This window comes from Leopardus geoffroyi, chromosome D1, assembly GCF_018350155.1.
Source record: "Leopardus geoffroyi isolate Oge1 chromosome D1, O.geoffroyi_Oge1_pat1.0, whole genome shotgun sequence".
Taxonomy (NCBI): Eukaryota; Metazoa; Chordata; class Mammalia; order Carnivora; family Felidae; genus Leopardus; species Leopardus geoffroyi.
In genome coordinates this window covers 95,676,144-95,748,232 of record NC_059329.1, presented here as the reverse complement: position 1 = coordinate 95,748,232, position 72,089 = coordinate 95,676,144, and positions in this window count along the sequence as shown.

The following is a 72,089-nucleotide window of genomic DNA, read 5'->3' as shown; positions in this document are numbered from 1 at the left end:
CATGTCTTCTGCCTATTGTATTTATTATGATTTGACAACTTGGGACCTTGTGGATCTGAGGAGAGGGTGGGACTGCCCTTCTTAGAATTAGCTAATTCTTAGAGATCATAAAAGACTTGCATGAGCCATGCCTTTTCTGTGTCCTTGCCCCCAGCACCTTCTTGTATAAGACCCCTGTAGTCAGAGACACTGTCCGTCTGCCCCAAATATCCCAGGACCAGGTACCAGGCAACTAGGACCTACTTCTACAGTGCAGAGCCCACCAAAATTATTTAAACTGTCCCATCCTAAACTTGCTGAGCCTGCTTGCACTGCCTCACTGTTCCTTCCTGAAGAAACCACAATAAAGGCTCTTGCCCATGCTTTCCTCCTGCCGTCTCTGTGTCCTGACTGATGCTGGTGCTTCCCATGTGGCTCCCCCATGAGCTGGCATACCCCTTCCTCTTGGGAACTGCGAATCACAGATTAGCTTTTCGGTGGTAGTCATTGGGTCTGTTGGTCTCCCCACAACTGTATACAAACAAAATCCTGGGTACATTTTAAAACGGGGTGGCCTCTTTAGTTTCTCTACACCCTTTGTACATTGTGCCTTTAGTAAACCCTCCTCCAGTTATCTTATTTGATGTGCTGTCTCTCTTCTACTGTGACCCTGACTGAGACACTGTGCATGTTTACTGGACTCTGAGAGTCAGGGAAAGGCAGAGGGAAGAGATCCAGGTCCACACAGCCAGAGACTTATGTTTTGATATACCTGGACTTGATCCACTGTCCTTTTATTGACCCGGGCAAATACTTAGTGCCTAGCACAATGCATGGCACCCGATATGGTGCTTGTTGTAGACTGGAATTAATGTCTTCTTTTTGATGCCCCACTCTGTCCCATACTGTACTGAAATATATCATGCATAACCCAGTACAAGTCAAATTGGTCATCATATTTTAGTGTTGGAAGGAATTTTGGAGATAATTCAACTCTTCCTTATTTCCCTAGTTAATAAATAAATAAATATAAAGACACAGAAGGAAAAGGTCCTCAGTTTCGAGGTAGAGTCGGGACCAGAGCTCCAGTCTCCTGATCAGTATTTTTTACACTGTTCAGGGACAGCGATTGCATTAATACTCCCCAAATTTTGTGCAGATAGACTGGTGCTAGGGCCTGTGTGAAGCAGGTCTTTATATTAACTCATTCAATCCTCACCCAACTTTTTAAAATTCCTATTGGTATTAGCCTTGTCTTACATATGAAGCATAGAGAGGCTAATAAGTAACTTATTCAAGGTCATCCAGCTGGTAAATGGTAGACTAGGTTCCAAATCGGGCAGTCTGGCTCCAGAGCCTTTGTTTTGGCCCCGGTGCTCTATACATTTACATATATATCCTTTTAATTTGGCCTGTCTCTCTCTGCATGTAAGGGCTGGACACCAGTGTCCTTTTTTTATGCATAGGGGATTTACCGTATTCCCTGGTAGACACCAGGTGGTCAGCCATTACTGACCACTTGCTTGCCCAAAAATCCTCTGAGCTTCTCTGTTGAACTCTTAGATTCAGTCAGCAATTGTTTGGTGGCTCTTGTTTGTTTTTCTGTATTATCCACTGGCCCCAAGTAACCTTCACTGACTGAACTGAGGAAGTCTCCCTGGAGCAGAGAAATCCAGCCAGCTGATTTCAGCATACACTTTCCCCCGGGCCCGAGGTCTGCCTTGGAGCCAAACATGGGCATGACTAGAAGGGGTGTTTTCCTCTTGTCAAAAAGGGAGACTGGCATTTTTACATGCCTTGTATTACAAAATTTGTTGCAATAAGGCAATTTAATTAGCACAGCAGTTTGAGGTTTTAATAGTTACTGTATTTAAGCTATTTCTCTGGCACCCCTGCTGTTTTATGAGGCTATAATTTGGCTCCCAAATGGAGAAACAACAAGGCCAAATAAAGCAAAAAGATGGCAGTGTTATTCTGGAGGTTAAGCTCCTGCTCAGCCCAAAGCAAGGTACCAGTGAAGCAGGGCAACCATCTCTGCTGGCTTCCTCCAAGGACACTCTAATTGTTCGGTGTGTTTCATTGAGTCATTTGCTAAGAATTACATTGCACAACTATTGCATCCAAAGCTCAGAGAGGATAAGGGACTTGCAAGGATTTGAATTTAGGTTGGTTTGTTTCTGTATAACCTAACAGGCAAAAGTGTCAGCAGTGATGCAATTGTGAGAATTGTATGGTATCCATGTAGAAAAAGATGGTGCCCAGTTTTCACAGAGCAGAAGATGTGGGAACCATGTGGTATCCACACAGGAAGGATGGGACCCAGTTTTTTTTTTTTTGTTTTTTGTTTTGTTTTTTGTTTTGGATGTAGAGGATGTGGAACCATACACTGTCTGTACAGGAAGAAGTAGAGAATGTGGAACCATATGATGCCCATGCAGGAAAGGGTATAGACCAGTTTTCCTGGTACAGAGGATGTGAAACCATGTGTTATTTATGTGGAAAGAGTGGAGTCCAGTTTTTCTGGTATAGAAGAGGTGGAACCATAGTGTCTGTATGGGAATGGATAGGGTCCAGTTTTCCTGGAGCAGAGGATGTGGTGTCTGTGCAAAATGAGTGGGAACAGTTTTCTTGGAGCAAATGGTGTCTGTTTTAATAAACTTGGAATTAAGAATTGAGTGTTGGCATGAGGGTTTCACCAAGAAAAGACTGGATAAGGTGGGCCCTCAAAACCTGGAAGTTTATGGTATCATATAGGTAACATTGTATTTAGATTGGATGCAGTGTTTGTGGTTAAGATCAGAATCAGGGAAAAAGCATAATAGTAGTCATCTTTTGAGCTCCCAAGAAGGGCTAGGCCCTGTGCTAAGTGTTTGGATATTCATATAATTCTTGCATCAACCCTTGAGATAGGTGCCATTATTTAGCCTATTTTAAATTTTTTTTTAACGTTTATTTATTTTTGAGACAGAGAGAGACAGAGCATGGACAGGGGAGGGGCAGAGAGAGAGGGAGACACAGAATCTGAACAGGCTCCAGGCTCTGAGCTGTCTGCACAGAGCCCGACGCGGGGCTCGAACTCACGGACCGTGAGATTGTGACCTGAGCCGAAGTCGGACGCTTAACCGACCAAGCCACCCAGGTGCCCCTATTTAGCCTATTTTAAAGATAAAACTGAGGTTGATTAATCCACTGAAATGCTAAGCACCTGCTGGGCAGTCAGGACACAGTAGTTAACAATACAAAGAGGTTACTTTCAAATAGTCACAGGGCAGATAAATGGTGGGGGGTGGGGGATGTAGACTTAAGTACTTTTTTGTCTAATTCTAATGTCTATGTTCATTAGAACTGTTATTTAGTAGCAGTGTGATTTCAGAACAGGAATCTAACCTTATTGTTCATCAATTCCCTTACCTATAAACTGGGGGTAATAATACCCAATTTATAATAGTGAAGATTGAAAGAAGATAAACTATCTGCCAAGTAATGGGTGATAAAGGAATTTTAGTTCCCTCTCTTGTCTGCCGGTTTGAGGTTCTGAATGATTTTGCTCCGGTATTCTAGATGATGATGGATTTGACAAAATGCAGCTTCCATGCCCCCATCACTTTTCTGAGGTTCCACTTTATCCTTGTTTTCCAACCAAGACACCTCTACGAACTGTGTAGATTTCACTGAATCTGTGAAAAGGACATTGTTTCTATTGGTGGTTTGTGTTGTGGTAGACAGATTTCTAAGATAACCTCCAGTAATCCCCACCTCCTGGTATTCACTTTATTCTATGATACTCTTCCCTGACTGTAGGATTGATACAGTGACTTGTTTAACCAATAGTATATGGCAAAGGTGATGAGAACACTTCTGTGGTTGATTACAGAAGACTGGCTTTCATCTTGTTAGCAGAACCCTATTGCCTTTTGTCTTTCAGGCTTCCAGAAATCAAGCTACCATGCTGGAGAAGTCCACATGGCAAGGAACTGAGGGTGACCTTTGGCCAATAGCTCTCAAGGAACTTCATCCTACCAGCTGCTATGTGAATGATTTTGGAAGCGGGTCCTTCCCCAGTTGAACCTTGAGATTGCTATAGTTCATTGGGTACCTTAATTGCAGCATATGAGACTCCAAAGTAGAAGTCTAGCTATGTTGTGTCTAGATACCTGAGTCATGTGAACTGTGGAATGATAAATGTGTGTTGTCTTAGCTGCTGTTTAGGGGTAACGTTTTATGCAGCAAAAGGTAAAAAAAAAAGCACTTTTAAAATAGGGGATAAGAGATATGTGTTACATTAATTTCTGTTATATTTAAGTCTTTAGGCCTTGGCTGGCCATGCAAGAAAGTTGTTGTCTATTTGTTTCTTTAAAAAAAAATTTTTTTTAACGTTTATTTTTATTTTTGAGACAGAGAGAGACAGAGCATAAACGGGGGAGGGTCAGAGAGAGAGGGAGACACAGAATCTGAAACAGGTTCCAGGCTCTGAGCTGTCAGCACAGAGACTGACGTGGGGCTCGAATGCACAGACCATGAGATCATGACCTGAGCCGAAGTCAGATGCTTAACCAACTGAGCCATCCAGGTGCCCCTATTTGTTTCTTTTTTTTTTTTTTAACTGGAATGTGCTTACAAAGAAACCATACAGTTTTGCTGTGAGCCTCAATTAAGATTCTATATTCCATAATTTGACTTTCTGCTTTTCTCATCTCTGCTTTTCTTTGAGTCAGGAGTGATAAGCCTCTGTGTGGATGATCAGTATAACTAAAAGATATGCAAGACAAATATATAACTTTAACTTATTAATACACATTAAGAAATTCAGGAAAATTCTTGATGTCCTTGATGGTCATGAGACCAGATTTTTCTTTTTCCTAGTGGCTAACCCACATCGTTATCAGATGGTCCATTCATCAATGCTCTGTCTTGACAAATATTTGCAGAATACTGAGCAAGGTAGTGGGTATACAGTAGTGAACTGAGCAGGTTGTATCCCAGCTCTCATGGAGCTTATATTAAGGTTTGCTTTGATAAGTTTGGGATCCAAGTACAAGTAATTGATAAACTCTTATGAATAGTCCTATAGATAGGGGATATCGAGGGAGTATTCTGCAATGAGAGTTGTTTTAACAGAGGGGCCACAATACTTGCTCCAGTATTCTAGAGGTCACCCTCTGTATTGTACTTGCTGAACCTCTGTATCGTTTTCCTTTTTGTATGTGCTTATCTTCTGTGGAAACTTGTATTTCTTCTGATGTGCTGTTATTGTCAATGCCATAGCTTGAATTTATTTGAGAAATATTCATTGAATACATACTAAGATCCAACACTGTTCTTGGTAGAGGGGGATGTAGTAACAAACAAGACAGACATTATACTTCTTTATGGAATTTAAATTACAGTGGGTTAAATAAGCTTTAACGTGGTAATTTTGGCCAATTTTGCACACAGACTTCTTATGTCAATAAGAGTCTGGGCAAGAAGGAGATGGTATACTTGGGTTATTTAAGAAAAGTTTGGTGAAGGGACTATTAACAAAAGTGTAGAAAGGTTTAGATCAGTTGTCCCCAACTGGGGATGATTTTGTGCTCTGGGGGACATTTGGAAATGTCTGAATATACTTTTGCCTGTCATAGCTTGAGGATAGGGTGGTACTCACATCTACGGGGCAAAGGCTGAGCATACCGCTAAACATCCTATAATGCATGGGATAGCCTCCCACAACAATTAGGTGCCCCAAATGTTAATAGTAACATTGACAACCTTGTAAATAGTAAAGTTGACAACTTTGATTTAGAAAAATAGGGATATTGCAATACACCGAGGCTACCAACGAGGAATTACTGATCACTCTTAGGATGGAAGGGACAAGTAAAGGTAGGGATTCCCAGAAGCTGGAGAGGCCTGGGTTATTTGGTAGGAGCCGTGGCCTTCAGTAAAGGGGTGGTGAATCTGGCAGAGAGAAAAAGCCAGGATAATGAAAACCTTGACCTGACTCTCCTGCTGCCCTCGATCTCTTGTTAATTGATTCATCAAGGGACCTTAGGGATAGAGTTTCTTCAGGTTGACCTGGCAGGAAATAGGGTTAGGTAGAGAAAGGAAGAATAAATTGGGGGCAGGGGAGTGAGTGGTAGAAATCTAGCAGAGCTCCACTCAGGTGCCTGAATTTAGAAAATGCTTCTGTTTAAGTAAGAAATTGCTGCGGCTGATGTCAGAGAGTTTTTTTCCTGCTTTCTCCTCTAGGGTTTTGATCGTTTCCTGTCTCACATTCAGGTCCTTCATCCATCTTGAGTTGTTTTTGTGAATGGTGTAACAAAGTGGTCTGGTTTCCTTCTTCTGCATGTTGCTGTCCAGTTCTCCCAGCACCATTTGTTAAAGAGACTGTCTTTTTTCCATTGGATATTCTTTCCTGCTTTGTCAAAGATTAGTTGGCCATACTTTTGTGGGTCTAGTTCTGGGGTTTCTATTCTATTCTATCCTATTCCATTGGTCTCTGTGTCTGTTTTTGTGCCAATACCATGCTGTCTTGATGATTACAGCTTTGTAGTAGAGGCTAAAGTCTGGGATTGTGATGCCTCCTGCTTTGGTCTTCTTCAAAATTACTTTGGCTATTCGGGGTCTTTTGTGGTTCCATGCAAATTCTAGGATTGCTTGCTCTAGCTTCGAGAAGAATGCTGGTGCAATTTTGATTGGGATTGCATTGCATGTGTAAACTGCTTTGGGTAGTATTGACATTTTAACAATATTTATTCTTCTAATCCATGAGCACGGAATATTTTTCCATTTCTTTGTGTCTTCTTCAATTTCCTTCATAAGCTTTCTGTAGTTTTCAGCGTACATATCTTTTACACCTTTGGTTGGGTTTATTCCTAGGTATTTTATGCTTCTTGGTGCAATTGTGAATGAGATCAGTTTCTTTATTTGTCTTTCTGTTGCTTCATTATTAGTGTATAAGAATGCAGCTGATTTCTGTACATTAATTTTGTATCCTGCGACTTTGCTTAGATGGAGAATGATAACCACCCCCATGAAGGCTTAATTTTATAATATATTTCTCATAAGCCACTTCTGTATATTTCTGAGTTCTTATTTCTAAATGCTGATGCTGGACTTTTAGGTCATATCAAGTGTGGGTACAAGTGAGGGTTTGGGGTTTCAGGATCTAGTTAGAGAGGTGGTTAAGTTATGAGAGGATGCAGCAAAGACAGAAAAAGCAGCGGGAAAGAGCTTGCTTCAGAATTTAGCTCACGGCTAGACCTAGTCGTTCCCCTTATTAAAAGGGTAAAGTGAGCTAGTTTAACTCTTGTTGACCTGGGGTAGGAGAGAGGTGGGGTTGTTTGGGGTTAAATGAAACCAGACTCAAAGGATAGACCTGGTATCACCTGAGTATAGATGTTGGGCAGAGAGGTAGATTTATTTTTTACCTTGAATGTTTGCTTTGAGATCATCTTTCCTATCTTTCTTCCAAGACTGGATTAGCTTCGCTGGCTGGGGAGAATGATGCAGGTCGCTTATCTCTTTGTTTTCTCACGGTGTGTGATTTGTCACTTTTTTGCCTCTCCAGCTTCTAGCCCCCTCTTCCTATTAGTATCTCTGTCTCTCTTCTGGGGCATTCCCCATTGTGTTCATTAAAGGGTTAGTCCTGACCTTGCCTGTCCTCTTGTCTTTGGAAGCAAAGGAGGGAGGTCAGATTTTCCTCTGTGCATGTCTGGGGACAGCGAGTGGGCATGTGCTCCAGGTGCTGTTGGATTTGGGAACATTGAGCCTGGAGTGAGGGACCTTTTGGTGGAGGGAGATGGGAAGATCCAGTGTAGTGGCAGGAATGTCCTGTGCACCAGCTTGCGACTGTCGTGTGACTTTTGCCAGTGAATTGTGCTGCCAACCTCTGTAGCATCCATGATTCCCACTTGATTTTCAGTTCTCGACCTCACAGCTTCCAACTGACCCCCTTGGAATAGATTTCTTAAGTGTTTAAAGGTTTGTTTTTGCGACATGCAACAAGAACCCTGCCTCATGTGTGTTGGGAAAAACTTGAAGATCCATGGACTATAGGAAGAATATTGAGTATATAGTTTCCATTTGATGATAAGCATCGTATAACTGATCTAATTTCCTTCCACAGATTCTGGAAAAATTTATTGCTTACACTGAATAGAAAAGGAGAGCTAGAGAATTGGGTGTCTTGTATGTATCAGGTTCCACATAAAGGCTCTGCAGTGTCATGTCGGCCAGTCCAACTCAGTAAGGTCTGATCTCCATTTTACTGTTGGGAAAATTGAGACTCAAAGGCAAATATGTTACTCCAGTTCTCAGTGGTGTAACAGTGGGTTTCAAACCAGGAAATGTGTGCATGCTCCTCCCCTTATTATCATTCCAGGTGAACAGTCAGCTGTACCTCCCCCTCCTGTATCCAGCAAGGCCTGGGCAGGACTGGGAGCCCTTTCACTTCTTGCATATCTTCGCGTGCCCATGTACGATGGAACAGACTTAGTAGCAGACTCAGTAGTAGCAGACTTAGCCTCCTTTCCCTTGTTCTAACGTGGCTTTTTAAAAGTTTTTTCTGTGACACTGCTGTGTAGTTTTGCTGTGAGTCTTTTCACTGTTAGTGGTGGTTAGTAATCCCCACATAAATAGGTCACTTAGGACTTAAAGGACGTGTAAGTTCCAGTTATCAAAGGTGCTCCATGGTGATGTTAATGTTTCCTGGTTGAAATGTGCTTTCAGAGGAATGGAGTGTAACTGGGAGAAAACAGGATAATTTGATGCAGTATCTTGACGCTTTATAACTGTGAGTTTTGTGCAGTTTTTCTCCTTGAGAAAACAAAGATTTCTGACCTTTGCCAATAATGTTTGGTGAAGGCTAATGGTACCAATTTCTATTTTTAGTACAGATAATAAATTGGGTTTTTTGGGCGGGGGCAACAGTAGAAAATACATACTTTGTTATTCTACAGAAACCTCTGAAATTTCAACTTTGACAGCTGCCACGCGGTGTTTGCTGCCATCAGCAATATAACCACAATGTCACGTTTGTTTTACTTAACAAACATTTGAATAGTGTTTATTATGTGTCAGGCGCTATTCTCATATGTATTTACAATTATTGATTCCATTAATCCTCTCAACATCCTGTTGAGTTGGGTCCTGTTATTATCTCCATTTTAAAAAGGAGGAAATTGAGGCACGAAGAAATGCCCTGGGATTCCATACCTCATAAGTGGCAGAGCCAGGACTCACACCCAGGCAGGCTGTCCCCATGGCTTACACTCTTCACGTTGTCCTAGATTGCCTCTCTGATGTGGCAAGAAATGGATACAACACACACCCCCTATAGCCAGAGGGTTCTTTCTTACAATACCACAATTAACCAACCAGATCATTCTTTTCATGACTAGAATTTTCAACTCATGCTATCTGCCCTTCATTGGTATGCGTTTTTCAAAGTAAGCTGTAGTATAAAGACAATTTGAATGAATGATCTTAGACACTGCAGGCATTCTCGAATGCAGGACTTGGTGTGCTAGTAAAGTTAACTAATCAGCCTCCCCTAGATGTCAGAATTGATGGGAAATTGGTTATGACCTAACACAGGGCATGGAAAACGTGGTCATTATAAAAATCTTTCTCTGGTTTGATTGTTGCCTTGTCAGGACTGAAAGGCGAGCAAAAAATGTAATCATCACCAAGTCTATCGAGTTGCACTCAAAATGACTGGCATTAAAATGATTTACTCAAAAAGGTGATGTGTAAAATGTGCTGAGTCTAAGAGGGATATGATGAGTTGACAGTGAGTTTTGGTGGGATTCGAATGTAGGTTGTGGACATACGGGAAGAATGGCAAGAGACAGGCTGAAGAGGCGGAGGGTAAGTAAAGGTAGATTTGAGCTTTTGGGAAGTGGGGAGTCACTGGAGTATCTTAAGGGGAAAGAGACATAATTAAATATGAATTTTAAGGCATCCCTTCAGAACCAATGTTGGGGATGCCTGGAGACAGAAGATCAGTTGCTCTTTTCTACTCTCTGGTTTATTTTCTGAGTGTACCAGGCATGCTTTGCCCTTTAGGACCCTCTGGGTAAAGATGGCAGATCCTAACCAGCCCTGCCCTCCCCATTCCAGAATGCCCCAGGTAATGTTCTTTGGAAGAATTCAGTATCTGAACAATGGTCAATTTTTATTGATGTGATAATTTTTTGCCATTATGAAGCAATGTCCATAGACCTTTGGGATTCACACATGTGGTAAGTCAGATTTGTTTGGAATCCCAAAATGCCAGGAGCCTGCCAGGGAAATAATGAAGGGTCATTTATCCTGCTGAGAGTCTCCTTAAAGGGAATCAATAGCCTCATTGGAAAGAAAAATTGCATCATTTCTGTGAGGCCCCTTTCCAGGTGAGTAATGGTCTGTGGGTATTTTAGCTGCCATTTGTAGAGTGCTCCCTCTTGACAGGCCCTGACACGTGTGGATAGACAAGAGCTCATTTCATTTAAGATAGGTTTTATTGCTCCCATTTTTGGATGAGGATACTGAGGTCTGTACATTTAACTAATTTGCTTGCCATCATTTGGTTAGTAAATGGTAAGGGATTTGAACCTGGGTTTATCAGATACAAAAGACCCAGCACTACACTGTGTGTGTGTGTGTGTGTGTGTGTGTGTGTGTGTGTGTGTATGTGTGTATGTGTAAGGGTCTATCTGCGTATAGTCAGGGAAGGTTTCAGAGAGCAAGTCCTGAGGTAATACCAGATAATACCCTAAAAAGCTGTCATGCCCACTGGGAAACTGTCATGTTTAGGCTTTTGCAGATTTGAAGAAGGTAAATAATTTGCTTTGGAGTGATCATTTAAAATAATACTTTTTAATGTTTATTCATTTTTGAGAGACAAAGAGAGACAGAGCATGAATGGGGGAGGGGCAGAGAGAGAGGGAGACACAGAATCTGAAACAGGCTCCAGGCTCGGAATTGTCAGCACAGAGCCTGATGAGGGGCTCCAACTCACAAACCGTGAGATCATGACCTGAGCCGAAGTCAGACGCTTAACCAACTGAGCCACCCAGGCACCCCATCATTTTTTTTAATTGAAAACATTTTTTTAAATATCTATTTTTGAGAGAGAGAGAGAGAGAGAGAGAGAGAGAGAGAGTATGTGAGTGAGTGGGGGAGGGGCAGAGAGCAAGGGAGACACAGAATGGAAGCAGCCTCTAGGCTCTGAGCTGTCAGCACAGATCCCAACACGGGGCTTGAGCTCATGAACCATGAGATCATGACCTGAAAGTCGAATGCTTAACGGACTGAGCCACACAGGTGCCCCTGGAATGATTATTTGAATTGTGCATTAGAAGCAATCATCTGAAGAGTCCAATGTAATAAATTTAACTGGTTGTAAGACATGCTTTTGAAGCAGGTCAGGGTGATTGAGTTTCTCATGGCCCTCAGTCGTGACATGTAAAAGTACTTAATACCTAAATGGCACTTATTATGTGCCAGGCATTATTCTAAGCATTTGGCATATGTTAGTGAACTCTTTTAATCCTTAGGACATCCTAAGAGGTTAAGTGCTATTATTAACCATTCCTATTTTACTGATGAGAATACTGAGTCAAGAGATTAAATAACCTGCCCAAGGTCATATGATTAAGTGGTAGAACTAGGATTTAAACCAATGCAGTTTGTCCCTCAGATCCATGCTCTGTGCTGCTTCTGTTTATCATTCCTTCCAAAAACCCAGTTCATCTAAGGGGCCCCCATGTCCTCCCCAGAACAAGGTCATAACCTTGAACAGGTCCATAAAGACTAGTTACAGGTAGCTCTCTCTAAGATAACTCTTCTGCTTTTTCCTCCATAACCAGTAAGAGATTGGCCCCAACCCCTGAAGCCCAGGAGTGCCTAGGCACACAGTTGTTAGAGAGGATACCTGATCCTCAGGGGTGGGCCCAACTTTCCGTTTTCTTTGTTCTTTTTCACCAACCTACAAGGGGCTGGATTTGAGAGCTAGGCTCATGGTATAAATTTGGAGTGGCTATTCCTTTGCTGCGACATATGTATTTAATGGGGCATCACTGGATGAGGAAGAAACTGTTGGTTGCTAGAATAGAGGCATGCAATGTCCACTGGGGGTTTCAGCTGTACTTAACCCACGGATCACAGGTGGAATTTGAAATGACCCTTGCATGCCTTATCTACTAGAATGTAAGTCACTTGAGGGCAGGGATGGCATCTGCCTTGCATTTGTGTGTCCCAGTCTCAAGCATAGTGCTCAACTCATAGTAGATGTTTTACAAGTTGGTTGTTGATGCATCAGACTTCTGGTCTTTCAAAATCCAAAGCATCATCATTCTCTGTAGGTCTTCCTGATCTCTCACACTTTCCCTCCATCTTTGCAAAACGAATTGCCCTTTCATCACAGTTCTTACTAGCCAGACTTTTGGCAAATTGTTTACTTATTTTTGTCTTAGTATCCTTACTTGTAAATTGGGGGATAAAGATACTATCCATCTTTCATAGTTGTGAACATTTTAATGAAATAATGTATATGAAAACATTTTGTTAACTTTAGCATGATACAGACATAATAATTTTATTTATTAAATAGAGAGTTTCTGTAAAGGATAGGGAACATTATTTTACATTTTGGTGTCTACATATTGTTGCCCTGAATAACTTTATAAGAGGTACAGTTGAAGGTATATGTAACTTGATTATTTAAGGGAAATAATGGCACAAAGACTCTGGTTCTGGGGATATTTTAGTTATTTCTCAGTAATCTCTCATCAGCTGAGAAGTGTGAGTAGCCTAGGAGGACTCTGTAAAGGTTAATCATAAAGGAAAGTGCTTCTATTCTCACTTGGCTAAGTAAGATCAATATAAACTTTTTCTTAGATAATTCTGAGGGTTGGTTAATTTAGTGACACTAATGGTTTCTATGACAATCCTGAATTTGAGGTTCCCAGACTCCCTGTTGAGTAAGTCAGAGACCTAGAAATCATTTATCACTCCAGGGGAGACCTGTAAAATTATTGGCCATGCACTTAGGGAATTTGCGTATTATTTCTCAAACCGGTGGAGTTTTGTAGGCTGCAGAAACGATGTCCGATCTGGAGGAAGGGCCAGAAGCAGGATGAAGCTGTATGCCTGTTTCCTTTGTTGGTTGAATCTCTTAGAAATTGCCCTAAGGTTATTCTGAAGAAAGAAATACAGTCTTATCCTTCATGTCTTGACCTCTTTGCCTCACATTTAAGTAGCACACAGACACCAGTTTGGCAGAATAGCTTTTATTAATAATACCAATAATGGCTACCGTTATTTAGAACAACAACTGGGATCATTTAAAAATGTTTGCGTTAACCCTTGGCCTTGATCGCAGCATGGATGGCTGATCTTTCTGAATTCTGGTCTGGCTCTCCCCATCAGGGGAATTAGCAGGAAAAAGACTGGAGATGGGAAATCACCATCATGCTCATAGCTCTTAGTGCACAAGCCACATATGGTTTCTGCAGACTTTCAACTTGGGGCAGTTTTGTAAGCAATTTTATTTGACAGTCCTTTAAGCAAATCAGCCCCAGTATAGCAAAGTAATACACTGGATGAGGAAGAAAATATTCTAACATTTTTTGAGTGCACCTGAGGTTGTAGACCTTTGGGGTTATCTTATCCTAGCATGACTTTAAACACAGAAGGAGGTATTCATCTTCATTCATCGATGCACAGTTGTAACTCTGAGGGATTAGGAGGCTTGTCCAACGTTGCATAGCTAGCAAACCAGACTTGTAACACAGGTCCATCTCTGCTCTTTTCACTTAGGTTCTGTTGGGGGGTTGGAGTTGTAGGAGCTACTTCAAACTCCTCCTCCCTCACTACGTCTCCTTCCAGCCTAGTGGATGTGGGAAGATAGACGGGAAGGGCTCAGAGTACAGAAATAGCAGAGCCACCCCAGGCAGCATCTATGTGCTCATGACCTGTAAGGCTGTATCACCTGTGGGTTCTTCCACCAGCAACAATTCAGATGAGATAATAGATGAAGTGTCAGTAGAGTTAGGAGTTTTTGCTCCTGGATCTTGCATGCTTCCAAGCATGGGTTCTGCCTCTGGGTTTGTAGTTGCCTTTCTTTCCTCACCACTACCGACCCCAATCAGGGGAGCTGGAATGTGTAAACACTGCAGGCATCTCTTCACAGGCATGAGCTGTTTGTTTGGAGAATTAATTTATGTCCCTCTAAAGGAGTATTGATTTGAGTTAGGTGATTAAAGGCACTCGATAAAGGACCTGCTTAATCTATTCACCTGTGTTCCACTGATTATGGAAAGGGATATATCCATCTTTTCTCATCAAACAAGTCTTCCTTTGCCTCAACCCCTCTTCTGTTCTGATGCCCCAGGACTTTCAATTAGGCCAAGAGGCAGAATTCATTGTCTGGAGGGAGAGATGGAAGGAGTGCCTTGGGAAGCAGAAAGAAGAATGTCTTACCCTTTCAACTAGTTGCATAAGCTTGCAAACCAGTACTTCCAGGCCTCCTGCTCGTCTCCCTCTCTCTCTCATCTAATTGTTCTCTGATTCTGCATCCAAAGGGGTTTTGAATGGCTTCTCTTACCTTCCATGCTTCTGGTGCTGTCTTGGTTCAAGCCCTGATCATTCTGCCTCAACTACCGCTGTAGCCCCTTCACTGACCTCTGTGCCACCAGAATATCCCTTGCCCGCCAGTCTCTCCTCCACCCTGCCGCTGAGTGTCTTCAAAATCAAGTGCTGGTGACGTCACTGATATCTCTTGCTCTTCTGTTTCCCCTCTGCTAATAAGATGAATTCGGAACTTGTTCCTGTGATCCATAAGGCTTTTCAGAACCTGAACTTAGATTTCAGGACTGATTTTTTCCCTTAGCTATCTTATGTGTACTGGGTTCTAGTCACACTGTATGACCTGTCATTTTTTGAAGAGACCATTTACTCCACATTTCATCTTTACTTTATCTTTTTCCTTGGAAACTCCTATTTGTCTTCAGGTTTCACATCAGACACTCAAATGTAAAGCCTTTGCTTGTTCCCTCATCTCAGGAAGCATCAGACTCCCTCATTGGTCCCCTTCTCCTACACAGTATTTTGGATGTATCTTTACTTAGCAGTTTTAACATTATCCTTTTAGTACTTTTTTCCCTGAAACGTGAGTTCCTTGAGGACAGGAATCATGACTTATTCATCCTCAGATTTCCAGAGCCTGCTGGAGAGTCTAATGCATATTAAATGATGGATTGGAGTGCTTTTCAGTAGGAATTTTACCTTCATTTTTTTTCCTTCTTGGGTGAATTGTACTTTTTTTTTTTTTGCCCCACTAACTTTGAGCTTGGCAATATTTCTTCCCTAGTAGTCAGTGGAATGTGAACAGACATGATGTGAACAGAGGTTTTAAATGTGCATGGATGGCTTGTCTTGTCTCTTTGTGCTCTTATAATCCACTAGAGCCACTGGTCCAAGGCAATTGGGGATACGCATGTAGCAGAGTTGAGCCAAAATCAAAGGTTTAACCTGAATTCAGCCAACTTGTAGGTCTGTGAGCAAGAAATAAATGCTTGTTGCTTTAAGTCATTAGGGTTCAAGGTAGTTTGTTACTCCATATTATTACAGGAACAGCTCATGAATGCAGGTAGTAAAATGTTTGAACCAATACATGGATGAATAACATAGAGTTAAATAGGATAATTCAGTGTTCTGAATATCTGTGTCTTCCACATAGTCGTATGTTGAAATCTGAACCCCTGAAGATGATGTTATTAGAAACTGGGGCCTTTGATTAAAAGCAAAAATGAATTACTGGGACCTTATGAAGATAAAAAGCTTCTGCACAGGAAAGGAAAAAACCAACAAAACTAAAAGGCAACCAACGGAATGGGAAAAGATATTTGCAAATGACTTATCGGACAAAGGGCTAGTATCCAAAATCTATAAAGAGCTCACCAAACTCCACACCCGAAAAACAAATAACCCAGTGAAGAAATGGGCAGAAAACATGAATAGACACTTCTCTAAAGAAGACATCCGGATGGCCAACAGGCACATGAAAAGATGCTCAACATCGCTCCTCATCAGGGAAATACAAATCAAAACCACACTCAGATATCACCTCACGCCAGTCAGAGTGGCCAAAATAAACAAATCTGGAGACTATAGATGCTGGAGAAGATGTGGAGAAACGGGAACCCTCTTTCACTGTTGGTGGGAATGCAAATTGGTGCAGCCACTGTGGAAAACAGTGTGGAGGTTCCTCAAAAAATTAAAAATAGATCTACCCTATGACCCAGCAATAGCACTGCTAGGAATTTACCCAAGGGATACAGGAGTTCTGATGCATAGGGGCACTTGTACCCCAATGTTTATAGCAGCACTTTCAACAATAGCCAAATTGTGGAAAGAGCCTAAATGTCCATCAACTGATGAATGGATAAAGAAATGATGGTTTATATACACAATGGAGTACTATGTGGCAATGAGAAAGAATGAAATATGGCCCTTTGTAGCAACATGGATGGAACTGGAGAGTGTGATGCTAAGTGAAATAAGCCATACAGAGAAAGACAGATACCATATGTTTTCACTCTTATGTAGATCCTGAGAGACTTAGCAGAAACCCATGGGGGAGGGGAAGGAAAAAAAAAAGAGGTTAGAGTGGGAGAGGGCCAAAGCATAAGAGACTGTTAAAAACTGAGAACAAACTGAGGGTTGATGGGAGGTGGGAGGGAGGTGGGTGATGGGTATTGAGGAGGGCACCTTTTGGGATGAGCACTGGGTGTTGTATGGAAACCAATTTGACAATAAACTTCATATATTGAAAAAAAAGAAACTGGGGCCTTTGGGAGATGCTTCGTCATAAGCATCTCATAGTCACGAGGGTGGAGCCCTCATGAGTGAGATTAATGCTTTATCCAAGAGCCCCATAGAGATTGCCAGCTCCTTTCCTATGTGAGGGCACAGTGAGAAGACATTGACTATGAACTTGGAAGAGAGCTCCCATCAAGATGTGACCATGCTGGTGCTTTGATCTTGGGCTTGACAGCTTCGAGAACTATGAGAAATAAATGTCTGTTGTTATCCAGTCTGTGTGTTATTTTGTCATAGCAGCCCAAATGGACTAAGGCAGATGAGAGAGGAAGAGTCAGAAATTGTGAGCTAAATCCCAATGCATTCATTTCTTGGGAAAGCTTGACATTAGGACTTGGTGATAACTCATCACATATGGGAAGTTCAGGATGGGATTACATGACGTTATGGCAGTATCATAAACTTTAATGAGGGACTTTACATTTTAGTTCTGCAAGCCTGGCATGGAGGCTTGAGGCTTATAAATTTTAAAACTCTACGACAGAAATTAAGTTTCTAACTTGAATATTCATCATGGAAAACATAATAAGAAGGTAAATCTTCTGGGAAGAAAGGCACATAATGAATTCCAAATCCTAATAGAAATTATTATTGGATTGTAAACTATTTTGGATTAACCATGCCACTGTTCTCCTTCATTAGTGTGGATAATTAAAAGTTAACTGTGTATCATTTTCTTGATATTTATGGATATTGCCATAGCAGCGATGGTGTGATTGGTATGGTCTATGACTATTTTCTTTAGTTAAGGCACTTAGTTAATGAGTTCAGTGTTGTAAGAGTGAGACTTGAATGAGTTTATGAACTTTGTCTTCAAAATCTCAAGTGCATGCCAGGAAGACCCAGTGAGAATGTGCGACTGAACAAATGTCACATTTTCTTTATTTCTAGCAATCACGTAGCATTTAACACATAGTAGGAATTGAGTGTTTATATGAATGAGGGATTCACATTATGTAGAATAAGGGAAACGAAAGATGGAGAACTGAATCAGCACTTGCATGGGGGGCAGCTCCTGAGTTCACATGCCTTTGTTCCTGGGTGTGAGTGAGTCTGGCAGGAGAAATTACGTCTGATCAGCCACCGTGGAGAATTGATGATGCAGTGAGGTCACTTATGAATCACAAACTGTCCTGCACTGTGTTTCCTGCCTCAAAGGACCCAGAGTTCTTGAACCCTGCAGAGCTGAGTTCCCAGATGTTTGAAGTCAGGGTTAGAAATTAAGTTGCTTGCTTGAATATTAATCTCTCAAATGAAAAAAAAAAGTGCTACAAGTTGTTGTTTTGAGTCGGATTAATAATGTCACGTTTGTGTTTTGAATAGAGAAAACCACAGGCTTGGAGGTGTAAATTTGTTCTTTCCGATCTTAGCTTATCAGAATATTGTGACATTTAGGGATTTGTGCTAGTGTGTCATTTGACCCGTTCATCTATTCTCAGTATGAGGCTGTTGCGTCTCCCCTAGAGTTGGCCTGCTGTTAATTTAGGATCCTAAAAAGATGTCCTATGCTGCTACTATGGTGTCTCCTCCATAGCACTTACTTCTGCAGCTCTTGGTTCTCTGTCCACCCAGCACTCTCTCCACTATCCTGAGTAGCTCTTTGGTCACTGCAGACGCCATTGGAAACTCCAAGAAAGCGTTGTTGAAGTGTGGGGAAGGTGGTGCTTGTGGTAAAACAGGATTTCTTCTACTTAAGAGGCTGATAGTTATACTATTCCATCAGGGTAACTCTCCCAAAGCATAATCCCCACAGAGAATTTAAATTTCTACTCCTCAACAGCTTTAGAATATGAACATTATTCACTCAAGTGTTGGACAAAGCTGAATTCACATATGACTTAGTAATTATCTAAAACATTGGCTGTAAGGCAGAGAAGATAATTATGTGGCAGCACAACTGGATTTTGTATCTGTAATGGAAACTGCTCCTCAACTGCTTTCATGGGTTACTGTAAATCAGGATAGACCTGGTACATGATACAGATTATAACAAAATTATTCCATTAAGGCATCATACAACGCACATGTTCACATGCTCAGTTGTAGAGGATGAGGCTGGAGAGACGATTCTGGACAGAAGTTAACTTTCATCCTTGGGAAGTTAGCTAGGGAAAGAATATAAAGAAACCTGCGTTGGTAGAAGAAAGTGTTGGCCTTATAAAGCAAATGAGCCAGTTATTTTATCAGCAAAATGAGTTTACGGTGGTCCCCCATTATCTGCTGGGGTTATGTTCCAAGGCCTCCAGTGGATGCCTGAAACTACAGATATAGTATATGCCACGCTGTATATGTTCTACACTCTCATACGTGCATAGCTATGTGGTATATATTATACTCTCTACAGTATATGGTATGCTTTTCTATACATACATAGCTATGATAAAGTTTTACTTATAAATTAGGTACAGTAAAAGATTAGCAAGGATAGCTAATAATAAAAGAAAAATTATAACAACATACTATAATAAAAGTTACTATAGATCTTAGTAACTTCATATGATTTTTTCCCTGTTTCTTATTCAGTTGAGAACTTTTACCTTTTCACTTAAAGGAAGCATTTTGCAGTTTCTCTTTGGCATATCTGAATTGCCAGCATCACTACTCTTGTGCTGTGGGGTCATCATTAAGTAAAATAAAGGTTACTTGAACACAAGCCTTATGATAGTGCCAGAGTCGGTCTGATAACTGAAGCATCTACTAAATTACTAACGGGCAGGTAACACATACAGCATGGATACCCTGGACCAAGGGATGATTCACATCTGGGGTGGCATGACACAAGATTTCATCACACTGCATAGAACAATATGCAACTTAAAACTTATCGTTTATTTTTGGAATTTTCACTTAGTATTTTGGACTGTGGTTGATTATGGGTAATTGAAATTGTGGAAAGCCAAACTGCAGATAAAGGGAGACTACTGTATTGGGTAGTAACAGAAGAATTGCAGTTTGAGACAAGGCAACCAAGGCAAACCATGGGCAAGTCCAGAGAACAGAGGAGGGGGCTTGCTTTTAGGGAAAGGAGGAAGCGGGGAAGGGCTTTTTGGCTGAGTTCTCATTGGCTGGGCCATTGCTGGGGAAGGAGAAATTCTTCCTCTTGTTGGGGTATGTAAAGTAGGCTTCCTCCTGTGGGAGCTTGGGAGGTGTGCCTCTTTAAGCATGTGGTAATGTGTGAGAGCTCCCCCTACAGAATTCTTGACTTCATTAAAAATGAAGGTTCCTTTATATTCACAAGAGTTACCCTCTGTCATCCCATTGCAGAAGTTCTTTTATTTTTTTCTCCTTTTTGGGCACTGTTAGGGACTGGTTACCATTCTCCTAGCACATGCAGAGCATCAAAAGGGAGTAAATAGCTTTTTTTCTTCTTTATTCTTTTAAAACTAGTTCAGGGTCTTTATAATAAGAGAGCTGGAGAAATGAACTAAAATAAATACCTATGCAGTTGTTATTGATGCGTTAAGACCACACATTCTTTTGTATTTTATTGCCAGTTTCAGCATATGTTATGGTTTATCCAAAACACCTTGACGTATAGTTATTACTAACACCTATTCTGTTGCATTATCTTCCCCTTCCTGTTCCAGGCTTCATAAATTGGAGAATCACTGCCTACTGGTTGGAAGAGGGGATGGGCATTTCCATTTGAAGCTGAGTGATAATAGTGATGTTAGTGTTGTCATCGCTTTTGAATTACCATTTTGATGCAGATCTCTTGCATCCAAATGGTATTTATATCCTGTTGGAGACTGGATATTCATTATATCTGTTCTTATAGTGTGATGGTTGAGAGCATATACTCTAAACCAGACTCCTTGTGTTTGAATTCCACTTCTGACACTTAATAGAAACATGATCTTGGGTAAGTAATTCTGTGCATTAGTTGTTGCATCTGTAATAAAAGAATGATAATAGAACCCAGCTCATAGGGTTGTTTTGAAGATTAAATGAGTGAATAGCAACAGTGTTTGACACATGTGTTGTGTGTTAGCTGTGATGATGATGTGCACAATCTGATGCTGCTGCTTGATGATGGAAGAGAGGTGACCACAAACTCCACTCACCTCTAGAGCTGTTGGTTACCTGCTTTACATCAAGTTCTTTTTGATCTGAGATTGAAGAGTTGCAGTTTTTCTTGAAGGCAAAGGAATACATGAAATGTGTTATCATGGACCTTTGAACTTAGTAGTAGGGTCAAAATTATGAATCGTATGTGTTTTAATACTATCTTCTCTGTCACTGGAAATAGTATCCTTAAATAGATTGTAAGTTGTGATGTTTCCCCACAATTTGTGCCTTTCTTTTCATCTTTTCCTTTCTCTCAAGGCTGTTTCTAATACAGATGAAACTCCTCAATATTGGCTCCCTAAATTGTCTCAAAGCATCACTGCAGAAGTTGCTCTTGGGATTGCTAAAATTTACAATGTGCATTGAAAATTGAGAGAGGACAAGAAAACTTCTAGGTTTTGGGGCATTTTTGTAAATGGAGTTAGAGAAATGTATTTTTTTCTTTTTTGAGGGGGAGAGTTTTGGAAATTGGTTCCATCAGTCTCAGTATAAATTTCAGTCTTCCAAGTAGAGACAGGTAGGCAGGACAGTTTGGTGTCCTGGTTCGATTTCACCTGAATCTGGGTCTTCACGTCATCTGTCCTGAAATTTCTTAACTTTTCCATTGTGGTTTCTGGAACCATTACTCCTTTGAGAACAAGTTTCATCACACCACAAACTTTGACCTTGAATTATTTTCTTTCCTCTTTTGCATTGTCAAAAAACCAGTCTCTGTTTCTACCCCCATGTTTATGGCAACACTACTCACAATAGCCAAAAGGTGGAAGCAATCCAAATGCCCGATGACAAATGAAGGTATAAAGAAAACATAGTATATACACACAATGGAATATTATGCAGCTAATATATGCTATATGCAGCTAATATAGCTATATGCAGCTAATTCCTTCTAAAAAGAAGGAATTCTTGTCACATGCTATGGCATGAATGAACCTTGAGGGAATTGAGTGAAATAATCCAATCACGAAAGAACAAATACTATTATGATTCTACTTCTATGAAACATATAAAGTAGTAAAAAATTATAAAATGTGGTTGTCGGCGGGGGGAAATGAGGGGGAATTAGCATTTAATGACTATAGAGTTTCAGGTTTGCAAGATGAAAAAGTTCTAGCAATCTATTGTACAGTGATGTAAATACATTTAACACAATTGAACATGAAAAAAGAGTTAAGATGGTAAACTTAATGTGTTTTTTACCATTAAAAAGTTTAGAGGATCTAAAAAACAAAAACAAACAAGCAAACAGTTTCTCCCCTGATGTTACTTGAAATATCTCTCTTTCCCTGGATTTCCCTCCTGCTTGTGGCTGAGTTGGTACTGTCCTTGTTCATAACATGCTTCTGGGCCGTCACCCTTTCCTCTTTTGTGAATCTCAGGTCATTTAATTACTTCCAGCATTATTGATGGCAGGCTCTTCACCCCCAGGACACTCTTCTTTTTTTTCTCATGACTTCACCGGCTGCCTCAGTCTTCCCTTCCCACACCTTTATCCAGTTTCAAGGTTATTTTACCTCAACTAAAATACTACACTTGTCATTTGAGAAAAAGAAGCAACAAAAAGAAGAAAAATTTAAAAATCCATTCCTAGTTCAGAGGTAACCAGCTTTAGCATATATATCCATCTAACAAAAATGGATCACACTCCTTTCCTACCTTGTAATTACATATTTTTATTCAACAACTTTTCAGAACCGTCTCGTGTGGCTAACTTTTCGGCTGTGTCAGGTTTGGCCTTTTCCAGTGGGACCCCTCCACCTCAGCGTGACCATACCTTTGACGTCCTCCATGTCCTATCCCAGCTGGTGTCCTTTCTGCTAATGACATCCTTCTGTTTTTTCCTTGGTATCCTCATCCCACTCCTGCGTGTTTCCCCGAATTTGACTCAACAGAAAGAGGGCTGGGCTCTGATCAGGCTTCACTGGGTACAAGGTCTCTGTGGTTGCATGCGCATAAAAGTTCCAGACATGATGTTGTTGTTGTTGTTATTATTATTATTATTGAGACTGTCACTAGTTTATTAGGGAGTCTCCCAACATTGGGTTATAAACATAACATGGTTTGATGTATTCTAATCATTGCCTCTCCCACTTGGCTCTGTTGAATCGTTTGTCATTTTATCATCCTCAACAGTATCTTAGGCAGATTCCATACTTTTCCAGTTCATTTCAGGTTTAAAAATAACTAGGCAATAAATGATGGTGCATTCAAATCCCTGGTCTCAATCTTGATTTAAATCCCATGCCCTCCCCCTCTCTGTGCAGAATTGAGGTGGAACCCTAAATGTTGAAGGGTGGGATGAAGTCTGCTTCTTCCTGTCCTGACCCTGTCCTGGCTCAGCTCTGCCAGTTGATGAGGCACGGAGGAGGCACCAGAAGGGGACCCATGCTTATTCATTTAAGTGGCCACTTCTGGCTTCCTCTCTTGGGGGGATTCTTGCAGCTCTGCTGGCTCAGTGGCTTACGATATCTCTGAGAGGCAGCAATCCAAACACTGGATCTCTTGTAGGCCACGTGTCTGAGTTCTTAGAGAGCTCCAAGGGTGCTGTCATTCCCCTTTTCCTCCTCCACCTACCGCACAATTCCCTGATACAGAGTGTCTGGCTGTGGCTTGGCCTCTTTGACCCTTTCTCCACACTCCTTATACCAGGGGCAAATCCCACAGCCTGTTTTATTTATTTATTTTTGAATGTAAAAGACTCAAGTATAGTTGGCAAACAATGTGACATCAGTTTCAGGTGTACGACTTACTGATTTGACAGGTTTACACATTATGCCATGTTTACCACAAGTGTAGCTACCATCTGTCCCGTTATGTTGCTGTTGCGATCTCCAAACACGCTTCTAGTTCAAACCCCAGCGGTATGGGTAGTGCTTACGCATGTAGGCTCTGGATCACATACTCCAGACTGAGTTCCAGGTTTTCCACTCAACATGTACTTCAGTGCACTCGTCTGCTCTTCATGTGGTTGCTCCGAGTGACAGACACATTAGTACCCAGAAAGCTCTTGAAACAGGGCCCGGCACAAAGCAAGCACTTAGTAAAAAGCATTAGCTATTGATTTTTATTTAAATAGAGATATAGAGTTGAGTGTGATTTCTTAACACCACTCAAATATGTATGTTGCATCCTCCCTGAGATTACGTTAGTTCACATGCCTTGTGCCCACCACAGTCTCGTCACTGCTCCTGTCTATTTTATGTCTCTGATTCATTCTTTGTACCATCTCCAGACTGGGTGTTCTAAAATACAAATCTGATCAGGAGTCTCCTTTGGCTCAAATCCTTCAGGGTTCGCTCTGACTAGAAAGACCTTCCGCTCTTTCTCTGAGGCCTTGTGACCGGCAGACTTCTACCTGTCCTTCAAGAGGCAGAGGAAGTGGTCACTGTGTCCAGAAGGCCTCTCTGAACTTCCTTAACCCCCCAAGCTGGGATTAAGTGCCAGCCTAAGGGCCACATAGCATCCTATGCTTACCTCTACTGTGGCATATTCTGCATTGCATTATGATACCCTCATCTGTTTTCCCCACTGATTTGCAAACTTCTTGAGGGCAAAAGACTGTTGTTCTCTGTCCTTTATATATGGTATAGCAGGTGGACCATGATCATTTCTCAGAATGTTTTTTTTTTTTTCCAGATGGCCTATTTCAGTTATTACTTGTTGACTTTTGACAGTTTCCATCTCAAAGAGTTAATTTTTGTTGTTTTTGTCCTCACCTTCTCACTCCATTGTACCTCTTTTCTGCTGGCAGTCTCCTGTCTCTGTGTTCAGAACCTTCCATTCTTTCACTTTTTCTCCTCTGTTAAAGTACTTGGTCTACTTCTCTATAATTAAACTTTTCACCTAAGGCCAAAATTAGCAAATTGTCCCAGTCTTTGCTTTCCCTTAGGATTGAGAACAATTTACGGGTAAGGAGCATTGCTTTCGGCCTCCTATCTTCTATGCTGTCTTGACTTAGAAGGATTTTTGCTGAGTAGTGGTAACATTAATCCAAAGCTGTGAGGAGGGAGGTCAAAGAAACACATTTGTAGGACACCCCTCTTTGGAAGCCTATGAATGCAATAGTGAAATTGGGCAACTGTAGGATAAATCTTATGTATAAATCTCATTCAGAGGTTGTCCCTTTGGGTAGGGCTGAAAGAAGAAACTTCCCATTTAGACATTTGTTTTAATTTTGAAAACTGTAAGTGTTCCGTGCGACTTTTTGTAGAAGAGAAGGTAGAAACTGAGCTGTGTTTATGGTCTAGGTGAAGCTCAGATATATAGTGAATACTGAATACAAATTTTTTAGGTGTTATATGAGCTCCAGTTCTAGGTTATTTTGTAAAATGGGTATAATAATAGTATTTACCACATAAGGTTGTTGTGAGAGTTAAACGTGTTAATTCTTATAAAGCATTTAAAGGTTCAGGTATCCTCTTATTATTATTTTTTTGATGTTTGTTTATTTGAGAGAGAGAGAGAGAGAGAGAGAGAGAGAGAGAGATGGGGAAGGGCAGAGAAAGAGGGAGACACAGAATCGGAAGCAGGCTCCAGGCTCTGAGCTTCAGCACAGAGCCTGATGTGGGGCTTGAACTCACAAACCACAAGATCATGACCTGAGCCAAAGTCCGATGCTTAACTGACTGGGCCACCCAGGCACCCCAATAAAGCATTTAGAGGAATGCCTGGCACATAGTTGGCATTTAAACAGAGAGCTATTATTACTTTGTGGCAGTTATTTTACATACAATATCTTATTTTATCCACATATTAACTCAAGGCTTTTCCCTTCAACTTTGTGAGGCTCATTGATGTGCAGTAACATGTTTAAGATCACGGAGCTATAAAGTGGCAAGGTCAGGGTTTGAACTCAGTTTTATGTGACTTCAAAGTCCATGCTCTTTTCACAGTGCTGCCCATTTTAGAAGGATGACCTGGCCAAGGCTGGCATTGATTACACCTTGAATCTCTAGGTAAAATTGTTCAGGTTTCTCTGTGGTTCCTCCTGACATACGTTTGACTTTGTAATTTGCAAACCCATGTATAAGAACCTGTTGTGTTAGGAATCCAATTCTTACCTATCCAGAACAGTTTTGCAACCTCCACACTGCTGATATTCTGGGCTGGATAATTCTGTGTCTGTCCTGTGTGTCATAGGATGCTTAGTGTGTATCGTGTCTATTGCATTAGATACCCATAGCATCTTCTCTCCCCAAGGTGTGACAAAAATGTCCCCAGGCATCGCCAAATGTCCCCTGTAGGGTCACAATTGCCCCTGGTTGAGAACCATTAATCTGGATTATAAATTTCCTATTTACTATGTCGTCTGTCCCCAGTGCATTTCTATTTGAGGGGAGACAAACCCCAAATGAAACAATCCTAAACAGCAACTTTTTCCAACTTTTACCAGTATTTTCAAGCTTAGCCATCTGCCACTGCTGTCTCCTTTGGTTCTTAGGTTACATTTTCTTCCAAGTCAGTAAGAAGCCACCCACCTTGTATCAGTTAGCTAGGGCTGTCATAACAAAATACTATAGACTGACCAGCTTAAGCAGCAGAAGTGAATTTCATTACAGTTAATGGAGGCTGGAGATCCAAGATCAGGGTGACTGGCAGAGTTAGTTTTCTTGGAGTCCTCCCTCCTTGGCTTATACATGTCTTCCTTCTTGCTGCCTCTTCACATGGCTATCCCTCTGGACATGCACATCCCTGGTGCCTCTTTTTATGTCCACATCTCCTTTCCTTCTAAGGACACCAGTTAGTTTGGATTAGGGCTCACCCTAATGGCCTCATTTAAACATAGTTACCTCTTTAAAGGCCCTATCTCCAAATCCAGTCACTCTCTGAAGTCTTGGGAGTTAGGGCTTCAACATAACAAATTTTGGGGACACAGTTCAGCCCATAACACACCCCAGATCACCCAACCCATCTATCCACCTTCTGTATGCACCCTTCCAGTCTCAGAGGATGAACCGTATGTTCTGTTTATGGTCAAGACTTACTCCTGACTAAACTTCTGATCCCCAATCTCCTTTGAGATCATGCTCCAGCAATTACCTCCCACCATCCCCAAGCACTGTGTTCCCCCAACATTTTCATACTGTCTCACCACTGGATCTTTCTTTTTCTTTTATACTGACTCTTTTTTGTCTGTTAATATACTCAAGTGCCTTTCATCCTTGACCCTGTGTTGACCTGTGACTTTTACTCTTTTCTCCCCTTGGCATAACTATATTTCTTTTTTGAGAAAGGCAGTTTCTAAGTAAGTTTAGCGAATTTGTTGTTTCTGTCTCCTTCCTTTCTTTTCTTTCCTCACTTCATTTCAATTTTTGTTTCTACCTCTACTATCCTTCTGGAATTGCTCTTGTCCTTGTCACCAAATAAACTCCTTTCAGCTAAATTTAGTGGGAACATTTGGCTTCTATTTTATTTGACTTCTTTGCTACATCAATAAAGTCAAACATTCTTACTCATTTGGCATCTATCTATCTTCTCTATCATCTATTTATATCAAAATTGTACATATTTTAAAATCAAATGATTTGATGTCACTGTTGAAAATGAACTGCAAGGCCTTTCAATTGAAATTAATATGTTAGCTTTTTTGCTGTTTGATGAGTTTATAAATGTGTATTTTAAAATGACAAGCTTATACAACTATTTCTTGATCTCTCCGTTTTAAATATTATGTCATACCGGGGCCCCTGTGTGGCTCAGTCGGTTCAGCGTCCGACTTTGGCTCAGGTCAGGATCTCATGGTTTGTAGGTTCAAGACCCATGTCGGGTTCTGTGCTGATAGCTTGGAGCCTGGAACCTGCTTCGGATTCTGTGTCTCCCCCCCTCTCTCTGCCCCTCCCTAGCTCATACTCTGTCTCTGTCTCTCTCAAAAGTAAACATTAAAAAAAATTATGTAATACCTTTTTACTAGGAAGATGGAGATTTAATCTCTTACATCCTGTTCTGTTCCACACAATACTTATCCTCCCCAACCCTCCATATTATACCATAATGTTTAATTAAGTTCGTATTGGTTTCTTACGTTATTATAATTATGTGTTAATTTTTTATGATCATATTTCCATTCTTGGATAATTTCTTATTTTTACTGGAGATAACAGTTTCCTTTATTTGCTTGGTTTTCTGTATAGCTATCGGTAATTTTTTTTTTTTTTTTTACAAAACTTTGAATCAGAACTATAAAATTCTTAGCCATGTGGTCAAACATCAGTCTCACTAATTTTCCTTGGAAGCAGCCTTTCTAGAAACTCTGTCCTTCTGCAGTGTGGTTCCAGTATCCAGATGTCATCCTAGACTTTGTCCAGTATTATCCTAGGAATTCTCTTATCTCCTGTTTTCTATCTCCTCCTTCCTTCATCCTGTTTCCCTTTCTTGAGATACTCCTTCACTTTTCTGGAACATATATTCTAGAAATTTCCTGAGAATGAGTGCATAGAATATATTTTACTTATTCACACTGGATTTATGATTTGGCTGTATATGAAATTTTAGGTTGTAAATAATTTTTCCAAAGAATTCTGAGAGTTCCAGTGTTGTGGTTGAGACACCGAAGCCATCTTGATTCTGGATTGTTTATATGTGACATATATCTCTCTTTTTCCTTCCCTCCACTTCTGCCTTTCCCCCTCTCCTTCACTTTATTTGCACACCTCTGAACTTCCTTTCCTGTCCTCTTAGATGATGACTGTGCTTCCTCTTTCCCTGAAAAAAATGAAGAAATTAAAAGAGAATGTCCTCCCTTTCTAATACTTTGAATAGACTTTCTACATCTGTTTCTTTCTTCTTTTTTTGGTATTTCCATTATGTGTGTGTTACACCTTTTGTAACTGTCCCACAGTTCTAGAATATTCTGTTCCATCTTTTTCATTATTTTTCTCTCTGCCTTTCAGTTTTAGAAGTTTCTGTTAACCTTTTCAAGCTCACTGATTCTGTCTTTATCCATGCCCAGTGTATTGATAAGCCTGTTAAAGGCATACTTCAGGGTGCCTGGGTGGCTCAGTCGGTTAAACCACCAACTTTAGCTCAGGTCATGATCTCCCTGTGCTGACAGCTCAGAGCCTGGAGCCTATTTAAGATTCTGTGTCTCCCTTTCTCTCTGCTCCTCCCCAGCTTGTACTTTGTGTCTCTTTCTCAAAAATAAATAAAACATTAAAATTTTTCTTTTCAAAAGTCATATTTCATTTATCTTACAATGTTTTTGATTTCTAACATTTTCTTTTGATTCTTAGAGTTTTTATTTCTCTGCTCACATCCTCTGTCTGGCATGTTTTCCACTTTTTCCCATTATAGCCCCTAGTACATTAATCATAGTTGTTTTAAATTCTGTCTGGTAATCTCTGCAGTGTCTGAGTTTGGTTCTGATGCTTGCTCTGTCTCTTTAAATTGTGTTTTTGTATCTTAGTATGCTCTGTAAATGTCAAAAGAAGGACATAAGTGGTGGGTCAAGGGAATTGGGGTCAGTAGGTCTTCCCTGGGATGTTGTATGTTTATCTGGCTGGGAGTTGGGCTATGTCTACTGTGTGCTGTTGCCACAGGTGTCACAGATAAAGTGTCCTTTCATGTCCTTGTTTTTGTCTTATTGTCTTTCAGTTTTCCTAGAACTTCTTTTTAAGTTTATTTATTTATTGTGAGAGAGAGAGAGAGAGAGAGAGGGAGGGAGGGAGGGAGATGGGGGAGGAGCAGATGGACAGGAACAGAGAGAATTGCAAGCAGGCTCCATGCTGTCAGCACAGATCCTGATGCAGGGCTTGATCCCATGAACTGTGAGATCATGACCTGAGCCAAAATCAAGAGTCAGATGCTTAACTGACTGAGCCACCCAGGCGCCTTTCCTAGAAACTTATAAAATAATACCTGATAGACGTTATTCTTTCCTTTGTATTGTTTGTGTTATCTAGGACCTCTGAGCTCTGTTGGTATGATGGTAAGGTGTGAGGGGAAGAGAAGGATTCTGTAGTGGTGGTTAGCTCTCAATCTTTTAGTGAGCTTTGTCCCTTGGCTGTGATCTTCACATGTGCTTCTTAGGTTTCCTTTCCTCCTTTAGGTGAGACTGGAAGGGTAAAGTGGGCTAGAGTTGGATATTTATCTTCCCTTAGGTTGTTGAGGCTCTGGTAAAATAGTTACCCTTGAGGGAAAGCACTGTTAAGAACAGAATGTTCTGAGCATATTACAAAATAGTTACTTTTCCCCTCCTGTGGCCAGAAGCAGAGAACCTAGTAGGGGTTCTATAGATAAATCATATGAAAGTATGATGGCCCCATAAATTTGGGCTCCCTCTGGATGTTTGTACTCTCAACGATGTCCACACAGTGTCCAGCATTATGTTCTCACAATTTAATGTTAAGCTTTTATTTTATTTATTTTGGAGAGAGTGTGTGTTGTGGGGAGGGGCAGAGAGAGAAAGAGAGAGAATCCTAAGCAGGTTCCATGCCCAGTGCGCAGCCTGACACAGGCTCGATCTCACGAACTGTGAGATCATAACCTGAGCCAAAACCAAGAGTTTGCTGCTTCACCAATTAAATTACATAGAATTGAAATTTTCCTACCTTGTTTCTGGTTCCAGGAGTGATATCTGATCCTGGGTTTATGCTCTGGTAAATTGTGATTCTCTGTATCCACGTTTCTGGCTCCCCAGTTTTGGGGACAGTGGTTTGCCTTGTGACTTCAGTTCTCTGATGGATCCAATAAGAATTGTTCATTTTTAGTTTTTCCAGCTTTTTTCTTGTCGTGAGGAGTGATGACTTCTATGCTCCTTACATGCTGGGCTGGACACCACAAGTCCCTGCATGTGTACCATACATGCTCTGCCTCCTCTTTTGCTTCTGTAACTCTCTCTGTTCCCATCTCAGCAAAACTTTCCTTTTGTGCTTCAGATCTCCTCCCCTTCCAGCTACCACAGGCTCTTGCTCAAGCAAGTGTCCCCTCTCTCTGGTGCATCATAACACGTCTTCCTTTCCTCAGTCATTCCCATCAGCATTTAGAAATGGAGTAAGAGTTCATAGCTTCATAAAACCACTAAGAAAGGCACGCCCCCAACCCCACTTGCTCACACATCGTAATTCAGCTACCACCCATTTATGTCTTCTTTTTTACCCAGAATTGTCTGAATTATTTATCCCTGCTCATGGTCTCCACCCCCTCCTCACCCAGGCTTTCATCTTCCTCACTTACTGCAAAACACTTTTGTCAAGTGCAGTGGTGACTTTCATATTGTTTAATTCCATGCTCAGTTTTCATTCTTCACCTTAGAAATCTGACGTGTCAGCAGCATTTTGTAAGCGTTGATCTCCGTTTGCCTTGGAACGCGTCTTCACTTTGCTTACGAGAGCCCGTACTTGCTTGTTTTCTTCCTAACTCAGGAAACCAGACTTAGGTCTGATTTTTAGATTTCTCCTTACCTTCCTGACCTTTAAATTCTGGAGTGCCTCAGGGTTCAGTCCTTAGCCGTCTTCTTAATCTACACTTATTCCCCTAGGATCTCATGAGGTCTTCCCGTTTTAAATATCCATTTATATGCTGATTATTTCTGTGTCAGAGACTAGATAGCTGCTCTTACAACCAGCTCCTTTTCATCCAGGGAGCACAATTAGGTTGCATCCCGTAGCCTTCTTTACATGTAGGTATGGCCATTTGACTGAGGAGTGTGAGAAGGGACATATGCCATTTCCAGGCCTAGCCCATAAACGTCTCCCACACCTGTTCTTTAATGCTTTCCCCTTATCTGCTGGCTGGATGCACAGGGCTCCAAGGATGCAGCCACAAATGCGAGGAGCATGAGCCTCCGAAGAATCAGGTGAAGGCTGCCCATCAATTAAGAGCAAAATTTGGACTTTGTGTGAAGCCACTGAGATTTGGAGACTTAGCTGTTACAATAGCTTGCATCACTTGAAGATAGAAATCAGTCTCTGGAATGGGTTCTGCCATAATAGAAACCTAAATTAGGTGGCATTCCTTAATGGTTGGGTCGTACACAGCAAGGAAGCTGATGTCAGAGGTGTGAATGGTAGTTTCCATGTAATGGAGAGAAAAGTATCTGGTTAAAATGTTTCTTTGTGATAACCTGGGAAGCAGACTTATTAGTAAAGAACTTGCAGCTCTAGGGGAAGGGCAGAGTAGAACTGCAGTACTGTCTGTTGGTTGTTATTGCCTGTGTTTGATATGGTGCTGGCCGAAAAAGGTGAGTTCCAGAAAGAGCCATCTGGTTTATAAGCAGAATAAAAGGCATAGGAAGAATTGAGAAATTCAGTTGGAAGATACTATTTCTAGATCCCAAATGCTAACAGATGAAAGTAAACAACTCTTGGAGGGACATAGGCCCGTTATGGTTGAGCCTTGTAGCAATGATCTGATTAAGAAAGTAGCTTTTCTCCCCAAGCCTGTTATCCCAGCTGGTTTCAAGTTAGCTGTTGTTTGCTAGAGGTGGGAGGAGCAAAGAGGCAAGAAAGCCAAGTGAGAGGTCACCATCAGCTTGAGGAAAGAACTTTTGGTGTCATAACGGACAGGTACAGGGTACGGACAGGTAGCAAAGAGAATTGTTGCCTACTAACTTATGAGGAAACTATACTGCTAAGTAACTGTAAGCCCAGATAAAAGTGCCTGCAATTAGTCGAGCCTTTAACACAGTCTTTGGGAATTCAAAATGGTACCAGAAAGAACTGGGCGGAGAATGTTGAATAGCCACACAAAAGAGTACAGTCCGTAGCACCGATTCTGATCTCACCACAGAGAATAATGAAGAAGACAGTTCTTCCCCGAGAGCACAATGAGAGCATAATCAAGGAATTTTCTCACCTCCAGGGAAGGGGTCTTCATTGTGCCCACTCAGCAGGATTTCAGTGACTGCAATATTGTAGTCTTCCATTAAAAAAAAAAAAATTTATTTTTTTATTATTTTATCCCTGCTGTCACATCTGGGCCCACGATACTCTGATTCTGCACTTGGCTTATTCTGGTAGACTCCTGACGTGTCTCTGCTTTGACTTTTGCCTCCCCTATTGTCTCTTCTCAGTACTGCAGCAAGAGTAGATTTATTTTTATTTTTATTTTAACATTTATTCATTATTAAGAGACAGAGAGACACAGAGTGCGAGCAGGGGAGGGGGAGAGAGAGAGAGGGAGACACAGAATCTGAAGCAGGCTCCAGGCTCCGAGCTGTCAGCACAGAGCCCGACTCGGGGCTCAAACTCAACGAACCGTGAGATCACGACCTGAGCCGAAGTCGGTCTCCCAACCGATGGAACCACCCAGGTGCCCCAAGAGTAGATTTTTTAAAAAAGAGTGAATCAGATTTATAATTCCTTTGCTCTGATATGTCCAGCCCATGTAGAGTAAAATTCAAAGTCCTTAGTTGCTATTGAATCTGCCCCAGCTTATTTCGCTGACCTCACCCTTCATACTCTCCTCACTCATTGTATCATGCCCGTACTGGCTTCCATGCTTTACATCAAGCATGCCAAGAACACTTCTACCTCAGGGCCTTTGCACTTGCTATTCTTCTGCCTTTAGATCTCTTTATATTTATAAAGCTCATTCCCAAATTTCCTTCTGATCTGCAGTTTCAGTCCATTTTATAAACACGTCCTATACATAATAGGCCCTTGATAAATGTCTGCTGAATAAATGGATAAATAGGTGACCTATTTTATCTCTCTGGGATATTTTAGGATATCTTCTGATATTCTGAAATTGCACAATAATATATTTTAGTGTGGTTATTCTTTTTTTTAAGTTTTAAAAAGTTTATTTATTTACTGGGTGGGGGGAGGGGCAGAGAATGAGGGAAAGAGAGAGAAGCAGGCTCTGTACTGTCAGTACAGAGCCTGATGCAGGGCTTGAACTCATGAACTGTGAGGTCATGACCTGAGCTGAAATCAAGAGTTGGATGCCCAACTGGCTGAGCCACCCAGGTGCCCCTGTTTTTTGTTTTTTTTTGTTTTGTTTTGTTTTGTTTTAGTATGGTTGGCACACAACGTTAAGTTAGTTTCAGGTGTAGTACAACATAGTGATTTGACAAGTATATATGTTATACTATGTTCACCATAAGTGTAGTCACCATCTGTCCTGATACATCACTATCACAATAGCATTGCATTCCTTATGCTGGGCCTTTTATTCCTGTGACTTATTCATTCCATAACTGAAAGCCTGTATCTCCCACTCCCCTTCACACATTTTGCCCACATCCCTCACCTCCCTCCCCTCTGGCAGTCATCAATTTGTTCTCTGTATTTATAGGTCTGATTCTGCTTTTTGTCTGTTTGTTTGTTTTATTAGATTCCACTTATGACTGAAATCATACAGTATTTGTCTTTCTCAATCTGACTTATTTCGCTTAGCGTAATAACCTGTAGGTCCATCCATGTTGTCCCAAATGGCACAATTTCATCCCTTTTTTATGGCTACATAATGTTTCATTTTATAAACACCTCCTTCACCACCCCCCCCCCCCACACACGTTCCTTATATGCTCTTATATTGATGGACACTTAGGTTGCTTCCATATCTGGGTTATTGTAAATAATGCTGCAATAAACATCGGGGTGTATTTATCTTTTTGGATTAGTGTTTTCGTTTTGTTTGGTTAAGTTGCCAGTAGTGAAATTACTGAATCATAATGGTTTTCTATTTTTAATTTTTGGAGGAACCACTGTACTCTTTTCCACAGTGGCTATACCAATCTACATTCCCACCAATAATGCATGAGGGTTCCTTTTTCTCTACATCCTCACCAACACTTGTTGTTTCTTGTGTTTTTAATTTTAGCCATTCTAACTATATAGGATGTTTACCTCATTGTGGTTTTGATTGGAATTTCCCTAATGATGAGTGATGTTGAGCATCTTTTCATGTGTTGGTTAGCCATCTGGGTGTCTTCTTTGGAAAACAGGTCCTCTCCCCATTTTTAATGGGATTGTTTATTTTTTTGGTGTTGAGTTGTATAAATTCCTTATATAGTTTGGATGTTAACCCCTTATTGAATATCTTCTATTCAGTAGGTTGTCTTCTTGTTTTGTGGATGGTTTCCTTTTTTTGTGAAAAACCTTTTTATTTTGATGCGGTGTCAACAGTTCAGTTTTGCTTTCTTTCCCTTGCCTCAGGAGACAGATCTAGAAAAATGTTGCTACGTCTGATATTAGAAATTACTTCCTGTGTTCTGTTCTAGGATTTTTATGGTTTCAGGTCTCACATTTATATTTTTAATTCATTGAGAGTTTATTTTTGTTTATGGTGTAAGAAAGTGGTCTAGTTTCATTCTTTTGCATGTTGCTGTCCAGTTTTTCCAATCCCATTTAAGCGACTGCTGTTTCCTCATTGTATATGTATGTATGTATGTATGTGTATGTGTGTGTGTGTGTGTGTGTATGTATATGTGTATGTGTATATACATATATATATATATTTATTTATTTATTTTTGAGAGGGAGGGTGGAGGACAGAGAGAGGGGAACAGAGGATCTGAAGTGGGCTCTGCGCTGCCAGCAGAGAGCCCAATGCAGGGCTCAAACTCACAAATACGAGATCATGACCCGCACCAAAGTCCAATGCTTAACCAACTGAGCCACCCCAATGCCCCTATCCATTGTATTATCTTGCCACCTTTGTCATAGATTAATCGACCATATAATTTTGGGCTTATTTCTGGGCTCTCTATTCTGTTCCATCCATCTGTGTGTCTATTTTTGTGCTAATACCATACTGTTTTGATTACTGTGGCTTTGTAGTATATCTTGAAGTCTAGGATTGTGATACTTCCAGCTTTGACCTTCTCTCTCAAGATTTCTTTGACTATTCAGAGTCTTTTGTGGTTCCATAAGTATTTTAGTATTATTTGTTCTAGTTTTGTGAAAAACGATACTGGTATCTTGATAGGAATTGAATTGATTCTGTAGATTGCTTTGGGTAGTACGGACATTTTAAAAATCTTAATTGTTCCAGTCTGTGAGCATGGAATGTCTTTCCATTTGTTTGTGTCATCTTCAATTTCTTTCATCAGTGTTTTATAGTTATCAGAGTACAGGTCTTTTATCTGTTCGGTTAAGTGTCTTCCTAGGTATTTTATTTTATCTTATTTTATTTTATTTTATTTTATTTTATTTTATTTTATTTTTTAAAGTTTATTTTTCATAGAGGGAGAGAGAGACAGAGTATGAGTGGGGGAGGGGCAGAGAGAAGGAGACACAGAATCCGAAGCAGGCTCCAGACTCTGAGCTGTCAGCACAGAGCCCGATGCAGGGCTCAAACTCACGGACCATGAGATCATGACCTGAGGTGAAGTTGGATGCTCAACCGACTGAACCACCCAGGCGCTCCTCCCTGCCCTGCCCACCCCCCCCCCCCCCAGGTATTTTATTTTTTTGGTGCAATTGTACAATTGTAAATGGTGTTTTCTTAATTTCTCTTTTTGCTACTTTGTTATTAGTATACAGAAATGCTACCAATTTCTTGGTATTAATTTTGTATCTTGCAACTGTACTGCATTCATTTATTTCCAGAAGTTTTTTGGTGGAGGCTTTAGGATTTTCTATGTATAGTATCATGTTGTCTGCAAATAGTGATTATTTAACTTCTTTACTAATACGGATGCCTCTTATTTCTTTTTCTTGTCTGATTGCTGTGGTTAGGACATCCAGTAGTATGGTTATTCTTTATTTTTTGTGCTGGGCATTTGTTGGACCCTCTCATTCTAGAAGCTCATGTTATGAGCTTTCAGTTATGAAAGTTTCCTTGCATTATTTCCTTGGTAAGCTCTCTTGTGTTTTCTTAGTTCTCTGTGACTAGAACATTTTACATTTTTGTTTCTTTTTCCACTGTCAGGAAAACTTTGTTTCACCTTCTAATCCTATTTATTGAATACATCTTGAAATTTCTGATATCGTGCATACCATTTTCAGCCACCATTTCTGTTTTATTAATTTTCTTTTACAAAATACATATTTAATCATAGGTGCAATATCTTCTTTCATCTTCTGAAGATATTATATCATTTTAAAACTTTACTGCATTACGTCTGTTTCCTCCAAGATCCACTTTTAAAAACATTGTTTATTTAGACTCTGTTTCTCACATTAGATGATTTCCTCAAATGTGTGGTGATTATTCACTGAACATTTCAATTATGGAAAAGTGTTTGGAAGTGATTGGAAGCTCTTGTGGACGGCAGGACCTCAGTGAAGTCCGATCAGGTGATGACTAGGGATTTTCACTGGTGCATCTCTAATAGTCAGTATATGTAATTCTTTTCTCCTGTGGAGGTCAGTTTTCCACGGAGGAAGAGTCTGCTATCTTTTGCTTGAGATGTGGGAGGTATGTATGTAGAGGGTGGCAGTGAGGAGGGCTGCTAGTATTCTGGGAGCCAGAAAGAGGAGGAAGAAAGGAGTCTCCTGGTTCAATACCAAAGGTCTCTGGTTTCCTTCTCTTTTAAAATGGGTTGCCTTGCTCCCAGTCTCACTGGGACCCGCTGTCCTTCAGACCAGAACATCTCCTGTTTAAAGTCCAGTAGAGGCTTAAAGTCTGAGTTGGGTTTGGGGCTTGGGGTTCGGGTTGCGGCAAGGCAGGCACCAGCTGTGGGGCATCCATTTGACTCTTCAAACTTTCAAGCTTTCAGTTTTCAGCCCAGTCCTACTGCAGCTGCAAAGGGTTGGGGTGGGGTTGGGCAGGCACCAGCTGTGGTGGGCGGGGCAAGGCAGGCACCAGCTGTGGGGCATCCATTTAACTCTTCAAACTTTCAAGCTTTCAGTTTTCAGCCCAGTCGTACTGCAGCTGCAAAGGTTCTTGCTCGTTAGTTTCTGAGCATGCTACAGAAATCGATGTTTTTCCTGTGTCTTTTGACTCCCACCCCAAAAGCTTTGTAAGCCTATGCTTTAGTTTTCTCCAGTCTGCTAAGTTCATAATACTTGGCTATCTCCTTAGCTATTTCTGAAACTTTATCAAAACGTCCAGTCTGCTGGTATCTCGTATTCTGTATTCTTTGTGGGTTTATAAACCAAAAACATTCTTTATGGTCTTTGCTTTTGTTTTTGTTTTTTGAGGGGAAGGTGATAAATATAGATCTTGAATTTGCTTTGTTTTCCCGCAAATCCATTTTTCTTCCTGAAACTCTCAACCTCCCTGGTTTCTACTCTGTCACTCTCACCTGATTATCTTCCTTGAGCTCTGACTCTTCCTCCTCTCTGATTTTCATGGGCTGCTCTTAACGTGCTCTCTCCTTCAACAGTGGTCTTTCCCAGTCCTCCCTCATGGCTTCCAGTTCCATTCATGTGTTACACATTTTGTCCAAGTGACCTGCATGTTGCCTCATGGTTTTAATAACCCCTGTAGGCAAATAACTCACACATCTGTATCTCCTACCCTTATCTCACTCCCCAGCTCCACATCCAACAGCCAGTTGTGATCTGGATGTATCCACTGACTCGTCCCATAAACATCTTTTAAAACTCAATAAGCACGAAGTAGAACACAGTTTCCATTCTCCTCCTCACACCACTTCCTTTTTCTATATTTGCGCTGATAGTCTCAGAAGTCACAAATGTGGGAGTCATCTGAACCTCCTACCTCTTTTTCACTCCATACATCCAGATAATCACCAAATCCTGCCAGGTTTCCCTCCCACCTATTTTTTTGAATCCATCGCTTCCCTTTGTCTCCATGATAACTGCTCTCATAACTCCTTTCTGCTCTGTGGCCACAGCTTCCTAACTGCCACCTGCTTCTGTCTTTTCCCTCTTAAATTCTTCCTCTGCTCAGGTACCAGAGTGACCTATCCAAAGCATAAATCTCATCAGATAGCTCCCATGCTAAAACCCCTTCAACTGCTCCCCTGTGTGGAATAAAATCGATGTTCCCTGGCATGGTCTACAAGGCCTTCCACGACCTGGCCCTAGCTTGTCTCTTATGCTTCATCTCATTTCCCTCCTGGCCTCACATGTTCAGTCTTGTAGCACAGACCTGCCAATTTCCCCCTCCCCTTATGTCTTGCTTCTGCACCTTTGCTCCTGTGAGTTCCTCTCCCTTATTACTTTTTGTTCACTTGACTAAAAAGGATCTTACACATTAGTCACGATATAACTCGTGTGTATTCTTCCCCAGGAAGCAGCTTCTAATCTCTCTGGTTTTGTGAAGTGTCCCTTCTCTGTGCTCCTGTATACCCACACATACATACCAGCATCCTAGCGTTTAACATTTATATCATTGAAACAAATACATATATATATTAATATGGGGAGAGATAACTTGCTTCAGTGACTCTGGTGGACTGCATGTTCCCAGAGAAGGAATTTTTCCTTGTTTTGGGGACCTGGCACATAGTTGGTGTTCAATAGTTAGAGATTGAATGGAAATGAACCTGCTTATAAATTATTTCATAGCGACTTGGAATCAGCAGGAGCTCAGAACCCGGGAAGTGTGTGGCAGGAAGTGTTGGCATTATGGTTAGGATGGGAGCAGATTGTGATACAAAGGTGATCCTTTGGCCTGGATTTCTCTTGCTATTTTGAATGTTTCACATGGTGAATGTCAGCGAAGGGTATTTCCTGATCTGCGGGTGTCGAATGGCAGGAAAGAGAGAAAGCTGGAGACAGTTTTCATTCCTAGTTAATGAGTTGAATCGCGCAAGGAAGAGCTGGATGTGACTTGGTAAGTTTTTATACTGTCAAGTGATTTAGAAGAGGGTTGGTGAAAGGTGGGTCCTATAAGTACCTGGCAAGTGGGGCTGGATAGGTGGAGAGGTGGGCAGGGTTGAAATAAATGAAAAGTGACATTTATTTTCACCTTCCTTACACATCAAAGTTGTCCTGGTCTGTTCCCACATGTCTCTGGGCCACGTCCAGTTTGCAGATGGCAGTGGACATCCTAATGTTGCATGTAGGCTCTTGAAGACAAGCGCTCATAAATAGCTCCTGTGCCCTGGGAGGTGTGCCAAAACACATTTCTGTGATGACCGCGGAGATGCTTGCTAAAAAACAAACAGCACATTAGCGGCCTTCTGAGGTCTTGTGCAAATGGAGTGTGAAATTGTGGCTCGATGCTCCAAAGCTATACCTTTTTGTCTCCCTGATGGTGATTAAGAGAAGCCCGGCTTGATTTGATGAGAGGGTGTGCATGGGTGGAGGTGGGGGGGTCAGATGGGCAGTGAAAGAATGGCCGGTGAGAGGGAGAGCACTCACACCCCTTCAACTAAGTGCTTCGTTTGACCTTCAGGAAATTGGAATAGAGATCACGTGACTTAACGTTTGCCTGGAAATTAACTGCCTCTGTTTGTTCCAGACCTTGGGACTGATGAAACAGCCAAGAGATTCTGACTATAGAATTATAATAAAGGGAAATGTCTCAAGCAATTATTAAATATTTAAAGAACCATCTCAACACTAACTTGTCAGATGGGATGAATGAAATTGAAATGATTTTTAAACATTATTTCCAGTGGCATGGATAGAAATGCAGGTATAAAAATTACTCTGTGCCATAAAGAAAATATTTTCAGTTTGTTTTTGTGACACTGGTATTTCTGTATCACCTTTCATTCCAAATATTAATTAATGAACAGTGTGCCCAGGAAGTGGATCAAATGAGGGATCCAAAAGGACATGGTCAAGGTTTTCTTCTTTTTCCTTTGCCGTATTATTAAACCAAGGTGTTCAGAGGACAAGGGGACATTAATCCCCAGTGCACTTGAGATATTGTCTATCAAAACAGAGGGAAGCAAGAGCTTGGTGTATAGTTTTTTTTTTCCTTGTCTAGATTGGGCACTGTGAAATGCATAGGTGCTTAAATAAAGTTAGTTATCAGAGATGCTTTAGAGGGTTTTCTTGATTGAATATATAGTAAATATTGTGGATCATATACCCAATCCTCGTTCCTCCTTTCTTTTGATCAACACCCTGTTTTGGTTCAAGGATCCATCTCTGCTCTCCAGTATCAGTTTTTACATACTCACAGAAATTTGATTGTGAGACGTGAAAATACCCAGCTAAGCAATTGTATTTTTCAGCTTCTCTTTAAAAAAAAAAAGAAATATATTCAACATATAACATTGTACAAATTTGAGGTAAATGACATGTTGATTTGATACATTTATATGTTGTAATATGTTTGCCATGTAGCAATAGTTAGTGTCTCTATCAGGTCAGATAATTATTTCTTTTTTTGTGGCAGGAATAATTAAGATCTAGTTTCTTAGCTTGTTTGGTGATTGTAATACAACATTGTTGTCTACATTGACTCTTCGGTACATTAGTTCTCCAGGATTTGTCTAGTAGCTGCAAGTTTGTACCATTTATTTATTTATTTATTTATTTATTTATTTATTTATTTTACATTCATTCATCTTTGAGAGACAGAGAGAGACAGAGCACAAGTGGAGGAGGGGTAGAGAGAGAGGGAGACACAGAATCCAAAGCAGGCTCCAGGCTCCGAGCTATCAGCACAGAGCCTGACGTGGGGCTCGAACTCACGAACTGTGAGATCATGACCTGAGCTGAAGACTGAGACACCTAGGCACCCCACAGGATTGTACCTTTAAATGATATCTCTTCTGTTCTACAACCCCAGCCTCTGGTAAACATCATTTTACTCTTTTGTTACCAGTTGAGTTTTTTAAATTTCACATGTAAGTGATATCATACAGTGTTTCTGTCTGACTTATCTCACTCAGCATGATGTCCTCAAAGTTCATCCATATGGTCACAAATGGCAGGATTTCCTTTTTCACAGCTGAATAATCTCTCTCTCTTTTGCTGCGTGTGTGTGTGTGTGTGTGTGTGTGTGTGTGTGTGTGTGTATTACATCTTCTTTATTCATCTACCAACAGACACTTAGGTTGTTTCCATATTTTGACTATTATGAATAATGCTACAATAAATGTGGGACTGTATATATCTCAGTGTTACCTTGTTTTCATTTTTTGGGGTGTATACCTAGAAGTGGAATTGCTGGATCATGGTAGTTCTGTTTTTAATCTTTTGAGGAACGTCCACATCGTTTTCATAGTGGCTGAGCTAACTTACATTCCCACCAGCAGTATATAGCGGTTGCCTTTTACCTCCATAGACACCAGGACTTGTTTTGACTTCTTGATGACAGCCATTCTAATAGGCATGAAGTGATACCTTATCGTGGTTTTGATTTGATGTGAGGATTAGTGATGTTGAGTATCATTTCATGTACCTATTGGCCATTTGGATGTCTTGTTTGGAAAAGTGTCTATTTAGTTTCTCTGCCCATTTTTAAATTGGATTTTTTTTTTTGTTTTTGAGTTGTATGACTTCTTTATATAGTTTGGATGTTAACCCCTTATCTGATATATGATTTGCAAATATTTCCTCCCATTCTAGAGGTTGCCTTTCATTCAGCTGATTATTCCTTTTGCCATGCAGAAGCTTTTAAGTTTAATGTCGTCTCAATTTGTTGATTTTGCTTTTGTTGCTTTGCTTTTATTTCATCTGGCTAACAAGATGAAAGGGGAACTTGATATGTAGGATTCTAGAAAAGCTCTTAAAAAGGGAGCATGGTCATTTGGTCTTCGTCCCCCTTCCCTTTTCATTCTTCCTCCATAAGATGTAGATATGATGTCTGGAGCTACAGCAACCATTTTGTGACTGATGGTCAGGTAAGGACTGAATGACAGGCAGAAATGTCTGTTGGACATTGTATCAGTCCTGGATTTCTTCTGGACTTCTTGTAAGATGAAAGAATAATGGGCCCCACTTTAGGTGACTGTAATTTGGGTATTATGTTATATAAAACCAAGCCCAGTCCCTAAGAGATACTCTACTTCTCAGAGCATATCTCCGGCTCTAGCTCATTTGTAAACTGATTACTCTGAGCCTTAAGAAATATCACTTCCCTGAGTGATTGGTTTAGGCATGATCTTATGATGGCAGCTGATGAAATTTGACCAGGGAAATGTAAGGAGGAATATGCTTTTGTCTGGAGAGAAGAGCTGCCCTACTCCTAAAATAAAGCATATCAGAAGGGATGGTATCTTCTTGTGTTAGACACTGTCTAGGTCAGAATGTGATGCTTGGAACCATGATAGCCATCTTGCAGTGGGGAGCTAGTCTGGGGATAAAGCTGGTGCAGTGAGGATGATACAGTGGGGATTTGGGAAGAACCAGATCTTTGATAACATCATTGAACTGTGAAATCAACCAATCCTGGAATTGCCCATTTTTGGATTTGTTGTCATTGTGTAAACCAGAAGTTGGCCAACTTTTTCTATAAAGGGCCACACAGCAAACACTTTAGGCTTTGTAGGCCGGTTTGGTCGCTGTTGTGTGAAAGTAGCCATAGACAATACATAAACAAGCATGTCTATATTCCAGTAGAACTTTGTTTACAAAAACAAGCGGCCGGTGGTATGGATCACTCAGATTGGTAGTGTGTTGAACCCTGGTGTAGACAGTGAGTTGAGGTTTTCTCCTTTCTTAACTGATCTACATCTTACTTGATACAGAATTGGGAGGTTGGAATGCATAATATCTAAGGCCTCTTCCAACTCAGAGATTGGATGATTTGAAGAATGACACAAGACAAGGCCAGAAAAGAGAGAAACAAGTTAAAAGTAGAAATGATAAAAGGCACTCGAGCAACTAGAGGTAAAGCCGTTTGAATCTGTCTCCACTGAATAGGGAAGAAGGAAATATCTAGCCCTTAGCAGAAAGTGTCTAGAAGAAAGTCCCAGAGAATGCAGCTGCATTTAATTTTTAAAATTTTCATCATTTTTTAGCACATGAATAAAAAATTAGAAATATATTTAAAAAAATGTGCTTATTATTCCATTACCCACATATAAATCTTGTTGCCAAGATGTAAATATAAAGACTTTTTTATTTTTTAAAAAAAGGGAGAATTGTAGTATACATGTTGCTTTGTAGTCTGCCTTTTCCACCTTAACCCCATGGATTCTGAAACAAATTACAAGATTTATAAATTAATACGACCATCATTTTGAAGGTTTCAGCTCATTGTTATAAAAGTAGCAGCTTTTTGAACTGGTTCCTTATTACTCTTCCATTTTGGTTGTCTCTCCCCTCCCCCCTGCAGTCTTTTGCGCTTATATAATAATCTTGAGATATTCTTTTCGCGGTTAGGAAGTTCTGTCCCATTTCCTCCCTAAATCCTTCTTGTTTCAGATGAGGCCTTTTCTTCTTCCCTGAGAATGCCAAGCAGCTGGTAAAGGCCAATTTAAAAATGTTTTAGCTTAGCAATCAGACACATCATCTTCTATGCCACTCTGAGTGAAATCCTAATGAGGTCATTTGTCCAGATGTGAAACTCCTGAGTCTTTGGGGATTTCGGCAATGCTTTCTGCTATTATGTTTCATCTTTTGGCTGTTCTTCTCTGTCTCATCTACAGTCCTTAAATCGTTGGGTAGAGCTGACTATTGATCAGGAGTAGTAATATAACCGGCCCCAGATCTGTGTCACTGCTCCCCGCCACCCCGTACCCCCATCCCTGCACCTGAAGATGTCTGAATCAATCATTCTCAGCTTATAGTGTTTTAGTGTGGTATTTTCTAATCAATTTGTATCTGTCAGTTCGTGAGTACCTCTGTTTACTGGACCAGATGGAACAGAAAAACCTTGTCCTTTATAATTGGAAGATACAGGGGCACCGGGGTGGCTCAGTCGGTTAAGTGTCCGACTTCAGTTCAGGTCATGATCTCACTGTTAGCGAGTTCGAGCTTTGCGTTGGGTTCTGTGCTCACAGCTCAGAGCCTGGAGCCTGCTTTAGATTCTGTGTCTCCCTCTCTCTCTGCCCCTCCCCTGTTTGCACTCACACACACACATACTCTCTCTCAAAAATAAATAAACATGAAAAAAATTTAAAAAATTATAATTGAAGGATACATACTGTAGTTTTTGTACGTTATTAGGAGGGAGCACTTATAAAAATAATACAAATAGCATTCATATTTAATTTTAGAATGGGACCTGAGACCCAGAGAAGGAAAGAAACTTGCCAGTGATGCACAGCTAGAAGTGGGCCTGAAGGAGGAACCAGGTGTTCCTGGGGATGCTCTGCTGTACCCCAGTGGGTCAGGGCATACCAAGAGGGAAGTCTCTTTTAGGAAGGGCACATCGAATGTCCTAGACTTGTGGGTGGGCTGGGAAGTGGGTAGAGTAAGCACAGAGCAGCAGAGGTAGTAGACAGAGAAGAGAGGTTCTGGGGAAAAATGAGCAAATCTCATGTACACATGTTTTTAGTAAACATTTATTGACAGGAAGAGATAGCTATTATATATAAAGTGAAAAGCTTAGATTATAAATAAGGTAACATGTGAAGCATGTCTCCCTTTTTGTTAACAAACACATTAACCTCATATCCGTATCTCTCCTCTCTCTCTCTCTCTCCTCTCTCTCTACCTATTTATCCACCATCTGTCTATATTTCTATCTACCTACAAAGTTATATTTCTAGGTTTCAACAGTGGCTATTTTTGGGTATTAGAAACTGAAGTGTTACTATTTTTTCTTATTGATCAACAGTATTTTGTAATTCTTTTATAATGAACATATATAGCCTTCTCTTTTTTCTTCTTTCTTTCTTTCTTCCTTTCTTTCTTTCTTTCTTTCTTTCTTTCTTTCTTTCTTTCTTTCTTTCTTTCTTAGTTTTTTTAAATGTTTATTTATTTTTGAGAGAGAGAGACAGAGCATGAGCAGGGGAGGGGCAGAGAGAGAGGGAGACACAGAATTGGCAGCGGGCTCCAGGCTCTGAGCTGTCAGCACAGAGCCCAACATGGGGCTTGAACCACGAACTGTGAGATCATGACCTGAGCCAAAGTCAGACATTTAACCTGCTGAGCCACCCAGGTACCCTTTTGTTTTAAAAACTTTATTTTTTTTACATTTATTTATTTTTGAGATACAGAGTGAGACAGAGCACAAGGGGAAGAGGGGCAGAGAGAGGAGACACAGAATGTGAAGCAGGCTCCAGTCTCTGATTGAGCATTCAGCACAGAGGCCGATGTGGCGCTTGAACCCACGAACTGTGAGATCATGACCTGAACCAAAGTCGGACAGTTAACTGACTGAACCACCCAGGCTTAAGACAGAGCATATGCAGGGGAGGGGCAGAGAGAGAGGGATACACAGAATCCACAGCAGGCTCCAGGTGCTGAGCTGTCAGCACAGAGCCAGAGGTGGGGCTCGAACCCACTAACCGTGAGATCATGACCTGAGCGAAAGTCAGACGCTTAACTGACTGAGCCACCCAGGTACCCCTAGCCTTTCTACTACTAATAAAAAAAAAGTTATAGAGAAAAAAGGCAATTGCAGATGAAATTATGGGTTGTGTCTTGAAAGCTTATTTGTGTGTCACTAAGACGTATAAGGAACATTTCAGATATGCTTTTTTTTGAAATTTGAATCAAATTAGTTAACATATAGTGTAGCATTGTTTCAGGAGTAGAGTTTAGTAATTTATCACTTACATGTAACACCCCGTGTTCATCCTGACAAGTGCCTTCCTTGATGCCCATCACCCATTTAACCCATATGCCCTTCTGCCTCCTCTCTGGCAGCCCTCAGTTTGTTCTCTGTATTTAAGAGTCTCTTATGTTTTGCCTCCCTCTCTGTTTTTATCTTATTTTATTTTTCCTTCCCTCCCCCTGTATTCATCTGTTTTGTTTCTTAAATTCCACATGTGAGTGAAATCATATGATATTCTACTTTCTCTGACTTATTTTGCTTAGCATAATACCCTCTAGTTCCACCCATGTTGTTGCAAATGGCAAGATTTCATTCCTTTTGACGGCTGAGTAATATTCCATTGTAGATATATGCCACATCTTCTTTACCCATTAAGATATTCTTTTGAATGAAGAATATTCCTTTCATTGAGAGCACTATTCACATGGGGCATTTTGCATATCATGCTTTCTTCATAATTTTTCAAGTAGCTCTTGAGGACAAGAGCATGTGTCTTGACTACATGGTGGTCAGTGGCCTCTTAATTTTTAATTTTTTGTTTTTGCTTTAAGTGAATTAATGAATAAGACTTCTAAGGAAGGAGGAGAAGGCAGGAGAGAAAAGAAACAGTGGAACCCTTCCCCCTGTATCATATATGAAGAGAAAGTAATCACCAATGTAATGTGGCTGAGAATCATCCAAATGTAGTTATGCTTCAGATGCTTTGAGATTTATGCTGAGAGACAGAAATGGAAATGTGGTGGTGAGCCTGGTGCCTTCCTGGAGGATTGTGACTCTAGATGATAAGAGAGTGAGAGGGACTGTCTTCCAGAGAAGTGGCAAGACGGAGATATTGGGAAAATGGAAACGGCTCAAGGGAACTTTAAAAAATCCTTTGTCCCGGGTCATGTGTGAGAAAAAGGTTTCTGGTATGACTCAAGGAGGTCACTGACTCAAGGTTTAGTTATAGATTCAGGGAACATGGAGAAATTAGAGAGAAAAGGCTCCCTTTGTCACCAGAAGCATAGCATGGGTTGGTAACCAAAAAGGATTGCAATCCCACTGTGTAGAAGATTACTGTGAGTCACTGGAGGGAAGGGTGACCTCTTACCTTCCCACAATCCTTGCTCCAAATAGCAAGTGTTAGTGTTGTCACCAATTTGAGACCCATCTGCTAAACCTTCGTGAATTTAAGAAAACTCCAGACCCCTTCCACTGGCCTCCCTACAAAGCTTTGTGTAATGTGTCACCACCCCATTGCTTTCCTTCTTTTGTTCTTTACACACCAGTTACAAGGCACTTCTTCCCGTTTTAGGAACAGGTCAGGGCTGTCCTGCTTTGAGGTATTGCACTGGCTGGAAAACCGGCCAATAAGCTGCTGCCCTAGATCTTGGTATGTTTGCCTCTGCCTTGTTTTCTAAGTCTCAGTTTAATGTCACCTCCTCAGAGGTGAGAAGAGAGACATGGTCTGTCTCATTTAATATCTAGAATAATCCCCAGCACATGGTGGATTCTCAGTAATATTTTTAGAATGAATGAAGAAATCTAGCTTAAGATCTCCATATCCTTATTCTGGGAACACTTCTGTGTCCCCTTAGGCTGAAGTAGGTATCATTATATAAAGTGTTTGAATGTAATAAAGACTGAAAATGATGACAGACACAGTGTCTTTTACTTGCCAGGAACTACTTATTGAATGAGTGAGTGAGTAAGTGAATGAGTACATGAACGGAAGTGAATGAGTGAAGGAATGAATTGAATGGATGCTGTGCTACAGACATGGTAGATCCTGAGGCATGGCCTCTGTAGTAGAACATCCCATCTTGGTGGGCAGAAGGGGAAATAGGGAGGGACATTCAAAGTGGCATACAAATTTCATTTGAGTCTTGTCCTGAGTCACACTGAAGAAAATATATGACAGCAACAAAAATAAGACTGAAAGGGCTATGAGAAAGTAACTGAGGTAACTTCCAGGACTGGAAATCTGGAATGTTGATTTTAGAAGACTGTCAGCTTAGACTTCCCCCCCAGTCTCTGACTTCTTTTAAATATGAAGACCATCATTCCTATTCAGCAGCCTTGGACATCTGATTAAATGTCAAATTTTTGGCTGAGAGAATAAAAGAGTATAGAACCTCAAGAGATCTCAAATGGGATATATTTGGAATAGGAGAAGGAAGAAATATGAGAAAATATTCCCCTTTGGTGAAATGGTCCTCTCTTCCACCTTTGCATTTCTGTATATTTCTGTAGGTTTAATATTTAGCTGTTACTGAGCATATTAATGGCCCAGGGAAGGCAGGGGTTCACTTTTTTATGACAGTAACTTTTGAGTTTCACTAGATACTTTCCACAGGATGAAATTCCTATTATTAAATTTCTGTGAAGAGTTAAGGGATTTGGGGGCTTACTGACATGCTACAGAGGAAAATGTCCCACATGCTCTGCCCTCTTTCAGATAACTGGTATTCTTCTCAGAGACCTAAGACCAGATAATTTCAGTTCAGCAGGTGTTTATTGAGATATGGGGTGATATAGCTCACTATTAAAAATGTTCTATGGGACAGTGGTCCCATGAGATGCTGCATGAACAAAGGATTCTTTTCAATAGTTTGGGGAAAGCCACTTAATCCCAGTATTTTCTTGGAGATGTACACTTCACGTTAGCATGGAAAAGGCTCTGAGAAGATCTGTAGCAAAAAAACCCTTAAGTTTCTTGAACTATTTTGTGCAACTTTTGTGTATGCGTATGTGTGTGTGAATGCTACTAACCCGTTAGGGAAATATAGGGTGGAGGCAAGATGAACATTGGAGTCAGACAGACCTGGGTTCATATTTAACTCTTGCTACCCATGGCTCTGTGCAACTTAGAGCATCTGGTGTAACTGAATTCTGTTTTCTCTTTGTAATTGGCTGTAACACTTTTCCCAAAGAAGATTATTGTGAATGTTAAATGAGACAATGCGTATTCTACTGTCTAATTCACAGCATGGAATATAAGTTTTGAGTAGGATTGCTGAGCAGATGGGTGAACAATTACTGTACAAAAATACCATGGTAGGTGTGTGTGGGATACAAAACTGAATCAAGTAATGTACCTTATGTCAAAGAGGCTCAGTATATATCAGACATTTACAAAATATTTATAGATCTCTGAGCCAGCACCAGGCCGGGTGCTTGGGGTACAACATTATATGAGCCAGAGATGACCCTCAGCCCCATGGGGCTTACTGGTTGGCCAGGTGGCATTTGTGTTTTCATAGCCTAATTCACACTAGAACTTGTCCCCCAGCCTCATGTCTAGCTGACTTCAGCTTGACGTTAAGAAATAACATTTTTTGGGGCACCTGTGTGGCTCAGTCGGTTGAGCTTCCGACTTTGGCTCAGGTCATGATCTCGCGGTCCGTGAGTTTGAGCCCCGCGTCGGGCTCTTTGCTGACAGCTCAGAGCCTGGAGCCTTCTTCAGATTCTGTGTCTCCCTCTCTCTCTGACCCTCCCCTGTTCATGCTCTGTCTCTCTCTGTCTCAAAAATAAATAAACATTAAAAAAATTCTTAAAAACAAGAAATAGCATTTTTTCCCCATATAATCTCTTCAGGTATAGGTTCTGGAGGGGAATATTTTGCTGCTGGAGTGGCTCTCCAAGTACTCCTTGTAAATTGAATCTATAAAAATTGAGGCAGATTTCACAGTGACAATCAAGTGCTTCTGAACTTGGTGGGGAGAGGATTTGAATGGCAGTGGGGACAGTACTTAAGAGTGTCATGTGAACTCTAAAATAGACATTAAACTTTGGTTTCCCCTTCTGTCAGGTAAAAAGAGAATCATCCTTCCTACACTTTGGGGAGAGCATTTATAACTGTAATTTCCAAGGATAATTTCTAGGAATGCTTAGTTATTGCTAGAAAAATGATTTCAGGATATAAAGGTTATGAAGATTATGAAAATAATAGTTAACTGTCCTTTGTACATCTTCCCTAGATTTGTTAGAGTGCTAGCATTTGCTTTTATGTGGAGAATAATGACAAATGCTCAGAATTCTCAATAAAATATTTGAGAAGATTTTCAAGTTTTTCAAATGGTTTGAAAGAGGGAATATGATTTTTTATTCCTTATGAAACCTTTTTAGTTCCTTTATGTGTATGTTTAAAAAACAGGGATGTTTTATGAATCACTTGGAATAGAGAGAGTGCTTCCCTGAGCCCCAGGCATGCAGCAGTCAGTAACTTCTACCTGCGCACAATCTTTGAAGGCAGAAAGATTTCACTCAGCAGACTTCAGGGGCCTTGCAGGTAAACGGAGGGACATGCCAGCTATGTGACTGCTGAGGGACAATTTCCTGTCCCAGGAAGTGACCTTGAAATGCTGTTCAAAGTGCCTGTGAGGGATGTGTGGCTCATTTTGGTTGGAGAACATGTGGGCTTGGAAATGAACTGCCCTCTTGGGTTGAGCCTGCCTTCTTGAATGGGGCACTAATGCATTTTAATGGTATTGCCCACACTTGGGTTAGTTGATAAGGAACAGCTGTTGCTTAGCTGTTTGCAGTCTTTTTGTCTTGCAAAATTATGTATTCTTTTCAGGCCTGGGGAAAGGATGTGGTTGAAAAAACCGAGTGAAGTGGGACTGAGGTGAGGAATCAGATCATCTGTATTTAAGTGTGGCCTCGTATTGGGCCTTCCCTCAGAGCCAGGGACAGTGCTAAATGCTTTCTATTAATTTTCTCATTTAATCTACCCAGGAACTCTATGACAGATATATGATTTCCTCCCATTTTTAGATTATCTCCAATTTACTGAGGTTTAGAGAGGTAAAATGAATTGTCCAAAGTCACAGAGCTACTAAGAAATGGAACTGGAGTTTGAATCCAGGTCGCTTTATATTGAAACACTATTTTCCTTTTAATACGTATCATATGCCTGTAGAATAGTCACTACTACCATTAATTACCACAATTACCAAAACCAACAACTCACATTTACTGACCTCTTACTGTGGGAGACGCTGGGCTGGATTTTCATATTTAATCCTCAGAACTACTTTGAGGTATTATTCTGGGACAGTCTCTTTTTAGAGATGCAAACAATGAAGTGCAGAGGGACTAAGAAACGAAATTCAAGTCACACTAGAGTGCGGCGGCAGCAAGCTTTGAGGCCTGGCAGGACTCCTGGCTCTGTCCTCAGCCACTACAGTACCCTCCTGTGCAGGAAGTATCAGGGTGCCCATGCACCCTGTAGACGTGGCTGGAAGAGGGGAGGTTGGGGGCATGTGTTAATTTCCTAGGGCTGCCGTAACAAAGTTCCACAGACTGGATGGCTTTAATAACAGAAATTTATCATCTCAGCTCTGGAGATACCCAGTCCAAAGTCAAGTTGTTGGCAGAGTTGGTTCCTTCTAAGGGCTGTGAGGGGAGGATCTGTTCCAGACTTCCTTCCTTGGCTTGTAGATGTCTGTTTTCATGTTCGCATGGTGTTCTTCCTGTATGCCTGTCTGTCTCCAGATTCCACTTCTTGTATAAGTTACCTGTCCAATGGAGTAGGGACCACCCTAACAACCCCATTTTAATGGGATTATCTCTGTAAAGGCTCATAACAGGGCAGGTCCAGAGTTGTAAGAAAGTTCTAATATTTCTTAAAGTTCAAATGCTTTGAGAAGGGAAAGAGAGCTGGAGGAATCTCAGAAACCCTGCTGATGGGCAGAGATTGGGCTCATGGAAAGACAGTTAGGATTTCTGTCTAGGAGACAGCCTATCTGGTCTGGAATATCTCTCCTGCTCAGGAACCCAAGGGGACATAGCAGAAATGGGTGACTATCCCCAGTATAAGATGTGTGTGCCATGCCCTGGATGTCTCCTAGAGATGCAGTGTGGGAATCCTGTGAGAATACTCCCAACACAGGCTGTGGGTTTTCAATGAAAAGTCAATAATAAGTCTGACGTTTAGTAATATAAAGGCTGTCTGAGAAATACATGCCCTGTAATTATACTGAGAGAACAAAATAACTAAAGTATGAAGCAAGTATCCACCAAGAATTGGATTAGGTTTAAAATTATTCCAGGGTTGTCTAACTTTGAATTACTGCAAATATCACTCATATACTCATTCATCCATCCATCCATCCATCCATCCATCCATCCATCAAACATTCTAAGAGTGTATATTCTGAGTCCTGTGGTAACAGCTGGGGGAATAGGGAGATCATTGCCACTATTTCTGTCTTTAAGGCAAGCATATATTAAACAATAGCAACCTCAAAGGAGAAAATACACTATTTCAAAAATACTGTGCCCACTAATTTACATGACACAGCCCCTAGACATGCAGAAAAATCTTTGGGGGGCATGAATAAATAACACCATTTATGAGACCTAAGTTGTATTAATTACTTTGTACCTATGGAGGCAATACTTGAAGAAAAATTTACGACCTAGACTGAGACCTGTTTAGAACTGAGAGAATGTTGGTTCTGTTCTTCTCTGGGCGTCCTTTCCAAAAGGTGAGGGCTGTGTCTATCCTCTTCTCTTCTTTGGCTCTGTCTCTCTCTCTCTGTTCCCTCCCCATTTCCCCTACCCTGTCTCAGGGTCAACAGGGACATCTCGGAGTTTGACACAGATGTTCCACAGTCTTCTGTCCACATGCAGCTCTGAAGGCTCCCCCCAAAATCCTGAAGGGGTTGGCTGTGGATCAGTTGATTGGTCAGTAGAGGGCTCAGAATAGATGCTGACTGCCAGGAGCTATTCTCTGGATGTGATGTCAAGAGACAAATAAGTGAATGGTTGGCAGAAGGACCTAGAGGCTGTTTGATGATGTAGCAGGGGCTAAAACTTCATAGGAAAATCTGCAAGAGGACACTGAGAAGAGTGGGGTCATAGAGGAACTGGGGACATTCCACTGGAGGGAAAGAACCCTTTGCCCCAGTAGTGGAGGGTGTTGGGCGCTTCATAGAACTCCCTGGGGAGTAGGGCTGGAGATCTGTAACTCTCAGTACATCCAGTTTCTCCTAAGCATGTGGATTCAACCTTCCCAAAGTGGGATCTAGTTCTTTGGTGGTATACTTCTTGTCTCTCTTTAGCCACATTTTCCCCACCACCACTTTGGTTTCATATATGTTTAAATTACTACCAGCTAGTGGAGCCAAAGATCCACATACAAATCCTTGAAGGAACATGACACTATTTTTTCTTCCAGAGCTACAACACAAAATGAGAATTTACAAAGGGTCAAAGAGGATTTTTTGCATGTGAACACACAGATTTTGTTTAATTCTGTATCTGTTTAATACAAAGAATATGCTGTACCTGAAAACATCGTGGTCTATTTTTATGTAATAAATTTATCTATTTCGATCTTTTGAGAATAAACTTCAATGGCAAGGCTGGGTTTCATTTTTTTTTTTTTTTTTTTTTGAAGGCAGGATTTAATCTCCCTCCTTAGGGGATTGTATGAATGACAACTGTGCAGCAGTCGTGTGTGGTGTGGGTTTCTAGGAAAGAGTAGCAGTTTTGTCTTCTCTCTTTACAGGCTCTTCTCTTAGGAGAAGTGACTGACACTTTGTTTGCTGTGGAGAAGCAATTGCCCACAGACAGAGGTTTATAGGGAGGAGCAATCACCTGTAATTTCTCACTGTTTTCAAAACCCCATTTCAGCAGGAAGGCTGAGGTCTCTCCGTTTTGCTTGTGCCGTGATTGAGCCTGGATGGCATTACACTTGGGGTGGGAGTAGGGGAGGTGGGCTCTTCTTCTGGCATTTGCCCCAGTGTTGCCTAGTTTGGGGTCAGGGAGGATGGTGTGCAGAACCCAGGAGCTGTCTTGGTGGACACAATTACAACCCAGATACTTCTGAGTCTCCCACTTGAACTGATTGCCTGCTCAAATACTGGTTAAATGGTCTGGCTTGTGTGTGTGTGTGATGCTTGTACATTTGTGAGGCATAGCTGTTGCCCATCTTGATATCACTACATGCAGTGGCGGGTGTTAATGAGCTTGGATCAGTTCTTGACACTCCCAAGTCTGGAGTTGATGTCCCCAGAACATCCTATATTTCCTCTCTCACCATATTCATTGTACTTAACGCATGTTTAGAAGTTAACATTTCATTCTTAAAAACTAAACTCATCCACTTACTGATTCGCTAAACAAGTCCTTATTTGTGACTACCATGTGCCAGGCAGTGTGCAAAAGACTGAAAATTCAGTGGTGGATGAAATATTCAAACAAAAAGGAAGCATATGGGGTAAAAGGGAGAATACTCTTTTAAATCTTCCATCCCTACCTCAAGTCTCCTCTGAAGAAACCGACTTTTCATATTTATAGCGTGGGTTAGCAGACTGCAACCTGAGGACCAGATCTGGCCTGCCTCCTGCTTTTGTTAATAAAGTTTTACTGGTACACAGACATGCTCACTTAAGTATTAAAGCTCTGTGTTTGCTTTCATTCTGTAACCACAGCTGAGTAGTTGCTGTAGCAACTGTATGGCCCACAAAGCTGAAAATATTCACAAGATAGCCCTTTACAAAAAATGTTTGCTCACCAATGACTTTTGGAATATTTGACTCGAACTCTTCTTGCTGTATTTTATGTGTGCATATATGTTGATGTTTTGGTTTGTGCAATTTTTTGCAACAAGATTATGTTATATGTATTATTCTTTAGTCTGCCCTTTACCTCTAATTGATTGCATAATTGTCCTCAGAGAGAAGAGAGAACTGTTTGCTATATCTAGTTCAACCCTTGGCATGGTCTCAGGTACAAGGGTGGTACTTCATAAGTATTTGTTGAATGACTGAATGAAAAGTATATTATTTAAAAAATTTTTTAAAAACATTTATTCATTTTTGAGAGAGAGAGAGAGAGAGAGAGAGAGAGCGAGCAGGGGAGGGGCAGAGAGGGAAGGAGACACAGAATCTGAAGCAGGTTCCAGGCTCTGAGCTGTCAGCACAGAGCCTGACATGGGGCTCAAACCCATGAACCATGAGATCACGACCTGGGCCAAAGTCAGATGCTCAACCAACTGAGCCACCCAGGTGCCCTGAAAAGTGTATTATTTTAAATAAAGTTCTAAAGTTGTGTTTACTTAAAAAATAATTCAGAGCATACTCAAATTATCCATATTATAATATTATATTATTATGTTATTATAATCCATATTATATGTACATATAATATATATTAATATACATATATTATTATATTATCCATATTATAATAAATTATATATAATAAATATATATTATATCCATAATATAATAAGGTTATCCATTTTATAATCTCCTTTTCCTTATATTCCATTGTGATTTCTTGGGTGAGAGAGAAAAAGGAACAATATCCACCTATCTCTGGAGACTTGTGCAATGACATAAGTCTTACAGGTGTGAGCCACCTGTGGAATGGGTTGACATGGAAAACTGGTTGACAGCTGGCCACTCTAGGGAACACAAGGCTTTCCATATAGCTCAATAAGCTCTTTGCTGAAGCTTGAGTGGATACAGGCAGCCTTCTTCACTTGTTCATATTGTATTTCATGTTTTGAGTTCACGGATTGCATTGGTCCAATGCCTATGGCATTTTAACATGTAGATACATTGCTCATAAGGTATCTCTCTTACTAATACTTTGTATCTTGTGCTTTTGCTGAGGGGTATTCTCAGCTAGGCAATTCAAATCATGTATTTAGCTATTCATAGGGATCTTTAGTTTCACTAAAGGTGGGAAGGTCTGTTTTCTTATCAAGTATGTCATTTTACATAATTTTGGCAAATCCTCTCCTTGGATATCAAAGAGACAGTTTTAGGTGGCTTTATTCTGTTTAAATGACTTTCTTTTCTTTTTGTGTCCTTCCCTGTCACACCTCCAATCTTCCTCCTGTAACCTTGGCAAAGCATGAGGTGCAAGTAGAACAGGTGTGTTGCCAGGTGAGGTGAGGTGTATGGGCACATGGGAGTCTAGCTGCTGAAGCCTTTCCCAAATTTCCACGTGGGAAGAAAATGTGTGCATTTTCCACCGTCTGGCCAATACTTGATGTTGATCTTTCTTTCTCCGAGGTGTGTATTTGGTTTGGGGGCACAAAGTGGACCTCAGGGAGGAAATTGTGATTCCAGGCAGATTTTTCCTTAACACCTGGGACCTGGAGTGGGATCATGGCTGCCTGGTGAAGTCAGACTCTTCTTCCCTCTATCCACCCCCTACCTACCCACCCCTGTGCCCCAGTCTGTGAGCACTCTTGGGTGGCACAGCACAAAATGAATGATTATAGTTACAGAGAGAGGGACCTTTCAAATCATCTCAGGAAAAACTATTATGAGGATACTGCTGAACTAGATTCAAAACTGGGAAGGTGGGAGATCCCAAGGCAGTTCTAGGGATCAGTAACTTCTCTCTCTTTATAGAGTTATCTTCTTCTCCTTGTCCCTGTCTTCAGCTTGCCATGCTCGTCATACTTTTCTTACCAGCTTCTCTCATTTTCTGCTCTTTAAACCTGTTTTCTGTCCTACACACTGACAAATACAACATATCCTCATTGGCAGCAGTGATTCTTAGATAATGGAATCTCTGGGGGTCTGTAAGAATAGGTTGAGAAAATCCCTGAGTTTGTTCTGATGAATTCCCTTTAGGAGGAGCACACCTTCCTGGTTGAGAATCATTATTTTCCGTGTTGGCTTTTTTAACTTCTTTCATAGAAATTCACAAAATTTTTCTCCTTTATTCCTCAAACCTTAATGTGCATACCAGTCATTTCATGATGTTGTTAAAGTGCTGATTCTGATTCATGAACTGTAAGTTGGGTGTTGTGTTGTGTTTCTGGCAAGGTTCTAGGTGATGCCAGTTTGGTGGACCACACTTTGAGCAGCAAAGCTTTAGAGCCATGGTGCCGACTGGTGTGTATCAGGATTATCTGGGGGGCTTATTCACATCAAGATTGCTGGGCACTGCAGGGTCTCTAATCCAGTAGGCCTGGAGCGGGGCCTGAGAATCTGTATTTCTAGCAAGTTTCCAAGAGATGCTGATGCTACTTTGGGATCACACTTCGAGAACCACTGCACTAAAACCATGGTGTTCACCCTTGGCTTCATATTAGAATCAACAGGAGAGCTTTGCAAAATATGTGTATCTGGCTCTCCTCCCCACCATCCTGATTTAACTAGTCTGAGATGGACCCTGGTACATGTGTGTTTGAGAAGGTCCCTAGCTAACTCTGCTTTGTAGCCTGGCCAGAGAAAACCTAGAGAATTTAATTGGCCAAGTCTGTGAGTTTGCTGCTGTAGATCAAGTTCTTGTCTGTGGTCTAAACATCTGTAGTCAGGAGGGGTTCATATGGATTACTTGTAGTGTCTTAGGCTGAAAAAGCTGTGAGTGGGCCAGCTGCTATTAGAAGAAGCCATACCAGGAAGATGGTTGATGTTTGTAGCTCTCTGAAAATAATAACAATACCTCATTCAGGGGGTTCTCCTAGAGGGTTCAACGAAGCTGCTATAGGCTTGGTACAGAGTAGACATTTAAGTGCTGGTCATAAGCACTGGTAATTAGGCACCTCTGGTCACAGGAGCATAGTGGTTGCCATTCGTTACTTAAATAAGTCTTGGGGCTTATTAGAGATACCCCGAAGGGTGCCGCCGTCATTTTTTTATGGCGCTGGTAGCAGAACAAATCTTTGCACTGCTCGACACCCCTAGTCTTTGCACTCACGAGTTACTTGACGTGATTCTGCCACTGGCCTGTGAGTCTCTTAGTTCTAGGGGGTCATACGTCACTCTTCCAAGCATCCTGGCCACCATGGCCCCTCAGTTTTAGCACGTGGTAGTGGCGTTCCTGTCCAATGAAGGAACGAAAAGACACAAGGCAGGTAAAGTGGAAAGATGGAGTTACTGCTTGTGCAGCTCTAACGTGGGCTCAGCCCCCACCTCAGCTTGAAGGAGAGGATCTTTCAGGATTTGCTTGCATCCCTGAAGCATTGCTCAATAATATCTAGACAGTGCCTATTGGAACTGAGAAGGCATCTATAAGCAATTTACTACAACCACCTCATTTTACAGATAGAAATGCTGAGGCCCAGTGAGTGAAGAAACAGTTATCTCTGGGTGTTGAGTTATACTAATTATCCAGTGACTTAATATTAAATGGGGCCAACAGTATAATTACAGGGGACAAAAACTTGCAAATTTTGCTTCTTCTTTAATTTATAACTGTGGAGCTCTGCAAGGCAGGATAGCAGTTTTTACTCATGCCAGGCATTATGCTAAGCAGTTTATATGCATTATCTTATTTCCTTGTCACAGTAACCTTAGAGGTTGGTGCTTTTATTAACCTCAGTTCATGAATAGGTAAAGTGAGGCTAAGAGAAGCTATGGTTTATCCAAGACCACACTGATAGTGAGCATCAGAGCCCAAGAATTCTGATTGCAGAGTCCATGTTCTTAACCCTGTGCTTAGAATGAGACTGTTCACAGCATGCCCAGCAAAAGAGTCTGGGTGTGTGAAAAGTGGGCAAAATCCAGCCTTTCATTTCTTGCATAGCCTGGCTCCCTTGTACCTGGGTGGACAAGGGTCATAAAATCCTAGCAATACCAAGACGAAATGGGATCTGTAACTGCTTAGGCTAGAGAGCGAAAGGATCAAGCTCCTTGCACATCTCTGTCATCCCACCTCTCTCTCGTTTGGATGTGGCTGGTTGTGGTGTTGTGCTTGGGAAAAGGTAAAATGGGAAAGAGCTGCTTGGTGAGTTATTGTAATTTCAGAGCTCATAAAATATTTGTGAAAGCTTTTCTCAGAGTCGGACTTGAAATATTTCTTAACTCCCATGGCCTGAATCACACTACGGGGCCAATAATATTTCTTGGAAGAAATAATATTTCTTCCAACCCAAGTGTCTTTGTCTTAATTTGTCTTAATTGATGCTACCCTAGGATCCTGAAAGGCACGAATGAAGAGAATCTGGTTGGCTGTTAACGTGACATAATTTCAATTACTTATCAGAATCCCTGCCATTTCCTGTGGTCACTTAATAACAAATGAACTTTGTAGCATCTGTCTTCATAATAGTGCAAATTAAATTGGAATGTTGCTGGTGGGAAAAAAATCGGTGAGAGGGAGTCACTTGGAAGGAACACAATGAGAGGAGAAAGACTACAACTATTCCAACCAACGTAAGTAAGTAGTCCTCTCTCTTAGGATAAATTTGGGAGTTTAAATAGAATGCAGAAAGATTTAGCCTTCAAATCGGACCTGGAGCCACACAACAGATTTATCATTTCTCCTTTTGATGTAGGGAGAAGGAGAGGAAAATGGAGGCATTCTCTCCTCTTGGTGATTAGCTGGCTGCCAGGAGAGTTGTCTGCAGAAAGGATTTCCAGTCCCGGGAGCCCCAGGAAGCTGCTTTCAATATCTTTTATGGTCTCAGTGCTTGAGACTTTAATTTATTTGACATTTGGTTGTTGAAGATGATTTATTTTCTCTGGCTTGTTTTCATTATCTCAGGCACTTGAGAAGGAAAATTTAGAGTCTAGGAAATGAGAAAGAAATTCTTTAGGTCCTGGCTACTCAAAGTGTGGTCTCTGAGCCAATGCATCACCCAGGACTTTGTTAGAAATGTAGGCTCTCCAGTCCCTGCTCAGACCTACTGAATCAGAATCTGTATTTTGACAGGATCCCCAAGTGATTCATTTGCACATGCCCGTTTGAGAAGCACTTCTCTAGGATGCCTCCTGCTAGCCTTTGGGTTGCTCAAGGAGGGTCGTAGGTTGTGCTGGCCTAGCGTGTGTTTGTTCAGGCTGGTGTAACTTCTGCATACTGTACCCAGCACAGTGCCTGGCATCCTTCTCCTTATCATTGCTATGTCATCACTTAGCAGCACTGATAATTGGGCGTTTCCTGTGTGCCCAAGGACAGTTCAGAGTGTTTGGCAAATGCCATCTTATTTTTTCTCCAGAAAAACTGAGGAAAAAACCCATTGTTATCTCTATTGTATGGAGGGGGAGATGGAGACCAGAGAGTTTGAGCACTTTTGTTGTTGTTGTTGTTGTTTGTTTTTCCCTCTGTGGAATTGAAATTGAATTGCTTAGAGGAGGCAGCATGAGAGTAATGGAAAGAGCTTGGTCTTTGAGGTTTGATAGACACTAGTTTAATTTTGATTTGTTCTGAATGCTAGCAAAGGAACCTTGGGGATATTATTAAATTCCTTTAGGTTGTTATGAGGGTAAAGTACAATAACATGTAGACTGGCTAGCAGAATTCCTAGAACATAGTGTTCAGTAAATAGTTTTCATCTTCTTTTTTTGATATTTCCTCCCTGCTCGTTTTCCCTCTCCTTCCCTTCCATTTCTCCATCCTGTGGTACCCTCCTGCTAGCTAACCTTGGTCCATCATTTAAGTCCTAAGCACATCTTCCTAGAAACTGCTATGTGTGTGGGACTGAGGTTTTGTAATAAATGTATCTTCTTAAATGTACAGCTTGGAAAGGACTGAATATAAAGCCTTAAATCAGTTGTCAGTTGCTTTATAAGCATCCATGATTTAAATGCTTAGATTAGATGATTCCTTGGGTCCACATCTATGCAGTGCAAGAGTTTATATTCTGATATGATTTGGAAGCAAGTGCCTTTGGGTAAGTGTGTGAAAATGTGCATATTCAGTACCTCACCTGGAATCTGGCTGAGTTAGAATCCATTTTCCTGAACTGCTGTCTCCATGACCTGAGGCCATTCATCTGTGAAACAGAAGTGGTTAAGTGCACAGGCTCGGGGGCCAAATTCTGGATCTGATTCTTGGTTCTGGTGCTGACTAGCTGTATGAAACGGCAAAGCTGTCTAACCTCTCTGTGTCTTAGTATGTTCGTCTGTAGCATGAGGATCATTAAACCCACCTCATAGGCTATTGTGAGGATCAAATGAGTTGATGAATGCAAAGTACCCAGAATGGACCTGGCCCATGTTAAAGCCTCATGGAGATGGCAGTTTCCATCATACTTAGCCACTTTGAGCCTCCATTTCCTCACCTGTGTAAATAGGATGATACAGTCTCCTGTAGGGCCAGAGGCTTAAATGTGGTGGCATGATAGGTCTAGCACAGTTTGTGGCATGAGTAGGCAGGCACTCAGCTCACGAGTTTTCTCCTGCTGAATTAGACAGGCATGGTATCCATTGTTTTGAAGAGTTGTTCGTGTACTTACGCTCTGCATTTACGTGCATAAGTTGGGGGTGTCAAGTCGGGAAGTTCTCTGACGTCCAATTTAAATTACTCATTGATTTTTATTATATAAATCTTTAACAAGAAAGGTAGACTTCTTATGAGCTGAAAACTGCATAATGAAATAACAATAACAATAACAATAATAATGAAACAATTGAGATGTTTCCAGAGTTTTCCTTGGAGAACTCACACTCCTTTCTAGGGGTTGGTGATAGGGCAGATGTTGACTGAAGTGTCATTTAGACAAGGGGATGCATCCATGGCAACTAATGAGACTGGAAATAAGCTGGGAAGACTCAACTGGCAGCAGGTCAGGTAAAAAAATGACAGAAATGGCATTCTTTAAATGCTCTCCTGCCAATCATTAGATAAACTTGGCATTCAAACTGCCCTAGGCGAGAGGTAATCATAGTGGATCAGTGCGGCTAATTTCTTCATAGTCTTGGGACTCATCATGACAACATCAATTGTAACCTTGCAAGCCTTCCAAGAAGTGGGAAGGCACAGCATGACATTGTTCTTATTTTGTGGATTGGCAGGGATGCTCTTAGGAAACATTGTGAGGTGTGGAACTTGGTGTCCCTCTTGGTGCTCAGCCCTCCATGGTTGTCTGCCCTTGCCGCCTCTCTCCCTCTCCCTCTTTCTTTCTCCCTCTCTCTTATCCTGACACTTGCTCTTTTCGAGTCCTCCTCTTACCTGGTTATCAAGGTGAGGAGTTTAGATGATACGCTGTATAGCTTAAGGTGTTGTTTCTTACCTTTGAGAATATTGCATTTTACAGTTTCTTAAAGACTGAAAAATATGTAACAGGCAAAGCACAATTTGAGGACCTCCTGCTATGAGTTGCTTCAACATCCATAGAAGAAAGGTGTACGAGAAAGAACCATTTTCCTTAAAGTACATCATGTTTATCTTTAGAGCCTGCTGGGGCTTCCAGTTGTTGTCTTAGCCTTGAGAAAAGCAGACCTGGCTCCATGTGAACTATTCTCTGTCCTTGTTCTCTTGCTCCAGTAGCTCTTGAGTTTTAATTTAGTTTCTCCTCTCTGCTCAGTTCAGCCTGCCAGTGCCTTGTGCAGGCTGCATATAACTGAACAGTTGGGTCTCAAACCAAAGAGATCACCAAACGTTGCTGAAGTTAAATGACCTTAACAAATGCCTGATACTACCTCTTGTCTCAGAACATTTAGATAAAGTCAGTTAGTTAAAAATACACTTCTGCATTTTCCATTTTTAGTAAAATGTAAGTCTGTACCTTGGGTTTTCCCTTGTTTATCTGGATCTTCACATTTTAGACCTGAAGGTAGTCTAAGCCAATGGTTCCTAAACCCAATCTCTTGGGGAGTTTAAAACATCTATTCCTGCACCTTCATCCAGCCCCACTGAATCAAACTCTTTGGTGGTTGGAGCCCAGTAATCCTGGGACTCTGTGTTGGAACAAGAATAACAAAAAAAGCTCTGCATGTGATACTCATACAGCCAATTGGCTTCCAGTCCAAGCACCAGCACTTAGGAACCAGTCCAACACTTTTCAGTTTATAAATGTTGAAACTTAGGCCCAGGAAACTTGGCCAGTCACAGAGCAAGGCTGTAAGCAAATTGCCTTCATGACTTGCTTTATGATTATCTTTAGCCTTTCCATCGTGGTGACCATGTAGAAAGTGTTGACAGGCTGGCTGTGCTCTAAGTGAGAAGGTGCCAACATGTTTCTTCTTAACCAGCATAGTAGCAGCGTTTCGTGAGATTGTTAGTCACTAGCCCCATCCTGTTTTATCAGTAATGGCTTTTAGTTTTAAAATGCCCCACTGGGCCTACTTTTTATTTACAGGGCTTTCTATTATGGTTAAAGAATATTCCATTGTTGCTTAATTTCCAAACCAAGTGTGCATAAATAATTTATTGACGCAATGTTGCACTCAGACAATTTTTTGAAATTGCCCTGTGTAACTTTATTAAGTGCAGAACCGGGAATACTAATTTGTCTGATTGGGAAGGGGGGGGGGGAAGGATCTATATATTATTAAACCATTCAGGTGGTAAACAGCACTGCCCCTCCTCCCCCAAGTCCTAATCACTGTTTTTAGTCATCAGATTTAAATTGTAAATGAAACAGGGTCGGTGCATTAGGAAAGCCCATGCCATGTTTTGTTAACATAATCAGAAAAATGGAGTTGCTACAAACCCTTTCCCCATCTGCCAGTCATTGTATTAAATGCTTCTGCGATTTTATTAGAATTCTCTGTCCCTGCAGATGCCAGTCAGCTGTGAAATTGAAATTGCAAACAGAAATATTACATTTTCATCCATAGTGGAAACTGAGAAAGTCCATTTTTTTGACAGGGAAAGAAATGGCATGACCTTTTCAACTGGGTCACTCTCTGTTTGGGTTTGAAGGCAGTTTTGGGCTCCTGTCGTGAGAGGAAGAAAGAAGCGTGGCTCTACATTTCTGTTGGCTTTCTCTGGCAATCTGATCAACAAGTATCCTCCACAGTTCACAGAGAGCTTTTGAGCTTTTCTGAATACAACCCATTTTCTTTTCTCTTTCTCTGAGCGAATCGAGGTTGGGTTGGAGGGGCGTTGGTGCTTGGGAGGTGCAGACATTTCAACAAGATATTAGCTCTAACATTTCAAGGTTCTCTAGAGGGTAGGGGGGATTAGTGATAGTTCTTGCTGAGCGGTTGTAACCCAGGTTGGGCCTGATGTGAACATCAAGCACGATAGTTGGATTGTTTTTGCTTGGAAGTCTTTCTTCTTTCCCTGGGTAATTCCTGACCACTCTTTTTGTCTTCCTTAAATGCTACTTTCTCTTGGAAGACTGCCTCCATCAGCCTTATCTACTCACTCAAGACCAGGTTATTTGTACCGGCTTTGAGATACTATTGCTCTCACCCTGGTTTACCATGGGTTTTACTAATAGTAAAGACCTGCCTCCCTTCCTAGATTGTAGACTTTCTTAGGAACAGAGACTTCTCTTCTATCTTGCTCATTATTGTACCTCCAGGCTTAACATGATATAGGTCTCTAAGAGTTGGATGGGTCAATATTTGTTAAAAGAATGAATGACTGAATAAAGGTACTTCCAGAAACAGCTTAGGTAAGAGGTACTGGGAAAACAGGCTGACCAGAACCGGAGTATAGGATAGAATTCCATAGGGTGGAAAACAGAATGGGAACCAGAGAAATTACAGTAATCACACAATGAGAAAGTCTCCATGACAGCATTTATAAATTCTGGCAAAGGTTTTGAGGTGGAGGGAAAAAGTTGAGGTGGATCTTTTATCTTCAGTTTCAACTGTAAATAAATATTTTGTGGTTTGGAAAGGAAATGATGATGAAATGCTTTTTTAACATAGGAATGTTGTAGTACTGTACGTATCAACCTGAGTTGAGGAGACCTGGTCTAGCACTTTTTAAACTCAGCACAGAGCCTAGCTCAGCTTAGTCAGCACATATTCATGCTATCATATGTCAGGGCCTGTGTTAGGTGCTTCTCGCACATTATCTCATTTAATCTTCAAAATATTCCTGTGGTTGTAGATACAGTTTTTATCCTCCTTTTGCAGGTATGGAGACTGCAGTGTGGAGAGACCCTCGGAGTTGCCCGAGGTCACATAGGTAATTCGTGGTGATGCTGTGGTTTGAATCTATGATTGTTGGATTCCAAAGCTCAACAAACTCCTAACCATGATGATGGGCTCCATCCCTACACAGAGCAGAATAGGAGTTTGACAAATCTGTGTTTAATTACCTTAAAGAAGGACTATGGGGATATAGGCAGGACTGTCCACCGGATGTGCCAGATAGTTCTTTCATTGTTGCCTGGAAATGAAGTAACTGGGGGGAGTGGTCCCCCTTCCGTTGGAGGGACTGGCTGTGCCTCTAGTTCATACAAACTCTCTGTGGGCTGTGAGCCGTGGTTGCCGGCACTGTTGGGCAGCTTCCCTCAGCAGCAGTGCCCAAGTTCTCACTGTTTTTTCTAGACCTGGAAGGCTGCTTCCTTGAAAACCCTGTGAAAAGAGAAAGCAGCAGGGAAGGGGTTCATTTTCTGGAGCACAGCTGGTGATGCCCAGCTGTTCCTGATGCTGTCCTGTCTGTGGGATGCTGAGAGAATGGGTGGGCATGTGCATGCTCCTGCTGTAGAGTTCCTGCCTGAGAGTTCCAGCCTGCATGGTGTGGCAGTTACATGGTCTTTTTCCATACTCCTTGCTTGCTGGGACCAGATGGAAGGAGCAAGCATCTCTCAAATTTGAGGCAATGAAATCAAAGCCACAAAAACAGCTCTCAATCTGGCAGACCCTCCTGCCCTTTTTGTGAGTTTCTATGTATGACGATGGCCTTCAGTGTTTGTTCTTGGTAGCTTGGTACATTATTCTGTCCATTTAATTATTATTATTTTAAAGAGTCTAACATTTATGGGACACTGTTACCATGTGCCTTTCCATGAACTAATTGCAGATACTTGTCATAGCATAACTAGTCCCTTACACTACTTCTCTGAAATATTATAATCTCTATTCACAGATAGAAAAACTCAAAGCTTAGAGAGTCTTCGTAACTTCCCTAAGATCACATACTAATATAAGTTATGGAACTGGACAACCACTGAGGGCTATCTGACTCCGTAGTCCAGTTCTAAAACCAGTATATCAGGCTGCCATTCAATACAATGCTGAAGAATTGGTTGGACCACATTAATGGGCATTGTCTTTGAAGTCATTTATCTGGTGCAGCTTTGAGATGCACAATAGCTGGGAGGTATATTGATGTAGGCAGGTGGGCAGTTATTTTTGCAGCCAGAACTGCTGCATATCTGTGACTACCTCCTCATCTACAAAGTCCATGCACAGCTGAATGACCCCAGAGGCAATTAAATTTAGTTAGGAGGCAGTACTTCCCCAGTGGATAAAAAAGGAGCACCAGCTCATTCTGGTCTCCTCTGTAGAGCTAGCTGGGTACTTAGCTCACCAGTGTTTTTATCCCCTAGGCTATAAGCCCGATGGCTTACAAAAGCCTCTCTGGCAAAAATCTCTAGGAGGCACCTGCTATTTTTGAATATTGTCTTCCTTTGCTGGCATAGTTCTGGAATTTAATTATGGAGCCTGGATTAGTGTAAGGCCATGTTCCATCTGCTACTGTACTTAGCTCCTTTTCCCCTCAAGAGAAGATGCTGTTTCTCCCTCCCTCCTCCAATTTCTGTTTGGTGTCAGGCTTGTCAAAGGTCTTAACTGCTGTCTGGTGGGTGCCTTTGGGTTGGTGTATTGCTTCTAATATCTGCCCAAACTGGCTGCCACCAGCCTTGGGATTTGCCTTCTGCATTTTGTCAGAGCCTTACCCTGCACACACTTTTTATAAAGGCCACAGCAGACTTGATTATAAGAAAGGTCAGGGTAGACTGGCTTTTGAACACTGACAAAACTCTGCCATTTCTCCTGATCAAATACAACCAGAGATCAGCAGCACATTTGAGGAACTGCAAATTGGCATCATGCGTAGTCCCCTGAAGTATTCTTGGAAGTCTGCTTCTACAGCAGCAGCTCGTGCCACAAAGTCTCAGTCTGTTCAGAAGGATGGCCTGCTTGAAGTGCATAGTCTGGGCTTAGCCCAGCAAAGTCTGGGCTGCTTGCTATGAGTATGCAGGCCCTTAAGTCTGTGTAACAGGGTAGTGTATTCATTAAGTTGGCAAGTTTTGTGAAATCTGGGTTCTGGAAAGGTGGACAGTTCCAGTGGCAGGAAAGGGCTCTTTTCTTTATAGGATCCTGGCACTGGATGATTTTGTCTAGCAGACACTTTTTTTTTGTATAGGTGTGATCTGCGGGGCTTCTTCAGATGGTGTCCATCTGCAAGGGGGAGTCATCAATGCCTGTGATAGGCCAAAAAATGCCCCACCCCTCCACTTCCTCCTCCCAAAGATCTCCATTTCAACCCCCTGGAACTTGTGAATTTCACCTCATTTGGTAAGAGAGTCTTGGCAGATGTGACTAAATTAAGGATTTGAAAGAGATCATCCTGGATTGATGATAAGGTAGGCCCTTACTGCCATTGCAAGTATTTTTACAAGAGAGAAGGGGAGAGACAAACAGAAGAGAAGGAGGCACTGGCCCCACAGAGGCAGAGATTGGAGTGATGTGGTCACAAGTCAAGGAATGCTTGGAACCAGCAGAATCTGGAAGAAAGAAAGAACAGATTCTCCTCTAGAGCCTCCAGAGGAAATGTGGCCATACACACCTTGATTTCAGGCTTCTGAGACCATTCATTTCTGTTTTTTGAGGCCACCCAGCTTGTAGGCATCTGTTACAGCAGCCAAAAGAAACTGATGCATAGCCTTCATCAGTGTCCAACAAGTTCTTACTCATATTTCCCTCCTTTCAAGAGAGTTTATGTATCTACCACCCATACTACCCACATGTATTACAAAAAATTCTTCTCTGCGTGCATGTGTGTGAATAGCAGCTGACACTCTACAGTTTTAAAAATTCTTTGAGCAAATCTATGAAGGTGAACAGAGTTTATTTCCTTAGTTCACTTGGGGTTAAATGCTTTGCTTTGGAGTCTACCTGGCCCTAAATTGGCAACCTGGGTTAGTATTTAAGAAATAGTATCCTTTGCTCTTCTCTGAACATGCCTTCCTTCATTGGACTTTGTTCTTAAATATAATGAAGGAATTGAAACATTATGGAATAGTTAAGAAGAAGGTTGGTGCTCAAATCAGAATGGTTGGGTCTAAACTGTCTCCCTTTCTTATTAGCTGTGTGACTTTGAGCAAGGTACTTAACCTCTCTAGGCTTTAATTTTCTTATCTGTGGAATGGGGATAATAATGTCTACTTCATAGGGCTTTTGTGAAGCTTAAATGACTTAATTCATTTGACTCACTTGTTCACACAGTGGGAGGAGACCCTTAAATGACATGGTAATCACTAAGCATTGTGAAGTTACTAGTATTTTTGTTAGTTTGGTGCCTGGCACCAGTGGAGGACAAATAAATGGTAGGCCCTGCTGTATCACAGGTGAGGAAACCAAGCTCAGAAAGGTGAAATAACAGGCCAGTGTTGACACAGCTAGTGAATGGCAGAACAGGGAGCACCCAGGCCACAAACATATGTGTAAATTCCCAGAGGAGAAAATCTTTCTAGACAAAATGTTCAATAGGGTGTGATTTTGAAGATAGGTGTTCTCTAACCCCCCCTAGGTCCCTCAGTTTAGTTGGCATCCCAAGTGTGCCTTTAGATTTCTTGTTCCAGATCATTCTCATCTGTCCACATCTGGTTTGTGTCCCTTCTTCTAGGGCCCTGTTTTTCTCCCGGGGGAAGCTATCTGCTCTGAGACTCTCTGATATTGAGTATTTGGGTATTAGTGTGTTGATACCCGTTCTTCCAGATAAAATACTTTGATTTTGTCAAGAATGTTGTTTATCATGCCTGAATATTGTTGGAGTTTTGGTGATAAATATCACCCCTTTTTGTGCCCTAGCATAGATCCAAATGAGTCAGTGATTACCTTTATTCCCCATAAGTTGTACTGTGGCATGCACATTTAGACCTGCAGGCACATGAGCTTGCTTGCTTCTCGCTTAGGAAGACAACAGACTTATCTACCTACATTGTAGCACACTTGCGCAGGGAAAATATACTTTTTAAAATTTCATGGCAGAGAACAGACTAGAAAACATGTTTTTGGCAAGATGCTGATTCCCCAAAGAGAACCCAGAAAGGGCTGAGCCTTGCTTTTTGTAACTATAAATTGAGAACGTGGACCTAGCTAGCTTGTAAATGTCTCTTCCCTCCCTGTTAATATTCAGTACAATTACATTACGAAGATGTTCCATGTAACTTGCCCACATCCATGCCATGTCATGGCAGAGCTGAGACTAGAATCCGGGGTTCTTGACCTCAGTGCAGTTTCTTTTTACTCCACACTGCCCTGACCTTCCTACCCACACCCATTTTTATGCTAGAGTGAAAGTCCACTGACATTACCCTGAAATGATATATTCAAAGATGCCATATAATATTTATAATGCTTATTGGAAATGCACAATGTTTTGCCCAGAGATAGACTTCTGATCATTAGACTGATGTAAACAACTGTCCACTTGGGAGCGGTTTAATTACCAACTCCAGATGTCGGGAGAAGCTGGTTCCAGGACTCCAGCAACCTGGCTCTCTCTCTGCTAGCAGGCATCTTCCACCCGCCAATCAGACTTTCACACTGGACACCTCACATCTCTGCAGTAAGAGCAGATGTTCCAGACACTTAGAAATAAAGAGATGGCTGGCGATCAAAGATGCAGAGGTTCCTAGGCCACATGATGCTTTGCAGATTTTCTCTCCCTCTTCTCTGGTTTCTGGGAAGGTTTCTGGTTTCTAAATGATCCTCCTTTTTGAAGTGTTGAAAATATTGCAGTGTTTTGGCACATTGCTCTGTATAGCCCTATCCTTTGGTAACATACCTGTTTTTCTCATTTTTCTTTCAAAAGGAGTAATTGTGATAAAACCCAGTGAGTCTTTCACTCAGTTGCTAGACTCATCAGATGACTGTAGCATGGAATGAGTGTTCACTGCTCTACAGGGTTGTTGGCAGAAACAAAATCTGTGATTTAGATTACAGATGCAGCACAGGTGTCACTCATCACGTAAAATATGTTTATATGTACGTTTGTGGCTGCAGAATTATATGCCATCTACCTCTATGCACGCTTGGTAATTGCAGCTCCATAGCTTTAAATACCATCTCTGCTGACAATTTCCAAATTTATATCTCTAGCTTCAATCTCTTTCTTGAATTTCAAAATCAATTTTCAGTTGCGTACAATGTTGTACATGATTCATAACCTATTCTTTCTAGTGAGGACTTTGCTGCAGCTTCATAAACCTCTTAGCAGACATACAAACACTCCCTCCCCAATAGCTGCATCTACTCAATTCACATGGCTGCATGCCATGTCCACTCAATTTCGGCATGTCTCTTTGAAAATATCAGTTTTTAAAAAAGTATTTGCAACTTTTATCATAAAGGATTCATATCTCTAATATAAGAAGAGCTTCTAAAAATGGAGAAAAAAATGCCAACAACCCTATAGAAAATGGGATAAACATATAAACAGAAAAATAATGGCAAAGAAATGCAAATTGCTTTTCACTATATAGAAGATGCTCAGTCTGACCCACAACAAGAGAAATGCAGATTAAAACCATAGAGAGAGATGCTGTTGTTGACACAAACTCTTGGGAAAGCTGTGGGGAAATACGTGCCTTCATCCATTCATTGCTGCTGGGAGCTCAGTATGGTACAAGCACTGTGGAGGGGAATTTGGCAACAGTTAGCAGAATCATACAATTATTTATCTTTTGACTTGGAAATTCCATTGTTGGGAAGCCATCAAGACCTGCTGAGGTGATAGAGGAGGGTGAGGGATTCAGTGGAGCATGGAGGCAGGAGAAGCTGAATATTAATTCTGGCCCCAGGATCAGCTGCAGCAATGGGCTATAGTTCATCCCTGACCTCCTCCTTCTAAGTTTCTCTTTAGGAAGAGAGTATCATGAGATCATAGCAGTTGTTCCCCAAAGCTGAACAGATAAATAGTTCTGTTCATCAAAAGGAATGGACTCTTGTTCCTCTATCTTTATTTTTCTTATTTATTACTGCCTATTCCTTTATGGAGTTATTTATTATTATCCTCTTTTCTATGACAATGTAAGCTTCATGAGAAAAGCCTCCCTTCCCACTCTTCCTTGTTTCCAATTATCTACGCTGTTGATACAGTGCCTGGCTCATGATAGGTGTCAGTAATATTTTTACTGGATGAATTTTAAAAAAATGAATAAATGAGCAAGACTGAGACAGACTATGTTTCTTTTCTGTGGTTCTACATGTTATATGATACTTAAAAGAGTTGATAAATATTTGTAGAATTGAATATTGTGTATGTGATTTCTAGCCATCTGGAGAAAATGTAATATTAATTGCAGTTTCATAAATAAGAGATGAATAAAATATCCATACAACAATGAGTACCTTAACAGATAAGACCGGAATTGTCTTTGTCCACTGGCCCCGATTTCTTCTTAGATATTCTTGAATTTTGATATGTATCATTCTGAGACCTATCTAGTTACATCTGTTTTTAAACAAATCTCTATCTCTGTATCATTGCAGTAAACAATAATCTGTGCCATTCTTACTAAATACCGCAATTGTGAATGCATGTGTGCGTATGAAAAATGGTATTAGAAAGTACATATTCTGCAACTTTCATTTTTCTTTAAAAATGTATCTATCTTGGTGCTGGTTCTCCCTTGCTCCCTGTTAATAGTCTTTATTTAAAAAAAAACACAATTTCATAATTTGGATACAGCATGAACCATTTTCTTGTGGATAATTAGATAGTCTCTAATATTTTATATTACTGCAATGTGATAGTAAATGTTTTTATATAACTCTTTTTTTTTTTGATGTGGATATGAGCATTTAAAATTCTAATCAGTACCGCTAAGGTGCTCTCTAAGGGAGCTGTACAGACTCACACTTCCATGTGCAATGTGTGAAGGAACCTCATCCTCACGAATGCTTAATATTATCACACTTTAAAATACTTTTTACCAATCTAATATGTGAAAAAAGCAT